This window comes from Gobius niger, assembly GCF_951799975.1.
Source record: "Gobius niger genome assembly, chromosome: 14".
NCBI classification, from domain to species: Eukaryota; Metazoa; Chordata; class Actinopteri; order Gobiiformes; family Gobiidae; genus Gobius; species Gobius niger.
Window position 1 is genome coordinate 15003787 of NC_136865.1, and position 72089 is coordinate 15075875.

Below are 72089 nucleotides of genomic sequence, written 5' to 3' on the forward strand. Positions count from 1 at the left end.
TAAGTGTGTGCAAAAACAAATCACAAATTAACACACAAATAAACGCAACAACTTTTCTGTAGAGCCAGCAGCAGGCACATGTTGCAGTCAGTCTCTGGGGAGGAGCACACGTACGAGATAGATTTGTTTTGCTTTTGCACTGCTCTGCTGCTCAGCCGCTCTCCATGTTCTTATTAATTACTGGACAGATTCTGCTAAATCCACAACGTACAGACAGAATGACTCACCAGGCTGACGCTGTCCGCCGGGGATCCACGGCACCGCTCCTCGCCAATAATATGGACTGTCTTCATTCATTTCACCAAGGTGTGCGCGCGCGTGTGTACTGCCCTCTGCTGGCCAATTGTCATGGTGAAATTATGTTTAGATAATGCGCTAGTGCCCTCTGGTGTGTGATGGCAGCATTACACTCGAGGTTTATGAATTACATTACTGTTGAAAGTTGAAAGTTATTTTTGTTCGGGAAAGCTCAAATATGAATGTAAGATAGCGTAAACTACAAACCTAGTGCATACCTACATGCACACATGACAGGGATTATGTAGGTTACAGCCATGTTTCAATAGACATACATTTTGCATTTTTCTCCAACTTAGAGCTCAGAGGCCATTAGCAGCACCACCCTGTTCTATAGCTCCACAAAGGCTTCTTTCTACATAATGCCAATGTCAACTTTATTTATACAGCACATTTAAAAACAGCTACATCTGCCCAAAGTGCTGTACAACAAACAATACCAAGTGCAATTAAAACAGACACAAAACTACAACATGAAATAGCCTAATATGCATAAGACCTGTGCAGCTTGTGTTGAAGGTCTGTGCAAAAAGATGGGTTTTCAACCAAGACTTAAAAACATTAATAGACTGGGCCATTTTAACACTTAAGCCTTAAGGGAAGGCCGTTAATTCTCGGAGCTGCTATGGCACAAGCCTGGTCTCCTCTGGTTTTCAGCTTTGATTTCAGCACCTCCAGAGTCCTTGGAGATCATTGGATGATCTCAAGGTGCGACTTGGATCATGGATCGACAGAATCTCTGAAAGGTAGTGGGGACAACCCATTCAGACATTTGAAAACCATCAACAATAGACCATCTTAAATCTAGGCTAATCCTATTGCTGACTGGAAGCCAGTGCGGAGAGGCCAGTACAAGAGTTATGTGCTCACGTTTCCTAATGACCGCGAGCTAGCGCGCTGCAGGCGACGGATGGAGGTTTAGTTTGAATGTCAGCCCTGGGCATAGGCGACCCAGGTGGCTGCCTCAGGCGGCATCTGCTGGAGGGGGTGCCAAATTGCGCTTTAATTTTTAACCCCATGCTCCCACCATCTACACCATTGCTGATTGTCAGACATAACTGTGGAACTTAGGGATAGAGACTCATAGTCTTTTGTGTCTAGAACTAGAACTGTGAAACTTTCAAACAACCCCTTAACGCCAACGTCCTTCAACGCCTCCGGGAGCAGTGTAACATGCGGTAAAAACTCGTACATTTACTTCAGAAGTAGTAATATGATAATCAAAATAAAGTGAAACTAGCCTTTTCCATATCCAAGTGTGTCCAAAAAGATTGGTTAAAAAAAGTGTGGGGGGGGTAAATCCACAGCAACTGTGCAATTAGAAAATTCAGTTATAGGCTTTGTGCATGTGCACTAGAGAAACACACAGAAATATATTGATTAATATTGGGGGTTCAAGCTTGCCCTGGGGCACCAAATTGTCTAGGGCAGGCCCTGTTGCTCGAGCCCACAGTACAGAGAGGTACAACAATCTAAACAATGTGTAATAAAAGCATGAATGACACGCCCCAGGTCGGCATGAGGCAAATAGGGCTTGCCTTTGCTGAGCAAACGCAGTTGAAAAAAAGCTATTTTTTATGACTGAACTTGTCTGTCAGATTTAAAAGAGCTGCTGAAACAAACCCAAGATTTCTTGCAGACTCATGGCAATAGTTACAAAAAGACATCTGCACGAGTTTAGAAATACCACAATGTGAGTTTTAGAATCATTTCCTTTAAGACAGTGTTGTGCCATCCAGCCCTTCACTTCCTGCAAGCATTTGAACAGAACTTGAACATTGTCTGTGCCTGGACTTAAAGACAGATACAGTAGATGTGTAGGTTGTCTGCAAAATAGTGAAAAGCAATTCACAGCTGAGTTGCCCCACTCAGCTGTGGTACAGTACAGCATATGGGCCAAAGTGGACGGGAAAGGATCAATTTTCAAGGTATGATCAAGCATAAGGCAGTACCTTTGATGTCAACATGTTTCTCAAGACGTGAAAGCAATATTTCACGTTTGACACCATCAGATGCTGCTGTAAAGTCTAAAAGCACCAAAATAGTGGAGCAGTCTGAATCAACAGTTAAAAGATCATAAAAACTCTTAAAAGGGCAGCCAGAATGTTATGACATAAAAGCCAGATTTGAAATCTTTCTAAAATATAATTTTCCCCCAGATAAGTTTGAATTTGCACAAACAAAAACACAATGTATCCAATATTTTAGACAGGAAATGCATTTTTTTTTTTTTTGAATATTTGGTGTATAGTTAGCAAGGACTTCAGAGTCCAAGGGTACATCCGAAACCAGTAAATTGGTAAGAGGTCTCAGCCCAAACTGGATGTGCGTTAGCGTCCGCCATGATAAGCGTCCGAATAACGCTGTCAGTTAGGAAGGAAAAGGAAAGGAGCCTCAATGCGTCCTATCATACGCACAGGGACCTCTTGTGGTTCCTCACCGGCGATTAGGACCTATGTGCAATCCCATGAGCCACAGCGCCACCAATCCCCCCCACACTTCTCTTGAATTCTGTTTACTTCCATTCCAATCCATCTGCATTACCACAGCCACACATAACTTGCCTGTAAAGAAGGAACTAGGTTATTAATAGGCCCATGCAAAAACCAAAAACAAATGTGAATTTAGCATAGGTGTATTGAAGTACACTTTTTGAGAACAGTTTTTCCTCTGATTCATGTTAATTTGAAATCATCCATTAGTTGTTCAGTACTTGTTCCTACAGCAGTTTTGTAGATCTGTCTAGTGTTCGGCTTAAAGACTCATTTTACATTAAAATTAAAGGGTTTCCTCCGAGCATCACAGAATGATATGCACCAGTGAGGCCCGTAGGGAGAGACTGCGGAAACACTCCATTATACAAAGACAATTGATCAAAACAGACTAATTATTGTATGTGTTTTACATTTATTCATTTCTATATGAAATATTAATGGCAATAAATGTATTTGTTTTCCAAATGAGCACAGGCTATCAAATATTTCAGACACATCCTATTAATGATACAGAGCCAAAAGCATGCATTTTTAAAATGCCATGATTCACATTTGCAAGATCTTAGTGTCACATCTTGCTGTGCTCAGGCCCACTGAGGTCATTAGACTGAGGAAAGCATGGTGAGGTGCAGTGGTTATAAAAACTGTGGTACATGTACTGGTACTTCTGCAGGGTCATTGGCAAATTTAGACTCAATTTTAATTAGAAATTGCTCCATTTACGCTTTTGAAATTCAATAAAGTTAGATGCTTTCCTTTAGATTTAGACATGGTTTACACCCAGTTTATATATGTATATTTTTTTAATTTAAGACCTGATTCAATCTTGATCTAGGCCTGTGGTACCTGGATGGTGAAATATGAGGTGACCCTTGTGAAGCTGGCGCACCTTATCAGCACCATAGCAAATGAAGTGAAATATTTGTGAGGTACTAACTAGTCTATGGAATCTCATATTTTCCTCTTATTTCAAATGTCACATTTGATGGTCAATTTTTTCAAACTATTGAATTGTAATTAAGGAAAAGGTTTTGTTAAATAGTTCACCGTTTTTCCATACTGAGATATGTTCTTACCTGATCTTAGATGAGTTGGTGCATACCTGCATTGTCATTGTGCATGTCCTCAGTCATGCAAAAAGAGCAAAGATGTAGCAAGCATTTGGCCTCTCCCAATGTATTCCTATAGCTCCAAACGGGGTGAAGGTAGAAGCGACCATGTTCTTCCACAGGCACGCACACAGACCAGACAGGTACGTATCAACTCATCTGAGCTCAGGTAAGAACATATCTCAGTATGGAAAAACGGTGAACTATTCCTTTAAGACACTGAAAAATATTTGATGTCAACTTTAAGGTGGGCCATTGCTTATTTTTTTTCCTTGAATGTACTTTTAATTCAAGGGACATGCCCCATAAAATAAAACTATACTTCTTTAACATTTTTTGTGAACAACATTGAGATATGATGGCCGTTGCTCAAGTTTTGCCCGGGGGCTTTTTGTTTCTGTCTGGAGAACAATGGCTCTATGTCGCTATGTTACAATGTCATCTATTCTAAACTGTCATGACGTTCGGGTATTTGTGCTACAACAAACACACGTACGTCGACGATACCAAACATGCTCCAAATGATCTGCTAGACACAGATCATTCTATTCTGGAAGTAGGTTATCAAAGAAAAGCATTTAGAAGAGGAAATTATGTATTTAACATGTGTGGCTCTCTGTAGTCAAAGCAAATGCAACAACCCCATGAGGATAGATGTTGATGTCCTGCTCCCAGTCAGGTCTGATGTAAAACGCATGAGCCTCCTCACAGTGAAGACTCATTTGAGTGAGTGTATTTGACCAAAAAAAAAAAACTTCTACTTTTTATGTATGGCTTTAAATCGACATTTATTTCCCTATCAGTGCACCAGCTGCATTTATCAGCCTTGGCCAGCAGGGGGCTCACTCCGAGTAGACAGAGGCTTTGGTTGGAATTACCAGAAGCCTTTTGTGAGTCATTTCTCAGTAGCATGGTGTCCTGTGCCTTCCACGTGCTGCTGAGTCATTGGGCGCTATTGTAAAGGGCACGGCGCATTTGCTTTGACATGTCCTCCGAGTGTTCACCGTTAAAATGTAGGTCAAAGTGAGTCGCTGAGTAGAAGGTGACAAATCTAAGTGGATTCTATTCATCCAGCAAATAATAAGAACAAATCTGATACAAAAGCCTTTTTTTTTTTCCTTTTTTTTTTAGTTTTATTTATATTTAAAGAACCAATACGAATTCAGGGTGTTTTTCAAAATGGGAACAATGATACAAAATTGACAATGTTCTTTCAGCTTTGTCCCATCTTTCAGTTCTGATCCTCGGCAATATTTGAACCACTTTGAATATGTTTTCTTTCTCTTTTTTTTTAAGACAAGTCCTTCTATGGTCACAGAAATGGCAAAAGAGTACCTGCTTTCCCTGCATGGATGGCAACAGGGCAATTGACTGAGGTGAGGGGACCGATTATTGCACTCAAACAAATAAAATACATAGCTCTTGAGAGAAAAGAAAATAGAAATACGTGATCTACCCCCATCCTACTTTTGACAGCCACAAACATGATATTGTGAATAAATATTGAGACACTTAAACTCTGTGAACCTTTAAAGTAAGTGGCAAGTGACAAAAAGAAGGAAAAAAAAAACATTACTGCATTTTACGTGAAGCTTGACCTCGTGTACCAAACCACCTCAAAATGGACAATATTGATAATGGAATAAAAATGTACATAATTCGAGCCCAATCACAGTCCATAATCAGTTGAGGACTATATTTTACGTTACAATCATCAATATTTGTGTAAAAAGTAGAAATCGATTAAAAAAAAAAAATCCAATGATAACAACTTAAAGGAACAGGATGGTCTCGAGTAGAGTAATAAATGTGGCCCATGATGAAAGTACTGAGGCCTTCAGCAGGCCTGTTGGTGTGCTTTGACCTTCCATTCATTGGTTCAGCTGGTGGGTGCCCAGATCTGGATACATTGCATTTACTTGCTTTTTCTCTGATCAATAAACCATGTCTCAGTGTTAACAAATCATCACAATAATTACTGACAGCACTCTTTTAATTGTCTCCCGTAGCGTGGAAGATTACAAACTACATGTGCACAGCTTACTGCACACAGCAGTGTTGGCCATTAGTATCCTTGAATCGCAGACGCATCTTGGGTCTGTATTTCTCCAGGTACATAAGCTGTTTGGAGTTGAAGGCTCCACGTCTCTTCCTGAAAAACAAAAACACATCAAGAGTAGGAATATGAATTTAATTATCAGTGACTTATATTTGTTTTTAGCCTATAAAACATGACAGGCTCGACGGGGACGCACGTTATGGAATAAAACAACTGAAATTCATTTTTTTGGGGGCTTTTTAGTTCAGTTATGTATAAAGCACCATGACACATTTAGGAGCTTTTTTTCCCTCTTCACCAGCTATGTAATCGATAACACTACACAATCATATTCTGATTATGATTACTATATAATCAAGCAATTATTGATCAATCAAGCGAGTATTTTTCAGTTCTCATTCTATGTAATGCATATGGATATTTGTATGTTAATATAATGTACCATCTACATTCACATAAAATATAATCACTGATGTGCAAAAGTGTGTAAGTGATGACATGACTGATACATACTGTCTGATAAACTGCACAGCATCTTCATACTTCATTCCACTTTCGATGAGGGCTAAGGCCACCAGGACTGGAGCTCTGTGCAGCATCGGAGCATTGGTGTGGCAGAAAGAGTAAAAGAAGCAGACAAGGAGAGCACAAGATTAAATGCCAAGGTTCACATAGCTGTAATAATGTACGAGGGGCTGGGGCTATAAACCTGGGAAACCGGCCTGGGAAATCAACAGGGGGGCAACACTCAACTATTGCCTTGGGGCACTGCACTACTCTCTGGGCTGCACACACCTAACAGCCAGAAGTTTCAAGCTGCTTTCTCACTAAATGTGCAAAAAATAAATGCAAACACTGCTCAGATCCAAGTGCTGACGAGGCCTTTTTGATGAACAACTTTGTAGTCACAATACTCCTGACCAATAATGTGCACAAAGTAACAGATCACAAAGCGACTGGTTTAAAATATTTGCAATACCAACGTACATGCAAAAGCTAAATATATCACAACAGCGGAAGTGTGATTGTCACACATGCAAGTCTGACCAAATTCTTGAAATGATAGAATCTTCAGAATGCCACAAAATGCTAGAAGCCACGAGGGTTTTCAGAAAGGCTTAAGCGCCTCCACACCCATGCGCGTCATCATCTTTGTTGTCAACAGTGACCTGGTATTTACAGTCACACATAGTCTCATCGATATTCAACCCGTCAACAAGAGGAACACCATATGCAAATGCAGTTCCCGTTTCCCTCAATTTTGTTTACCATAACTGGAACTCATAATATCTACTGAAGCATTCAAGCGTTTAGACAGATGTTTACAAACTTTAACCTGATTAAAAATATGTACAACTACCTACTGATGGCAGAAACACCTACTTAAGATAATCATTCACGGCACTTTTTATATTGACAGAATTGTTTCACTAAAAGTCTGAGTCTCGTCTGGTACAGTTTTTCACAAGCTCCCAGCCCTCTACATTTGTTTTGTGATTTTAGGTTGCAGAAAATGAGTAGCCTCGTACCGGCCAAGCCCAGCCACGCAGTGCACAGCGACGATGCAGCCAGGCTCCTCTCGAAACTTTGTGTTCAGCAGCTTTAGCCAATCATCTACAATTTGGGTGGGAGGGGGGGCGCCATCATCGAAGGGCCAGTCCTGAAGAGAGCAGAATAAGGGATTATATCACACATGCATGTCTTGTCAGCTCAGTGAAAAAGGAGTCAATGTTTCTCACCAGAACCTGGATTCCCTCCTTCTCTACGGGAGCTTTATCATATGTGGCTTCACAAACTCTTACCAACGTGTTCACCTCAAACTTCTTCAGCTCCTAATTGACACAGAAGAAGAAAATTATTTAAGATCTTCCTTTCTTTCTTTCTTTCTTTCTTTCTTTCTTTTCCCCCCCCCTTTCGTTTGTAGGCCATACCTCGGTGAACTTGTTGAGCGTGGCGTTGGTGGGATTATGGGTGATCAGGAACCTCATGCACTCGCTTTTAATCTCGACTGCAGCGGGGCGGTTCATGTTGGCGAGACGGCTTAAAACACAATTACAATACAATATTCTTACAAAATACGAACGCAACTTTTTGGCTCAGAACTCAGCACAAAAAAATGCAAGTGGATGCAAAAAGGACAGGGTGTAATAAATAATAAAAATGAATGACAAGACGTAGAAGGATTGTTCAAAGAGGTTGACAGTTGCTTTAACTAAAAAAGGGATGGTAAGCACACAAGGAGAACAAAAATAACAGACGCTTGTCCACTGTACGCCGGGATGCACGAAATGAAATATTAGGAAACTAAACCAAAAAAAATGGAGAAAAAAAAAGAAAACATCCAGGAGTCCAATCAAGTTACCCCATTCAGGAGAGCTGTTTGTGATTGGCCGTTAGACGAGAAAGTGGATAAGTTAAGGTCTCTGTTCGTATTGGTCGCGAGGTTGACAGGGCGGTGCTGTCGGGCCGAGGAGGAGGACTACGCGATATCCCAGGAGCACTTCGGATGCGGCGTCAGGGGGGTTTCTGGGCAGCGTAGTCCCTGAAGAAGTGGCGGCCGGTTCACTTCTCCGCAGACGTGAGGTGCTGTGCCTGGCAGAACTCTCCGCTCACACACGCCATATAGGTGCGGCTCAAGTCGGAACGGAAGCCCTGTGGAGGGAAGGGCAGAGTTCACGTCAATTCAAAGAATGGAGTCGCATTTTACAAATATAACAATCCAATGGGTGCATTTCTGAACGCCTAGGCCAACTGTTGCAGAAAACAATTTAAAAAAAAAAAGTATGCATGCAGTGCAGGTCATACACAGGTCACGCAGCATGGGAAGTAGACTTTTAAAAGCAGATGTTCTAAAATACCTTATCATTGAGCTACAAATGTCAGTACTTGGTTTTAGTGTATTTGGGAAGATATTCTATTTTTCAAACTAAAAGTAGTAACTAGGACAAGTATTCCTACTGTGTTACCAAAATATTATCACACCAAAGAAACCAAAAACATCTATGGTTTTAGATTGTCATTATTAACTTCTTGCCTGTGGTAGGAAAGTACATTTATGCCATGAGCCAAACTTGACTGTATTCTAACACTTGGGAAAGTTGGTCTGAAGCCACTCCACAGGTTGCCACTGCATCACAGACGGACTGTAAAATGTGGTCTTTGTGAACAGGTACAGTGCCCTCTCTTTGACAGGGCGCTCAGAGCCAGCCGCCACATACTGGCTAGAACCGTCTTTCAGCCAGTATGGGAGAGTTAGGAGAGAGAGGAGTAGGGCAAAGGACACTGTGCTTTAGCCGCAGAACATACAAGGTGTGTGCACTGTGCAGTGACTGAGAGGAGTGGACTTTAGCACTATGTCAGGTCCACAGTCACAAGGCCTGGATTACAGGGCGGGCAGGGCTTCAAACGGATGCATTTCTGCCCTTTTCAACTGTTGCCTGACACACACCACTATTTTCACTCTGACATTGCAACACGTCATCGATGCACATTACAGATAACACTTCATTCTTTTGACACAGATTCTCTAGAATAAAGATTCACCGGTCAGCCAGTTTTCAAACACCATACAAAGAGTGAAGATTGATATAAACTTCTCTCACTATATTTTCAGGGAGCAGTTAGAAAGTGGATTGACTACTGCCTCTCTAAGCCATTGTTTTATTGTAGAAAGATTCACTCAGCCGGTCTGTAAACAGTGTGTTAGTAAGATCAAATAAAACACTCAAACGCTTCAGTTTTCCTCAGGTAATCACAACGTCATGAGGATCTTGTGCAAATTAGCACGATTTGCAAACTGGCATTGCACAGACACAACCAAAGCCTGCCTGAACTCAAACTTGCATACGCTTATGCATATGATATGCAAGCAACCACACAGGAAGCAAATGAAGCCATCTTAGACAAACATCAGGGCTTTCCCATAGCTGACTAGTGACTAAAACTACAAACACTTCAGTCACTCGCATTGTAAATACAAGCATAAGTTTCGTTAAGTTGAACATTTTTCATTCATATTTGTTACAGACATCCCATAATTACACAGCAATAGAGGCTCAAAAGGAGTAGGTTAAAGCTACGCAGCTTAGATTGGTCATATATTTAAGTAAGAAAACCCCTGACATCAAACCTCTGTTGTTACATCTCAAAATAGAAAGGTCAGAGTTAGGGATTGTAACAAAGACACCAGGACTGCCCAGCATCATGCGTCAAACTCACTGTAGCGCGAGCGAGGAGCGACCCCTTGATAAGGTCACAGAAGTATCTCAAGACAAGGAAAAGTTGTGTAAAACCAAGTGTGATAAAGATGTGTGTGTGCGCGCCTGTGTGTGTGTGTCTGTCTGTGTGAGTGTGTGAGTGTGTCTGTGTGTGTGTGTGTCTGTGTGAGTGTGGCAACTAACAGCATATCATGACAAAGCATAATAGAAAAATCAGTTGGTTGACAATTTTACTCAATAGGTGAAACCAATTTTAAGGTTTTTCCTTCTATGTCTCAAACAGAATAGTAACAGGTGCTGAAGTGGAAGGTGAGAAAAAAAAAAGCTAAGGGTTAGACGAGGATTGTATCAAATACTCTGCAAATCTATGAGGGATAGACTAGTGTGAAACAACCACTTTTAGCTGTGCTATGGCTCTGGAAAAGAACTAATTATTACTAATACGAACTACAAATCCAACACAAAAGCAGTGATAGGAAGCTGCTTGAGTATTTTGATGTCAAAGGAACTGCAGAAGAAAGATAATGTGTCCCACAGACAAACCTGCAGTCTGAAACCTGGACTACAGTGCACATACAGTGTACATAAAAGTACTGTGAACGATCATAGGACATTCACATAAGTTCACTGGTTAGTACTTGCGCATGACGGCAAGAGACCTGGAGCCATGGGGCCTCTCTATGGAGTTTGCATGTTCACCCAGATCTCCTCAGGGATTGTGAGTCGCAGTGGGAATGTCCTTGTTATATAAAGATTTAAAGAAAAATGAATACCGGTAAACATAACTGTTTTCGGTTCTTCCCAGCTAAAGCAGTGACTAGGTGACCAAAGAAAATGAGAGATGGAGTGTCTAGCAAAAGCCACCTCTGCTCTGACCCAGTTCCTTGTGTAACCTTCGGAAAAATGCAGCAGCGAATATCTATCGAAGTAAAAGGCATTTTAATACACGTGTGTGAATGAAAAAAAACAACCCAAATGCATGATTATAAAGCTAAACAAACAACACCCTTCATGAGTATATGAATAACAACATGACCAATTTAGCACTTTTCTTTTAAAAAGATGCATTATGCAACTGTCTAAGAAAAAAAAATAAAAGTTACTATCGACCTCTCAGTGACCTAGGGTGGTTAGCTTGGGTGCTTTCACTTTCCATCCCAGTGGCCTCTATAGCGCTCCAGGATCAATTTTATTTCAGGGAGGTTTTCAGGATGGAACCTACACGTAACCATGGTTCCATCTGAGGTGAAAACCTACCAGTAATACTAAAAACAATTGATCCTCAAGGCCATTGGGATGGAAAGCAAAAAGCACCAATTGTGTGTATTTGACCACTAAAAGCTCAAATACACACTAATATTAACTCCTTTTTTTGCTTAAAAAGTTGTATAATGCACCTTTAATGACAATGTTCAAGAAATAGGCCACCGTTTTTGTATACTGAGATATGTTCTTAGCTGAGCTTAGACGAGTTGATGCGTACCGGTCTGGTCTTTGCGCGTGCACTCACAAAAACACCGAACATGTTGTTAGCATTTAATCTCTCTTCTCCTCACGGACCCAAACAGGGGTAAAGTAAGAAGCTCTTCCACGTTTTAAAATACTGTTAACGCGATCCAAGTATGGTCACACAAAATTAAACTTTACTGCGCGGACGTTGAAGTGCTCCTACGGCATCCTACGGTACAAAATAGTACCCCTTTTTATCTGCTTAGGAAATGTTGAATGTTGTGTGACTATACTTGGATCGTGTAAACGCTCATGTAACCGTATTTAAATAAGGGAAATGTAGACGAGATGGTCACTTCTAACTTCACCCCACTTTGGGTCCATGAAGAGAGGCTAAATGCTAACATGTTCGCTGTTTTTGCGTGACTGACCGCACACGTAAAGACCAGACAGGTACGCATCAACTCGTCCAAGCTCAGCTAAGAACATATCTCAATATGCAATAACGGTGGCCTATTCCTTTAAAACTACTAACACCACACTGCACGTTTCAAATAAAATATGACTAGGTTATTCCCACTCAATCAGTCTACAGACATCTAGTTGCTCTCCTCCCTTCGGAGCTGCCCTCTCCAGAGTTTTACAAACATTGCCTTAGGCATAAAAATGATACTTGGAAGTCGGTCGACTCTGTGTGGCCTCACGCTGCACAGTGAATTCTGATAACCTGCCACCTGCCTGCTTCCTGGAATATATTAGAGCTGAGCCGTACCACCTCCATCATAAGGTTTATCACCACTCCTTTGTAATATGCAGTTACCAATTAGAGATTTTATCATTCAAACAAAACAAACTCACTCATAAAAGCAGATACAATACAATAAGAAGGATGTGGCCTTCTACACCTCACAAAACTAACACTTCAGCATAGTTTATTTTTCTTTGTTTAGGTCTTTTCTCCAACCAAGTATCATTCAGAAAGAGCCCATAGAATTATATACAAGAGCCCCAAACCAACTGTGCCATTTCACCATAAAACTGACAGTTTGTAGTAGTCGCAAAAATATTGTCTTAAGTAGCATTCAAGAGTATTGTCAATTTTCCTTTAAAAAATACACTAATGCAAATGCCATTCTCCAACTCACTTCTTCAGCAGAGTCTCCAATTTGTCAGTCAGTTTTTCTCAGCAGTTCGGTGGGGGAGGACGTGCAGCACAGCCATGTACAGCATTGGCTAGTCTCATGACATACAGTATAATGATAAATGTAAGTCAATGTGCCAACACTGGATCATGTTCAGTGGAATGCTGCGCCTCTGTTATATAAAGAGCATTTCACTTGTAAGATTATTTCTGTGTTACTTGCATAAAGACCATGTTCACGCCTGCTCCCTGCATGTCACTAAACTCAATACTAGTCGAGGCAGAAGTCTTTGCTTATCACTATATGTAGCATCTGAGTGAACACAGATATAATATCAAAGACCTCGGATAGCGCTGAGGGAGTTCACTTAGTACAAGAACTAGACACTTTCTTAGTCAGACTTGCTGCCCTAGTAATACAACATAGCAAGGTGATAGGTCAATAAAGTCCTGTAGCGCTCAAACTTAACATACATCTTCCCACAGCTCTAATCACAACTGTGACAGACTTTGGATTAATAATGACAGTCTGACAGCAACGACTAAAACTGTCAACTTCATCATCGTCACTAGCAAAAGATACTAGCAACATAGTTAACACCCAAAATGTTACTTTCAAAACATAAACCCAATTAGCTGTGTACATTAAATACTCACCTGGTTGCAGCTGTGTAGAGCCAGGTCAAGTCTGGCAACAACCTGTGCTAACTTTACTTGTTGCTATAGCCCCATTCTTTAGCATCATCATCTAGAGGCAGTTTCAATGGATTACTGGAGCGCTGTGGCAACAACAGTAAACAACCAGCAGGCCAATGAGAACTGGGTTCATTAAGCCACACGCAGCGTGAAGCGAAGTGCCCTGGAGAACTAATACACATAGGGATTTGGTTTCTGATGTAAAAACAAGCCTGCATACAGAAGACCAGGTCCAGGTCTGTCCATTTGTCCAGCTATTCCAGACTAACTGACCAAACAAACAACGTCTGCCCTACCTCAAAAGCTGTGAGCAGAGACAGGCAGAATGCCAGGACATTACAACAGAGGTGTTCCTCTCCCCAAGTAACCCTCCATGTCACTGCACACCAAGCTCACATTTCACACTTGCAGTAACCAAGCCTGAGAGCACCCACGTTACTCACAGCTGGCTTTATCCAGCTCACAAATGGCAAAAAAAACAAAACAACTTTTGAGTACAGATCATGAAAAAACACCTTGAAATAGAAACACCAGTAAAAATATGTCTTGACATTTTATTTACCTATTATGCATTCTGGTTCTAAAATGACTGAGGTGTTCTGTGTATCTGGAACTCCAGCTCTGCTATCAAGCTAAAATTTAGAAGCAAAATTTCTACTACTACTACTATTTAAAACCTTCGTTGACAAAAAAAATAAAATGAATAGTAGAAATATAAATAGGGGTCAAAGAATTCAAAACCACTGAATTGGAGGGATATTTTACAACTATATTAATAAAGAACACACCGGATAAATTAGTATCCTGCACCTGGACACGAGGACCCTCAGGCTTCATCTCAAGGGATTGATCCTCTTTAATAAATAAATGTCAAATTAATTAGTATTGACAGTTGTGAGGAATTCCATGAATATGATCATGGCAGGCTGCCATGTCGATCTGTAAGACAGCTCAGCTCACCATAGGTAATTTGGGTCACCTGGCTGTGCGTCAACAGGAGGAATGTGTAATTAGCTTACCTGTTGCACCAGTTACTCATTCACTAACAGTAGTAGGAGGGGCCAGTGTTACTCATTTGTAGTAAATAATGATTAAAATCTGTGAGCAGCAGAAGAGAGGAAGGCTTTTGGAAGGTCATCAATTGAAAACTGAGAGTCATGGGAAAGTGTTGTGGCCTTCAGTGTCACAGCTGCTCAAGTCGACTTCCTCCCCAAATGGGTTTCCTTCTATCAGTTGTGACAGCATTAATCGTTGGACACAAGGCCAAATCTTAAGCAACCTTTGCTCTAGTGAAACCAATTGAAATCTGTAAGCTAAAACTGTCCATCATTTAAATGAAGCATTATAAAAACAGCACTACCATGCCATAGAAGACTGTTCAACGCCCACACCACAAAGTATGTCGCCCAAACGCCATATAAATCATAAACACATATAAATGACATGTTGCGCTTAATATAAAAACTACCTGTTGACAACGCGATCCAATAAAACACACCTGAACATCGTGGCACTAATGTGCATACATGTAAATTATATTCATGCCAGGGCATGAGGAAAGAGGCAGAGGAGAGAAAATGAGTGATCAGTTTGAATGCAAATAAACCTTATCCAAGTCAGGCTGGCATAATTTTATTGAGTAAAGAGTAAAAAGGGCGGAAATTCGTTCAACTCTGATATATATAATGTAGACTAGACAGGCATTAAAACAGACACTAAACGACTGTAAAACACGCCATCGAGACAACGGGTTATCATTTACGGAACCAAATTGCGTAGTGTCCTCTCGTAAACTACATTGTCCAAATGTTAACCCCGCGTTAACTACACATTACCTGGACGGTGAATAAGGCAAATGCTACATAATTGCCGCAGCTCGTTTGCAGCTAAGGCTAGCTTGAGATTTGTGATTTAAAGCGGAGAGAAAAAGGACACATTATTGAAAACGAGGCACTTGATAGATAATAGGTCTCCAACATACAATACGAGTGATACAGAGATTATTCTTCGTGTGCCTTTATAAACATACAGTCTTTGGCCCTGAAGGAAAGCTAGCGAAGTTAGCCTACAACTAGCTACAGTGCTAACTGAAGAAGCTAGCCACTCGCTATTTATAACAACATTATAACAACCTCGTTGGCAACGCAGACAACAATGGCAAGAGATATTTTCTAGGCCACTAGTATTCGGTAAAACAACGAGGAAAATGTAATCATTTTAACACGACTATCCATGTTTTATGACAGGCCAAGAGGTGGGCAGTTTTAACCGCAACTTTCTAGTCTCTTGTGTCGACTCAAATGCTGACGAAAACCAACTTTTACTACAGGATGGTGCCACACAATCTCTGCCATGCCAACACATAATTAAAAATAGCTCAAACCGTTTTAAAGCATTTTGGTTACTTACAAAGATCAGACTAAACATTGAAATCCCGTGACTACCCCGAAGAAAGTGGAGGGAGTGTAGAAAGCGATGTCTGGTCGCCTTTTTGTTCCTCTTCAATGTGGCAGCCTTGCTTCTCGTTGGAGGTCGGAATCTGTTGTTGGGGAGGAGTCTCCCGTCAATTTGAGCAGACCTTCACGTTCGTCGGAAATTTTCATTTCTATTTGTGTAGAGCTGTTAATAAAGAGATCAAAACAAAATCTATACAAAGCAACTGCTTAAATTGCTTCTGTTTAACTACGCCGGGTGTATTATAAAATCCAATTTGAGAGTTGTCCTAAACAGTAAAACAGCAACATCTCTGTTTTTATATAGGTTTGGTGTGTTCTCGTTTTAAAGGAGTCCCTTTAACATAACACACCGTGGCTGGCGTCAGTACGACGTAAGGAGACAGATCCGGTTGTATGATGATAGCTCACCCTGGTGACGATAGTTCCAGAAAATAACTGGACAAAAAAGCAAGTTCCCCGGGGGACTTGAAATGATTGAATTTCTCTTTCTATGTTAGATTTATTTTTTTATCCAAACATGTAGAAATAGAGTTTAGCTTTTTGCTTAAATGCCAGTTGCCACATAATATGAAATTCATTAGACGACCACATATATTTGTTAGGCTCTATCTCTGATTTTTTATTTTTTTTGCTAGTAGAGGACCATTTTTTGTTGTCCTTTAGGATATTGTAAACCAAGACATTTGTGGGAAAGACACTTTGCATGTAATTATTAAAGCATGTATGTATGTATATCAATTTCATTAAGTCTAGTTTATCAACAAATGTAGGATTGAGTTTTTACAACAACTAACATTTTAATTTTGTTGCTTCCTCTTTCATCGTCTATAATAAAATAAATAAAGTACAGGGCCTTTAAGAACTCAAAACTGGAACTTCAATCCTCTATTGTTTCTCTCTCTCTCTCTCTCTCTCTCTCTCTCTCTCTCTCTCTCTCTCTCTATATATATATATATATATATATATATATATATATATATATATATATATATATATATATATATATATATATATATATATAATGGGCCCCAAAAAATACTTTAACAAAAATGACAGTCTCACACAAACATGAAAGATGTAATTTATTGATATGATACCAATACAATCAAGTACTGCAGATTTTGTAAATGCAGACAATGCATGTAATCAAAGAGTGCCTTTTAAACCAAACTCTATTGCTTATTGCAATAGCCAATTACACATCATATGCTGATACATAGTAGCACAATACACAAAGAAAATTGTACACACAATCCTTCACAAACAATGCTTAGTGCTAAGTACAAGTTTATGATTTTATGTATCACACGTATCACTGTACTGTAGGTAAATATACGTTCTGAGCTTCGGTGATCAATCTTGACATCCCTGTTAAATTATCATTATGTAAGTATACATCTTCATCAGTTTCATGTGCAAATGGGAATAACTGTTTGTATTTACTTTTAATCAAACAAATCTCCCTTAAACCGAAGTAAGCTTTTAACTATTTACTTTTATAGTTTTAGAGATAAGGGAAAATAACTGACACTTGATAAACTAAAATCTGCAAAGGGCAAATTCTACAAGTGACATTGTCTATGGAAACAAAGGGAGTAATAGCCACATCATTATTGTACGCTGAAAGTCAAAGTAAAAATGGAAACATACAGCACTAATGCAATTGCATTTCATTTAGACAGATTGTCTTAGTTAATAGCCCATACTTTATGTATTTAGCAAAAATGTGAACAATGATTTGATTTACATTGCATTTACTTATTTACAGTATGCATTTTTACCACAGCATTGTGGTACTGCGGGCAGGACACATTCATTCTGACTGCAAGGGTCAATACTTGCCACAGTCCTTTTATATGTACATTCCAATAATGAGGGGACTTTTTTTTAGATACAACAATGAATCACCAAACCAAACCTTTCACTTTGCTTTTTAAGTGTAAATTGGTACAGTGTTCAGAAACTGAAGGTAAGGATTTTGTCACTGCCAAAATCTTTAATAAAAAGTCAGAGTTCTTTTAATGTTTCAGTGTTCAAGAGATCTGTTTTAGCATACATCTATGTGCTTCAGTCACCAGAAAATATGTAAAACATTGACTTTTAACAAACACAGGGGACAAGGGGAGATGTTTAATGTTTCATCTGATGGAATTGAACAAATAACTCTCATTCTGTTTCAGTACAGCACCTTGCATACAAACAGTAGCTACCTGTATTTCACAACCTCTAAGCCTTACCCAATCCCTTTACTTATTAAGTAGACAAAGATTCATCTTCAACTTAGTTAAAGTCCTTGTTTACACAGATGTCCCATTATAGGTTAAACAATAATTGTGTTTATAACTCAGGCAAGCAGGAAGGTTTTTAAATACGGGTATGCAACATTGCACATGAAGATTTACCATGAATTGCAAAATGCTCTATACTGTAGTGCTAAGAGCCTTAAAAAACTTGACTATTATAGTGTATCAATTTTAGGTAACTATATGCATTCTTTTGAGATTTCACGTCTACACTAAACTTAGAGACGTAAACATACAATTTGTCCCTATGATCACTGTAAATATTATCCAATAGATTTGCGGAAGCTGTCAGTTTGATAGGACTTTTCCATTGTATGTGCAGACAAAAGTTCTTAATCCATCATCTGTTCTTGGTAGTTAAAATTTTGTACTTCATCCAAAACGTTTGTCTACAATATCCAATAGGTTTTTAAATTTGGCATTCACTACTATTGGTCAAAGATTCATATAGGCTTTCTCTTGTAAATTGATACTATTGTATTTTATTCAAAAGGTTATATTAATACCATATTCCTAAGTAGGAACAAAAATGGACTGACTGCAGTTAAAGAAACTAACCATGCCCTTAAGTCCAGATCATGTTGTTCTTGTGGTGTCGGAGCAAGTGGGAAGATGTGCAGTCACATGGGAATGCCTGCTACAAACACATTAGACATTTAAGAGCCTGAAAAAAAATACATCACTGACAACACCAGATCATCACATGTCAAAATAACAACAAAAAACTGACAATATACTTCTTTTAAAAATATAATAAGAATCTAAAAACACACACAAAACACATTCAAGGACACTAATGCCGAAACTCAGAATGGAGCTCTGTTATTTGCACTTCACTCCAGTCACCTATTTTATTCATGACCAATTCTTGGTACCATCAGGGTACCAAGAATCAAGGCTTGGCCTATCTGTCTGTTGAACAGATAGGCCAAGCCTATCTCACTGCTGCTGGGAAGTAATGAACTGAGTGCAAATTATGGTATTGCTAATGGATACTGCAATGGGTGAAATCTTACATTTCTGAGGTGACTTACATAAACATTTAAAAGGAGATGTTGGGTTATGTGGGACAAAGCAGGAACCCTGAGAAGGACGAGTGAATGTACTCGGTAGAATATAGGCCATTTGCTTGGTCAGAGGGCATCTGGACCCATACTTGATCACCCTCCTTCAGCTCGAGGACTGCACTACCAGAGGCCTGGTCCATGTAGCCTTTCTTGTATTCATCGTAAGTGTAGGTAGCTGGTACATTGTTTTTGTACAGAGCCACCCACAAACTTGTTCCCTTTACATGCATGTGGTAAGCAAAGTAGTAGATGCCAGAGAGAGGTGCAGTGAACATACCAGTAGACGTGCTGTAGGCATTTTGCCCATTATATAGAGTTCTGTCAAACTTGATTGGCATTCCAGATGGAGGGAATGGTGTGCTCAGAATGGCTGTGAAAGCTGGTGCTACAGATGCTGAAAGTGGGACCTGACTGTATGCAGGGCCTTTCCTGTCTCCCGGTACTTCATCTCCCTCTAACTGTGAATCGGTGGGACCAGCAACAACGGTTTGTCCATTTCCTGGGGGACCTGGAAGCCCTGGTGGTCCTGGAAGTCCCGGGCTACCATTGAGGCCTGCAGGGCCCGGTTTTCCCGGTGGACCCTGTGGACCAATAGGTCCCTTTTCACCAAGTTTGCCAATTCCTGCTGCTCCTGGAAGTCCAGATTCCCCCTTGGGCCCAGGTGCACCCTGTGGCCCCATTGGACCCATGGGCCCCTGAAGACCAGGAATTCCTGACTGTCCTCTAGGCCCTGGAGTTCCCATAAATCCTGCTTCCCCCTTAAGTCCTGGAATTCCAGCTGGACCTGGATTTCCAGGTAAGCCAATTTGTCCTGACTCACCTTTAGGTCCTGGTTTTCCAATAGGTCCACTGAAACCAGGGTGGCCTTTCTCCCCAGACATTCCAGGCTTTCCTGGCAGCCCACTGTCCCCTTGTTCACCTCTGAGGCCAGGCAATCCTGGAGGACCTTGAGGACCTAGTTCCCCCTTTTGTCCTGGAAAGCCATGTTTTCCAGGAAGTCCCATTGGACCTTGTAGACCTGGTGGTCCTGGTTGTCCATCAATGCCAGGTTCTCCAGATGGTCCCATCATCCCTGGCTCACCTTTGTCACCTAGCAGACCAGGTAGCCCACTATGTCCCTTGTCTCCTTTCTGCCCACCTAGACCTGGTTTTCCAAAGCCTGGTGTCCCTGGAAATCCAGGAAGCCCCCGAAGGCCCGATTCACCTTTTGGACCAACAGGACCTGGCAATCCTGGCAATCCATCTATTCCAGGTTTTCCGAGTCCGCCTGGCCCAGGTAGACCTTGTGGACCAGGAGCTCCTGCTTCTCCTGGTTCTCCTTGCTCTCCAGGCAATCCTTGATCCCCTTTAGCACCTGGTGCTCCAGGTAAACCTTTTAGTCCTGGTTTTCCAATGCCTGTGATTCCTGGGGGTCCTAAGTTGCCTTTAAGTCCAGGTGGGCCTCTAATTCCTGAAGGACCTGGTTTCCCTATTCCATCTTCACCTTTAAGTCCACGGTCCCCTGGTGGGCCAGCAGCACCATTAAATCCTGGTTCTCCTCTTGATCCAGGAGGACCCCTGGTACCTGGAAGACCAGGTTTTCCATTCAGTGAAAGGCCAGCAGGACCGGGCAGACCTGGTTGCCCCGGTTGACCTCTCGGACCTGGTTCACCACGGGGACCAATTTCACCCTTTTCCCCACCTAATCCCTTTGGTCCAAGTTTTCCTGGTAGACCAGGGAGTCCTGGTTTTCCAATCCCAGGAAACCCAGGAGGTCCTGGAGGACCTGGTGGTCCATTGACCCCAGGTTTCCCCAGCCCAGGCTTTCCTGAGAGTCCTGGAGGTCCAGGTGGACCCCTTTGTCCTGGTTTTCCTTGAGGGCCTGGCTCCCCCTTAACTTCTATCATGGGTGGCATGTCTGAAAAATAAGCATCATCGATTAGTGAATGAATGAATGAAAGTAAAATAAAAATACACCAGTGCTGCACATAGGTCAGACGGAGCAGCGCACATTGAGGTCAGCGCACATTGGGGTCGAGACTTTGAGTTCTGGCTTCAAAAATGTTGTAAATCTGTATATTATAAATATTGATACATTGATACATGTGTCATTTAGATTAATTGAAATTGCAGTTTAGAAAAATAATTGCATCCTTAATGGGGCATGTTTAATTGAGTGGCCTGTATTACCTATAAGACACATTCAGCACAAAAGTGGGTTAAAAGTGTATATCCATTACACACTCCACCATCAATTGTGGTTTTATTAATTTTATTCTTCTTCTTAATGTATATTATATTGTTTAATATATTGATTGTAGATCATGTACCTAAAATGGAATTAAATATGCCTTGATTAGCATAGTCGCATTACAGGAGCATTAATCAGTTAGTTACATCTAGCCTAGATAAAAAATGTAGCGGTGGAAAATTGTACTTCCTTAACTGTACCCAAATTCAGTTTCCACTTTTTTGTTGTTGGACAGTCAAAACAAAATTACAATAATAATAATTTGTCTTCTCAAGTGCTGTATAAACACCAGTACCAAGCAAAATTTGGAATAATTTTGTAAATCTCAAAGGCTCACTGATTCTCTACATTATATCTACATAGTTTAGCTGAGTAGGTACATGAGAGAGATGTACTTTATATATTAATTCAACATTATTGTGTTTCATTGTAACTATATTTGTCCATCCATCCATCCATCCATCCATCCATCCATTTTCTTCCGCTTTATCCAAACTATATTTGTCAATGTGAAAAATTACTTGACCTTTTTGTGACCCTTTACTTTCCATTACAGAGGTCTATGATGCTCCAGGATCAATTGTTTTTCGGGTATGGGTTGCCACTGCGGACGGACCGGCCACCGTGATTGAAAGTAAAGGCGCTGTACTATTATGCCCAAATATCAAGGTTTCTGGGATTACTGGGATCAATTGGATTACTAGTATATATATAGTATATATTTATTGATCATTTTATTTATTGTCTTTCAGAACAGAAGGTTTTATTGGACATTAATGCACTAAGACCAGTCCATAGCTTCTATACTGTATATGCTGTGACCAAACCCTTGGCAGCCCGAAACATGTTTTGTTTGTTTGCTTTTTACAGAGGAATAAAACTTTTAAATATCTATACACTACAAATACGGATTACTTTTCATCTTGTTCAAAAGCTATGGAGCATCTGTGTTAAATGGTAATAAAACATAATTATACAAAACTATTAATACAATACATGTTTACTTTTAACTTTTACTTTATGTGATCCTGTAATAAGCTTGGTTATATTCGGTACCTCTGACATACTGTACTAACCTGAAATGACCAGCAGAGGGGAGTAAATGCATTTAGATTTTTTTCCTACCCATGAAGTTGAAAACCTCTACAAACTCAAATATAGGTTTTTATGTCCCCAGAACAGAGTGAAATTTAACACTTAAAACTCTTAAGCCACTCACCAACGTAATGTCCTTTTCCCTCTCGAAATGGAGGTCCAATGGGTCCTTTCATCATGGGCTGCATGTACTTCATGTGGGTTATGGGTGGATAACCCCCTGCATGAGCACAGCACGCTGTCATCAGCAGCACACATAGATGAGTCAACAGCATTGTCACCAGTCAGGCAGCGTTTCAAATGTCACGCACAACTGGAAAACACAAACACAAGATGTTAAGTTTGGATTGTTGTTGTTTTTTTGTTGTTGTTTTAGGTGGGTTGTACGTAAAATTAAGAATAAAGGAATGTTCTTTTTTTTATTTTCAATCAAATATCACAATATTTTCACACAGTAATGAACACAGTAATGAAATGAGAAAGTTAGTCAAGAGGAAGGTGTTTGGCCCAGGCTGGGTGCTTGTCAGTGAGGCTTGTCAGCTTCAGGGGTACGGTGCTTTGAAATTAGTGTAATCTAAGTCATCTCTGGATGCCCACTTGGTTCAGGGTCACACTGTGTGGAGAAGCCGGCAGGGAAAACACACTTCCAAACAGCAGCTGCACTTTAATAGAGATCAGACCAGGCCAGGCATTTCACAGACTTCCACAATCTGTTTATCAAATATTTTCCCTGAAAAGCTCCGCAGACATTGTTTAAAAATCTCATGCAATCCTCTCCGGCTGGCGTCCATGAGCCACTGTGAGAGCAAAACTACAAACGCACGCACACAGAACACCCACATATTAAATATATACTGTGCATGCAATTACTGCCTGTACCTGCACACAGGAACATATTGTACACAGACTGTGCTGTCATATAATAACCCGATAACTGGACACACATCTACATCTTCAACTTTTCCCCTTTGTTTTTGTTTTTAAAGCATATTTTTTAAAGTTTTGTCTTTTTTGAGCAACACATTAACTATGGCTTCCTGTCACCAAAGGCAGAGGGGGCAAGGGCACACCTATTTCACATGCTAAAATCTCTCTGGCACCTAAAGTGGTCCAGGAATAAGTAAACTGGAGCAATAGATGACATTAGTACACACTGTACTATACAAATGTTGTAACTTTATTGGTATGGGAATAACAAAAAAACGATACATAGTAACTCAAAAAAAAAGAATCTGTACTCTAATTACTAATAAACTCCAATCATGTCTATTGTTATTGTAATTATAATAATGGCTCACATGTATTGTGCTTTACAAGCCTGCATTGACAAGTTTCTCAAAGCGCTATGCTGTATTCATAATTCATTCATTCCATGCTCGGTGGTAAGCGTAGCCATAACTGCCGTGGGGTAGACTGATGACGGAAGCTATAGGCTGCCGATCTGTGCCATCTGCACCTCCAACCACCACCAGCCACTCACTACATTTACAAAAGTGACATAGGTGAAGCGTCTCTCCCAAGGACACAACAACAATCTACACCTGCAGCATCAGGGATTCGAACCGCCAACTTCTCGGATATTGGATAACTTGCCATATGCGTTCTCTCTTGCTTTGCATAATTGAAGTGTAGTATTACTTGTATTAATGTATAACAATTATACAATCATTTAGTTCTTCAGCTCAACTCCAGCAAAAGCCTCTTGCAGCAACTAGTGGCCTTACCCATATAGCAATTGAACAGAGAAAACAGGCAACCTTTTCATTTCCTATTCAAAAAGAAGGCATCAAGCAATCCTAACCTAAAATGTTACGGTGGGGGTGGGATGAAGGAGGACCTGCAAGTTTATGGAAGGTGAACCAGATCAAGGATGAGACCGACAACCCCCTGAGAAATAACATAAGAGTCACAACATTCTACATTACTATTACGTTAAGGCTTCTGATCAAGAAAACCAACATATAGACAGGTATTTTCTATTTTTATTAAGTATAAGACAATAAAATGACTGGAGTTAGTCAGTAAAAAGGAGAGAGCAGCATGATTGCCGCAAACCACAACTGCAACTGTCAGCATGGCTATTGCCGACTGACTTTCATTTCTTGGAACTTCAAATCTGTTATTAGACAGCATTGCGACTTCACTCTTGCATGTGTTAGGAAAGTGCACACAGAACTCCAAATTAACAACTGATTAAAACACATCTCGCAACCCATTCAGTGCGCACACAAACACGCTCCACATATTTTATGATGACTTTTACAGTGCACTTTGCAAAACATTTAGATTTCCTGAGCATGTCATTTTCAGGGCTGTGGTGATGAGGTGCTGGGCTCCTGTGTGAAGCCGGTACGCTGTTCTCAAGGTGAGGAATGTTCTGGAGAGCAAAAATAACCCCGGGTAATCACACACCATCAAATATTCCATTGTTTTCTGCCAGGGCCTGAAACACAAGCTGAAAGTGCAAGTAGCTAAAGGTTACATGGAGAAAATTCAGTGGTTTAAAGCCTGTATTGTTGAATATGTAAGTAATTAATGTGTTTATGTTTATGGTTAGCTTGGCCGACTAACAATGTTCGTCAAGTGAAAGTGATGCTAAAAATTCATTCATGTCCTCCGGTGGATAGAATTGGTTTCAGATTTGATCATTTCCTTCAAATAAAACTCTTTATGGCTTAAGTGCTATTATCCACACACATAATAAAGACTTTGTAGATGCACAATTGTTCGCAAGAAGAGGCTTGGTAAAATTTGTACCTTATGTGATATTTTTTTGGGATTCAAACAAGTTATTTCGGTTGGTCGCAATTAGCTTTTGGAACCTAAATTGGCATGTGGTTTCCAAAAGAATGGAAAGTGAAAATTACACAGCATCTGAATAGAGCCGTGATGAGCACACACACAGCCATTACTAAAGGCAGAAGGAGACAGGGAGTAAAAGGTTGCACAGTAAACGCAGTAAGCTCAGGCTCTTGATCTCTCAATTGACCCACTTCGAATACGTCTCCCGCCAATCATCTCAATAACTCCAGTCCGGCCAACACCACTGCAGTGTGCGCATCAATACACACTGTGGCTGGCAGCAAAACAGAGAAAGAAGCCTGTGTTTTTCAGTCCAAAACACAAAGAAAGGAGAAAGAGAGGGAGAAAAGAGATTATAATTTAATAAGGGGCAGGAAATCTTGGTCAAATCCCCCTGAAGCAGATGAAATGCCTCTATGCTCCAGGCTACTGGACCAGAGACTGAATGGGCTCCATCTGAATGGGCTTCTGGCAGAAGAAACAAGGCAGATGACCAAAACCAGGCTAGAAAGGAAGCTCACAAATCACAATTTAGAGCCAGTGCTTTTAACAAATAGACACATACAGCATAAGCATGCCAATTAGACACACAATTACTATAGAGTGTAGATCAAAAGAGGGCCTAAATAGCATAACAAATGATAACAGATCAGTAAATATCAGCAGTGAAGTAACAATTATTACTCGAATTACACAATAGACTAAATGATGATAATGTTTTAAGATAAGCAGCAGAGCACACAAGATAGCTTTTAGAAGGGAGATTTTGAGAACACTGCCATGCATTAAATTATGTGTATAACTAACAGAATTATCCCAGGCAGTCCCAGGCCGTAGTGCAGTGGATCGGTACAGTTTCATTAGTTTTGTGCCTCGTTGGGTCTCATCATACTGTAACTTAAAACCCCGTACTGGCGATGACGGATATTTATTTGTTTTTCTCTTTTCGTGTTGACCTTTAAATGTAGGTTTTAGAGAGCAGCATATTGTTAATCACTTTAAACTCTGCTGGGTGGGTCAGGCTGCAGTCCTAAAACACAAAACACTTGCACACACATACATGAACCAGACCACCAGCACAGAACTGCGGTCTTGTCTGAAGCCCACCCCACCCATTTGGATCAATGCTGCTCTTTATGGGCTCGTGGCTTTAAGAGTGCAGGCTGTGTAAGAGGACCCAAGCAGTTCGAGGCTCACACCTTCAAGGATCTAACACTGAGCTGAACAAACACGGCCCAGTGCACATGCAGGGCAGCCTTCGACAAGGAGTGGGTGGCACTAAAGAAGGGGTATGCCTGGAATGTACAATCATTTGTTAATAAAACTTGAAACGATTGCTTTATGTGGTTATTTTCCAGCACCTGATTACTGACGAGACAATCACAAAACATTTTAGACAGCACAAAATATTGCCTATTTATGGAGATCCACAAGAGAGCAGCAGCCAACCAAATTAGGGTGCACAAAGAAAGGCATTCAGTTGTTCTTTAACAGCTGACAATAAAAGATTCAATAAGTGTGTGAGATAGAATTGGTTGGATAAAAGTGAGTTTGTAGAGAATGAGATGGAAGATGGAAATAAGCCCACAATCCGGCGTGGCGCGTTTACATGTATGAGTTCCAGGTGTGTGTTCATGAACATGCACTGTCCCGACCAAGTAAACAACGGAAACAAAGAAAAGTTGGTTATAGCTGACAAAAAAATAACATGTTGTACCGAATTTGCCTTTAAATCATCACAGGATATTACGTACTGAAATGTATAATCCAGGCACAAAGTATGACCTCATCATAGCTTTTTTGAGTGAAGCAGGTCTCGGGAAGAGGTCTTTGGGTCCAGCGTGGGACCAAACGGGGCCCAGTTGGAACAAATTATTATGAACTTGTAATAGCCTGATGTAAACTCTTGCTAAAATGTATACAAAATTTAAAAAGGAAAGAAAAATGGCATTATCAGGGGTCTGACACTGGCCTATTTAGAGTAGAGTTGTAATTGGAAACTCTCTTGGAAAATAGCACTCTTATTGAATTTTTTGGGAAGCTAATGGGCTTTTCTGAAACACGACCCTAGAAAACATTCATGCCAAATTTGGTATCACAAAACAATTTGGCTAAAATGGGCTTAAACTGAGCATAAACTTATTTCAACTATAGCTATTCTTTACACACCATTTACCTCTACTTACCTCTACCTCATTTAAACTAAAGCCTAATTGACCGTGCTTGTTTTTCCTTTTTTGCTTCCAGACATATTTTCAAATGTCAGACAGAAGCGCCGTTGGCCAGGAGTATCGCAATTTGTTTCAATTATCACACTATGTTGGGAGATGGAGACAAAACAAATGGTAGAGCACATTTATTTAATGAGATGAATGTGTGTTTCTTGGGCCAACTCCCCGTCAGCACCAATTGCGTGTCTGTTTTTAAGATACATGACGAGCTGAAGAGAGGCCACACACTGCGCAATATGGGATGGAGGATAAATCCAGGTTTAACAAGATGGACCTTATTTTTCCTGTGTCACTAATAACCCTGTTAAATTATTATATCTGAAATTCTTCTTCTTGTCAACTGACTCAAAATAAAACATGTGGGATTACTAATGTCTTCATGGAGCTAGTTTAAGAAATAAGTCAAAAGAAAAAAGTTACAGTGGCAAACAAAGAATCCTGACACCGAAACAACTGCAGCTGACTGTTGTATATTTGTAAATGAAAGTGTGTTTAGACTGACTGAAGTGATGACGCTATCTGTTCGATCTGCAGTAAAGACAACAGGGGGCAAAAACATGCCGTGTTCGATCTGCTAATCATGTTTTTTTCCTCAAAGTGCGGTCGCGTATCAATCTTTCAAAAATATGGGGGTCCGGAGATCATCTCACAGTATTTGTGGGAGTTTTATCACTATTCTAAGAGTAATTTAGATGGTGTTAAGATCGCTGTTGGGGGCTCAGAGGATATACAGTACCTGATGTTGCCTACACCTGGTGTATAGTACAAAAAATAATGGAAACTTAAGATAATTATTGCAATTTGCAATACACATCTGGCATTCTGTTTCAAATGTACTTATTTGATGTGCTACTGTTTATGTATCTTGCTACTGACAAACAACCCAACAAACCATCACAAGCCACTTATCCCCTTGAGCAAACTGATTAAAGTATATTAGATCTGAATTCCATGGAATGGTAAATGGTCTTAACTTATACAGCACTTTTACCCAAACCGCTTTACATCAAGGAACCACTCACCCATTCACACTCTCATTCATACCACCACCAAAGTACACAGACACTAAAGACACACCAAGTTGCATGAACAACTTGGTGAACACGCATACGTACAAAATGTACCAAATTGCATCAAAAAAGGAATCTACTACTACTAACAACCTTATCGTCCAGCTACTTCTGACCTTGAAAGTAGCCTTAAAGGTTGCCCTGTGCAATATTAAAGCAGTACTAAGTAACTTGTTTATCTTAATAAATCCTTTCCGTAGTCCCTCTGGGGGTAATACAAGTGTTAATGGGATGATTGGGGGGTCTTTCATCTCCCCCTGGTGTCTCTGGCCAGAAAACCACAATTGCAACTTCCCTGCCTATGGGTCGGAGGCCCCAATACACACTAATAGAATCAAGAAGTAGAAGCTAACAGGCCAACAGGCAAAGCTAACTGTGGGCTACTTATAGGGTCTAGATGCAAGTTCGTCATTTTATGCTCACTACTGCCACCTCAGGTCTTATGCGGATTTAAGGGGCAGTTGTGGTGAATAGGTCTGAGCTCATTCTACACATTAGGACATGGCTGGAACATGTAGGGGGATGAAAATACATAATTTTAACATTTTTAATCTCTGTATAGTCTCTTTAAGCAGTTTTTACAGCCAAGTTTGAATGAAAAAAATTATCTCCTTTGAGTTATTGGATGTACAATATCCCTCTCTCCCTTGGTCTTTTCTGTCAGCATAGTATTTACTCTCACGGACAATTAATGAGTAAAAAAACGCAACATGCTACGACACTTGCAGTGGCACTTATGGCCTCTAGGGGCATGAGTTACTTAGTACTGCTTTAAAGGATGGTTCAAATGCAAATACAAAATAAATTTTACAGAAAGTATTGAGTATTCTGTAACTAAGCTCAATTTCAAAAAGTATTCTACCAAACACTGTCACACCTCCACCTATGCCATTCGCACAGACACACCTAAATTTGCCAAAGTGTTCCCCATTTGTAGGCTGGATGGAGGGAAATTCTTGTCAGTCTGGCTGGAGTAGATGGACCCATGCTTGGATAATCACAAGACCAAAGCGGGGCTGAAGCAGCGTCTTTGTCTGGGCTTGGCAGCTCCGGGGATGGGAGGATTGGTGGGAGGACTGTGAGAGTCAGACTGGAATAAAACTTACACCACAGACATGAAAATGAGACACATCCTTGGACAGCGCAGGGCCGAGGGGGAGGATGGAGACGGGATCACTGCTCTAAGCCTAGCCATTGAGAAATCAAAACGGAAACACGGGCTGCTCCTCATAGTCCACTTTAGAGTTACTAAATGAGCACTGACTACTTGGATGATGCAAGGTTTGCGGCATGTGCACAACTTACCGACAACAAAGAGCTGTGACTCAAATTATCATCACACCTAACCTTCAGTTCCTTTGTTACATATTTTTATTTCATTTTTAAGTATAAACAGATAGAAAACGTACATTTGTGAGCGCAGAAGATACGATTTTCTTCTGAACTAGGGATACCCTAAAGAGCAGAAAGAAAATCCCAAGCACTCAAGAAAGCCTTCCACTCCCAAATAATGTGATAATGTGTATGAGACCAGATTTATGGGAGGGTTAGTTATTGTTGTTGAGCAGCACGGTGGTTTGCGCTCGTGCCTCACAGCAAGAAGGTCCCAGGTTCGATTCCCACCTGAATGGGGCCTTTCTGTGTGGACTTTGCATGTTCTCCCCGTGTCTGCGTCAATTTCCTCCTGATACTCCGGTTTCCCTTGCCACTAAAAATATGTACATTAGGTTCCCGTCTGGGGCCAGGACTCCCCTGAAAAAGAGATTCCTAATCTCAGTGGGACTTTCCTGGTTTAGAAGTTGTCATCCATGAATATGAAATTAGTATCGGTTGCAATGTGAGCACTAAAATAAGAAATCACTACATGTGTTTCGATCTCTTGAGAAGGAGGCAGACTGAATAAGTAAAGCTGAGCGCCAACAACAATTCTGCTATAATTTTCAGTTGCACCGAGTCTGGACTAGTTGACAGCAGTTGCTGAGAATCTTGTCTCATAGTGTGGGGAGTTCATAAGATAACTCAAACATGCCTGACTGAAACAAACGTTGTGCTAGCCACAGCTATCACTGTAATTCTTTTATTTAATGGGGCAGTGGGATTTTCTTTCTCACAATTACATGGCTGATTTACTGAAAACAGAAGGCTACTGGCTCAACCTAAGTGCATGGTCAGAGATTGTTTCTTAGTAACAGCTAACAAACTATAAAACTCTGAGTGGTAAAGCACTGACCTTTTTCTAAATTTGCTAATCACTCGAGGCCCATAAACCTCTACAGCTTTTTTAACAGCCCAATGAAACTACATGTGGCTGGTGTTTATTCAGATTTCTTCCAGGCCTTTGCGTCTCCTTGTCCAGTTTCTAAACAACGATGTACACCATGACTAACCATTCAAGTTGCATAAAACCATCACAGTGTCCAACACACCTTTTGACAGGTGTCATTTGGCCATGGCATGACATCACCCTAAAGCCAGAGTAACTAGAGTATAAAGAGCATTTAGTTTCTAGTTCTCTTTTCCCGACAAGCAATGTTTACATATCATTCAGAGCATTTTGTGCTTGCATGAGCTAACTGTTTTAAGGAATGAAACAAAACAAGTTCCGTACATTAAATGAGCTTTTGGTTGTTTAGATGCATTCAATAAAGTGCGTGTCCCATTGTAATGACTTTAATAACCCACATAATGTTCCAAAAATATCTTCATCCACTCTAATAGCAATACTTGCAAAATACAATCTCCATGAAAGTGCAATTTGCGAGAGTATTGCTAGAGCGGACTCACTTTAATATAATGGAGTATGCAGCAAACAGGCCCTTCTCAGAGAAACAGCGTAAGGGGGGAGAGGGACTCCAGCCTGGAGCCTCTGCTAGAGCAATTATCTTGTTTCTCAAACCTGCCGCTTAATGGAAATCCTAAGCCGTAGCCAAACTACACGCCTGTCTTTAGGTATGAACCTCCTGGCCTATCCACGCCCCCTTCTTTCCTTCTCTCATTCCACCAAATATTTTCATAGCAGATCTGAATTCACTGGCTTACTATTAGTTCCACAGGTGCCGAGAGACAAACTTCATTCAAGCGGCCTGGGACATTACACCATTGCACTTGCCATGGGTTACCTCCATGTCACTCTAATAGCATGTTTTATAATACAATGGATTATTAAAATATTCACATAAGTGAAGACTGCAGGATTCCTTCCTTTGTTTTTTCCTTTTCACATACTCACATATGTCTGAGCAAGTAAAAAGCAGAAACTAGAATGCATGTGTGTTTATTATTGTTGCTACAGTAGCTGGAAATATGTAAGGAGTCTCCTTGAGTGTGAGTTGGTGTTTGTTTTAAGCCCCTTGGAGGTCTGTGTATCACTTCTATCCGAACTCGCACAGAATGCAAACTACAACCAGATGGAAAACGTATGCCACTGTATTCAGCAGTAACAAGATGGTATAGAACAGTGTGGGAATTAGTGCATAGGATGTTTTAAAACAAAATGACACTCCTCTGCTTGTGACTCATCCCTATTAGATCCGCCAACCTTCTGGTCATGAGACGACTCGCTCTACCACATGAGCTACTGTCATCTCTTCCGAGGTGGTTCTTGAAGTGTAGAAGTTTGAGAACCACAGATTTAACATATTGTGCATGGGGAGGAATGAGATGTGATTGGTTTACAAGCTTTGCTATGGTCCACTGGCCACTCACCACTGACCCCAAAGTGATCTTGTATCCGTGCATATGTAAATAACCCGCAAACCTCTCCTTCCTTTCAGATCACTCATCCTCTGCTGAGAAGGCCGAACTCCGAGCCCGTCTGACATGTCTCTTTAGCACTGCGCTGTGGAGTTTGGAAGCCAGCGTGTTTACTTAGGTCTGGAGACACCGGAGCACTCATTTGTGTATGTTTTTTCAGTACAATTCCAAAATTGGAGAGGACTGCGGATCTTAAGCTTGAGACATGTTCTGTCCATTGGTGTTTGAGGCAAATGAAGAAGAATCAGTGTCCAAGATCAAATGTGGCAATTCAAGGTCACTTTATATAGATAGAGGCGGCATCTCTGGAATCGCCCATACGTATATGGTCATGTTTGAAACAGTTAAGGGGGAAAACAAAGAAGAGAAAATTCTTAACTTTCTCCAATTATTCCAAAACTACTTTAAAACAGTACTAAGTAACTTGTTTACCTTAATAAATCCTTTTCGTAGTCCCTCTGGGGCTAATACAAGCGCTGATGGGATGATTGGGGGGTGGGGGGAGTTACTTAGTACTGCTTAAACAAATGCAGAATTATTGATATAGTTTTCAACCGCCCATTACATAAATAACGGAGAATGCTATCATGATGTCTCATGTTGGCATCATGCTACATGCTAATGTTAGCTAGCGCTAGCTATGACTGCCGGTTTTTCGTTTTTACTCTGCAGTGAAAAACTATCCATAAGGACCCGATGTAGACTTTATTCATGTGTGATAAATAAGTTCATGTTCCACCAGAAAATGACTAAAAAGAGTGGAAAAATGTGTATCCCAAAAGATTCTCTTTTCCCCCTCAGTGAAGCCACGCCTTCTATGACGAGATGCCATCTGTATCTATACCTGTCTAAAGCGTCAAAGTGGGATAATTCCCTATATGCAGTTTTCCAGTCATTGAAATGTGAACGATGTGTAAAAAATTATGTAACAATGAATAGTTAGGTCATGGCTTAACATGCCATTATATGTTACACTAGAGGGGGGAAAAGTCTGCCAATTGAAATAAATCTGGTTTATTTAGATAGTTGGGGATAAAAATCCTGAGTGGGTAACACTCTCGCCTCACAGCCAAAATGTCCCTGGTTCTTATACCCGACTGCACATGTCCTTCCTCTGCGGAGTTTGCATGTCCCTCCGTCTGAGTGAGATTTCTTCGGGTGCTTTGAATTCCCCCCCTCAACCCAAAATAATGCACAATAGGCTAAATTGTTTGGTCAGCTTGAAAGCCCTGACCAAACAAGCTCAGCGTCTGGGCATGGGACCCGGGGAAGTGCATTTCGGTCGCCCACTGTTCTGGACAAGTTGCCCCAATGGCATTGAAGCAAGCGTTAAATGTCAAGGTACTTTATATCTTAAACATTACCTTAGATATTTGATTTCTTTCTTTCATCTTGCATTTGAGACTCAGTGATGAGAAGACATCCTTATTTGGGAGTTTGCTTTGGGACATTACTGATCCTAATAGACATACTGTATTTATCAAGGCTGCCATTAAAAACAAAGTCTATTACTGTAAATGCACATAAGTCTAGAAGTACTGGTTATTAGTGAGCTCTATGGTGGTCGCCCTTGCTGAGCCCTGGAAGCTCCCGCCAGGATTTTGTGGTATGAGTGACCATGTTTAGACTGTGTTTCACAGCCCCTTAGCTGAGAACAGAGCAAATAGACATAATGCCAAAAAAACACTCTTCGGTATGCAATGTAGTTGTTGAGTTTGGATGAAGATTTAGGGTGGTGATGCAGACAGATAAACTCCTTCATTATCCTGTTACACTGGGGTCTGGCCTGTCATGCCGTCTGTAAACGTGTAGGGGTGGTGGTCTCAGCTGGTACGGAGAAGTCCGGAACACAATAGGATAAGTTGTGGCTTACACACCAGGGTAAATAAATACTCCAAAACCTTGAGTGAAGTGGCTGCACAAGGCCATACATAGCTGAAATATTTCCCAGCTACACACTGCCAACTAGGGGTCAGAAAGTGGGCATCTCTCAAAACTATACCTGTGGGAAATATCAGAGATGCTGAGCTGATTGAGTGGCCCTGATAAATCCAGCACACATATGCATTTATATACCTTTTTATGAGAATGAATCACCTTCCAGACGCTTGACAGAGGAGAATTCAAATCCAGACCATGTTTTTTACCCCTTTCCTACTATTACCCCTTGCGTGCCCATAACAGAACTCTCTCTCCTCTGTCTACCCTGGACAACATATTATAGGGGTTGTGGGTTTTATTGGAATGACTTTAAATAGCCCTTAAAATGCAGTTTGAATGACGGCCACTGAAGTCTGCGCTCTGTCTGTACATTGGGCGAGATGTGTGTATGTGTTTACAGTAGAATGAGTGTGTGCTGGCTCCAGAGCTGTTTCCATAGAACATGCCAAATTTCTCTTACCCACAAAGCCCCAGCCCACCTCCTCTGTTAAACCCCCTTCTTGATGTTCACCACATCTCCAATAGTGGTCACGCTCATTTTTGCATTTTTATACTCTCTTTTGCCTCTTTTCTGCCTTTCCTTCTCCGCATTTCAGGTATATAGTGTGTTAGGTTTACACTTGGGAAGGAAGCAAACACGCCTCTGCAACTTCTGACAAAAAAGTTGCCAAATGGTCGACTAGTTGTGGCCCATTTTGACTTGACCACAGTTTACTCAGCAGTTATCGACAATGACATGTTCATCTGTCATAAATCTGCACATGTTTCCACTTACAATAGACACTTTGTGCTAATGTTTAACGGCTCATTTTTCATTTGTTGCACAAAAATGCACTGAAAATCGTCACAGACACATACCAGATGCCCGCTGTGGCGTGCCAATACGGAAATAGGGAAAGTTGCAGGAGAAAATAACATGCCCTGTAGTTTTTAATAACTTTACTTGCCAACCTAATGAGTCAATTAAATAGAATTAAGCCATTTCAGGAGAGCAATTGCTATAAAACACTAACTACATCCATGCAGTAAATGTAGGCTCACGCAGTAAAACCCAATGCTGTCTTACTAATGCTAAACAAAAGCCCTGTGGTTCATTTTTCTATCTTGCTACCAGAACAAATAAATAGATTTATGTTAAGTCTCTGCAGGCGTGTGACTAGCTCCTCAAAGCTTTGTAGTCATTATTCATTCACTCGGTGGTGATAAGCGACGACTGTTCGTGTGTTTTTATCTGGTTTTATTCACCTCCTTTGAGATTTCCTGGAAACGTAAAGTGCAATATAAGTAAAATATATTTATTGATACCCTACTGATACTAATATTCCCAATGGGACATAAATAGTCAAAATGAATTACACTCCTTCGGTCATTTATTTGTTTCCAGCTGAAAGTTTATGTTAAGAGCAAACTGGACCTAACCTGGCTAACGCCAGGCTGCTGTGTGCGCTCGAATTATTTCGAACTGCACAACAGCCTGGGGACCATGGCCAAATCTCCGGTGGATTTGGGAACCAATCACAGAGCGAGGAGGGACGGCAAGACGATGACGCGCTATTCGATATATGGAAGCTTGTAGTTTATTTACGGATAATAAAAAAAAAGTTTATTTACGGATCCAACATGACAGCAGCAGACACGATGGTATTTTTTGATCAAGCTTTAGACCTTGTTCTAAATAATTTAGCTCAAAAGTTTACAGCGGGTACGTCATACGTCATCTCATACGATGATATGATTGGCTGGGGCTACGTGCAGACGCATGAGAGTTTTTTTTTTTTTTTTTCGTATCGCCCAATAAACGAGTATGGACGATCGTAAACCACACCTCTCCTACGAGAAAATGAATTGGTGGTCCCCAGACTAAATATCACTTGTGATTTTAGTCTGGTGTTAGCCAGGCTAAACTGGACCAGACTTTTAACCTGAAAATATTGAGTTGTTTTGAAAAGCTTCTTTTTTATGACGGTTGTGATGAGGCGAGGCAAGGCAAGGCAAGGCAGGCAAGGCAACTTTATTTATGCAAAGAGTAAACAGGGATGAAATAATATAACAAAGTAACTTGCAGCTGAACGCATGTTTGCTGTGTTCTTAATTTACTAGGTGAGAAGGTTTTATGCATTACAAATCCAGACAGATGCTGGTGTTCAATGTTTTCAAAGGGCATTACAAAATTAATTGCAGTCTTTTTTGTCATTTGTAACCATTAAAGCAGAACAAAGTAACTCATGCCCCTTGAGGCCATAAGCTCCACTGCAGGTTTCATAGCATGTCTTTTTTTTTACTCATTAATTGGTCCGTGAAAGTAAATACTACATTGACAGAAAAGACAAAGGGAGAGAGGGATATTGTACATTGTGTCACAACTCAAAGATACAACGGAGTTTTTTTTTTTTCACTCAAACTTGGCTGTAAATACTGCAAAAGTGGCGCTAACCCGCAGTTAGCTTTGCCCGTTAGCCTGTTAGCTTCTTCTTCGTGATTCTATTAGTGTGTATTGCGCCTCCGACCCGGCAGGGAAGTTGCAAGGGTGGTTTTCTGACACCAGAGGGAGATGAAAGACCCCCTATCATCCCATTAACACTTGTATTACCCTCAGAGGGACTACGAAAAGGATTTATTAAGGTAAACAAGTTACTAAGTCTTTCTTTAAAGTTGTTTGAATTGTGTGATTGCTTGTGACGCTTTTGTTGTTATTTCTATACTGTTTTTTTTTTTTGTGATTTAGAATATTTTTGGAGCCTGTACGATTGTTTGATTATATGACTGAATGGATGGCATGGTAGCGTGGTCCCAAGTGGGGGGCCCATATGATATATATCTTGTCCCGGGCCCCAGCAAGTCTGTTGACTGCCTTGATTCTAATACAAACTAATGTAGTAACAAAACCCTAATCCCCATACCTGGATAGTGCCCTGGCGATGGTTTACTTTTTCAGAATCATCAAACATAAAACTATGACTGGTCTCTGGATATTCAAAGTAGCTTTCTATGTTTCTGGTCATTGTATTTGGATTGTCATTCACTGCATGCAGAAAAGAGATTTGTATTTTTCTAACTAAATGGATCTCTCTGACAGGATGACTATAATTAAAAATCAACCCTATCTCGTCACATCATTTCGTTTTAGTTTCTCACATGAGGTTAGAATTAGTCCGGAACACAGAATTCAGGACATAGTCTTCTGGACACATCCCAGTGCTCATCTTCCTTTTTACTCGTCTGAGAATCGGAGACAGAAAATAAAACAATCATTCATCAGTGTCTCACGAGAAAATTATGAATTGCAAACAAATCACAATTTCAACATCAGGAAGGCAAAACAAAGGGTTACTGAAGGGTGTGTGAAAAACATCAATTTATTGTAACAATACTATCTAGATCTAAACCAAAAGACCAAACCAGTAATAAAAGTAAAAGTAAGTTCTTATTCTAGCTCTTGTATAGTCATAGTTAATGGGCGTTTGTATGAAAAGTAGCTCATTTGTCTGTAATCTTTTCGTTTGTGGATTCATTTACACTCAACACAAATCCTTGCTCAGATCAAAGTCTCCACATGGTAAAACTGTGCTCCTTAATCCTGAAAACTGAAACTTTACCATTTTTCTCAACAACTTTATTTATGTCATAAGTCAGTTTTCCGAGGTCAGTCAGGAGCAAAAAGATGATGACGGTAGATCCTGAAGCTCCACCATTTGAGAACCACTGCTCTAGACCAATACTTGTCATTCTGCGATCAACACACCTGTTTTACAGCGGGGAGATAAATACAACAAAAGAGTAGGGATGGATGGGGGAAGCAAGCAGAGGTTCAAGATATGGTGCTAGAGTGGGACCATGGCACACATGAGTTTATCCACACAGGCCCAAGAGACCAGAGAGCAACACCACACAATCACAGATGCTTGGGCCAGGCTTCGGCTTTAGGTCTCAGGTAATAGTCTAAAGGCCTCGCACTGGCCTGTGTGTGTTCTGTGCTCCTGGGTGTGGGGACGTCACGCCACTAGACAAGAGGGATGGGGAAGCAGAGTGCGGATCGGAGCGCACCAGACGGACCGGACAGAGGCCAACTTGAACTTTTTGTCTAGCACTCTGCTCAGGTGCAAGCCTTGGGGAACCAAAGAGGGACAAAGAAGGCCTGACCCAACATGGAGCTAGTCCTAGACCACACTTTCTACTTTAACCTGGACCAAAGTACTTTGTACTCGCCATCCCAAGTGTTGTCAAAACTAGCCTGCTCAACACGTAAACAAAGGCGGCTTGCACTATTTGTGCAATATAATAATATCTTAAATTCAGCACCAAAAACACAACACCACCACAATTTTTCTTCTTTTTTTGCCTGGAGTTGATCAATGTATTGAATTTAAACTCCTATAAATTCTCTGCCATGCTCTCTGCTCAACTGGTTTCTTATCAGGACCACGTTAATGAGTATGACTTCGAGTAGGCTACAGTCTCATGGTATCCAGGCGATACACAATGCTGAAATCGATATGGATGCATCCCGAAGACATGAAATGTGTCCTCCAAGTCAAAGACTGAAACTTTGCAATAGATCAATCATCTATTAACTCGGCAAGGAGCTGATTATTGGACAACATGCAGCGCAAACTGGGGCCCAGTCTTGGGAAATGCTCTGGTTCAAATTAGTCATGAGGCAACACAACATGGTTTTCTAGCTGGCAGTGTGAAGAGGAAAAAGCAGGAAAATGGAGACAGAATCAATATCCGTCTGCCATACACATGAAACACAGAGGTAATTGGTTCAGAGCTCTTTATAATTTAGCAGCATGTTGGTCGGCCAAAGACACCAAGCCTGATGTACTGAACATTCTGTTAACTTGGCTAGAATCAAAGATGAGGTTTACTTTAACCTGGTGATGCTAAATATTTCCAAAGTATTGACAGGGGTAATACCTTGGTACTTACAGAGGTGATTCTTAGGTGTCTGCGTATAGGTTTTCTCCAGGTTTTGCCTTACACTAAAAATATGTACCTTCGGGGGTCCGGACTCCCCTGAAAAAGAAATTCTTAATCTTAGTAGGGCTGTCCAAGTTAAACAAAGTTAAAAAATAAAAATGGAGCAGCGGGTGCAAAGCTAGAAAGTCCTGGGCCGGCCAGGGCCTTGGGGTTTGTTAGTGGTTTGTTAGGGGTTTGTTTGAGGTTTGTTTGGGGTTTGTTTGGGGTTTGTTTGGGGTTTGCATGTTCTCCCCATGTCTGTGTAGGTTTCCTCCAGGTGCTCCTCTGGATTTCCCTTCCCCAGGATGAGAGAGAGTGTGTTTGAGAGAACGAGTGTGGGAAAATGTATGGAAACAATCTGCCGGGGCATGTTTGCATGCATGAGTCCCATGTGTTAGCCTTAACATTAGTTTATCCCGACCAAAATAAACAAACTGTGAAATTGGCTAGATTTTTTCAAACATGAACTTTAGGAGCCAAGAGGGGAGAAGCATTGAAGTATTGGGCCGTTTAGCTTCTAATGAATTGTCAATTAACAATAGTATACCAGAGCTGTACATGTAGATCCATACTTCCAACAGAGAACATGAGAAAGCTCATTCTTTTGATTTAATGCATTATTGCACGGTGACACAGCAGTTAGCGCTTGTATTTCACAGAAGGTCCAGGTTCGATTCCCACCTGGACAGGGCCTTTCTGTGGGGAGTTTGCATGTTGGGGCCCGGGTGTAGCACTGCCGCTGCCCAAATGCAGAGGACAAATTTTGTTGTACAGCTGATGTATAATGACAACTACAGCACCTTTACCTTTACACTGCTTTGAAATGATACTGAATGAGCACAAAAACATTTCTTTTGCTGATTGCAAGAAATAATTAGGAATGCACATGTTGCTCAATGGGCTTAAAGTTTAAACTGTACGGATTAGGAGTCCAAATCCATGGCCAAATAAACGTAAGGTCTGAGAGGGAGAGAATGCTGCACAGGGAAATAACAGGGATTTCACTCAGCTGTCTGCTGCAGAGTATGAGTACAGCTATATCTTTTGTCTAGATTCAGGATCATAATGCTCTTCTAAGGTGAAGGACTCACAATCTGACACACTGTTGAAGCAGCAGTGTTCAAAATATTCACTTCAAAATATGAAGAATTCTGCAAATACTGCTCTGCCCATTTACACTAATACTTGTGGTTCAGAGTTGAGGGTAAAATTGTAATCATTGCTTTCCATCTTGCCACTGATGTTAAGGAAATTATTCTAATTACCTATTTAAGGCCGGCATAGTAAGAGTTAAATTGTGCGTGTTGTTTTTAGACAATGTAAGCTCAATGTAAAACATAATTGAGCATAATACATTTGTTTAGCTTTATATTTTCAAACAAGAACTTACATATGAGAAAATGCTGTATTACCCGACTACTGTCCACTGCATCTCATACACATGATAATGTACCTTTATGGTTCAATACACATCTTATCCTGTTGTGAAGACTACCAAAGCTCATAGTATGAAATGTTGTCAGAGAAACACTACAGGTGAACAGAGAATTTCTTCTAATTTAGAGATATCAATTTGAAACATTTGCTGTAGATTACTTACATAAAAATATGAAATGTAATGAAAGTTGTCTTTCATTTAGAATTAGATACAAATATTTTGGATACTTTTTTTTTTGAGTAAATTACCGCTATTAGTGAAATAAAATTGTGTAAAAAGTAAAAAAAAAAAAAAAAAGTAATTTTGTCTGCTTTTGAGGGGGTTCAAAGCTCAATAAATCAGGCTAGGAATTAGATGATGAGTAAAACAAACAACAAAATGTATTATTAAAGCAGTAGTAAGTAACTTGTTAACCTTAATAAATCCTTTCCGGGATATTACAAGTGTTAATGGGATGACTGGGGGTCTTCCATCTCCCCCTGGTGTCTCTGACCAGAAAACCACAATTGTAGCTTTCCTGCCTACGGGTTGGAGGCCCCAATACACACTGACTAGTGTAATGACGAAGAAGAAGCTAACAGGCAAACGGGCAAAGCTAACTGCGGGCTAGTGCCACTTAAACAGTATTCACAGCCAAGTTTGAGTAAAAGATTCTCCATTGTGTAATTGGATGTACAATATTCCTCTCTCCCTTTGTCTTTTCTGTCAGTGTAGTATTTACTCTCATGGACAATTAATGAGTAAAAAAACTTAACATGCTACGACACCTGCAGTGGCGCTTATGGCCTCTAGGGGCATGAGTTACTTAGTACTGCTTAAGACCAGGACTGGACAATTTGTTGCTTATAGATGCTGTACTTAAAGTCAGATGTCATGACCAAATAAGTGAAAAATGCATTTTGCAATTTCTCATATTAATTTATGCCGAAACAGCGGGTCGGAGCAATAATTGAACATCTTATTGTAACAATATAATATAATATTTGCTTCCACGTCATATTAAGGGAACAAACTGGCCCAAAATCCGCCTGCAGTGTCTCCCTTTAAAAAGAATCCCAGTACAGGGGGAAATCTGTCTGTGTGAAATAAAATACATTTTATGAGTGTCTCCGAAGGGACTGTAACACCATAATACCCCAGTATTGAGGCACTATTTTTACGAACACCTACGTACACATCAATCAAGCTCAGACTGAACAATAACAAAGTCTGGACTGATGCAAAGAGTCTCAGTGGAGTTGTTTTTAACCTCTTACTCAATATTGACCTATCCCCAATCCCCATCCATTCCACATGCAGCATAAACTATTCTCATGAAGCAGAAAGGTTAGGACAGTGAATTTGACATAAGATATAAGCTATGATTGCGTACATTTCCTACTGAGGTGTTGACCTCCGCTAAGAACTGAGCAAACATTGTACGACTGGAAATCTCAGACAAAAGTCCTGCCAGAAGTCGAGCTGTGAAGGGGGGAAATGTCTGCAAGATAGGCCAACAAAAAGTCATCGCTAAATATGGCATGTAGGACTACCTGAACAAATGCGATCATGTTATAAGAGAGCACTTGCCCACATATTCAAGCTGCTGGGGGAAGACTGAGCCACTGCTGACAGACTCAATGGGCACTGGGGAGAAATAACAAGAAATCTTCAGCTGAGAGAGTCCAGCAACTTTGACCAGACACGCGGGACAGGTTAAGAAGTTGGTCAAACAATAACAAGGTAAAACATTAACAAGCAACAAAGCCTTATGTAAGGAGGGTTATCATTTTGTTCATTTGTTGCTCCATCTATTCCAGAGCGCCATCGCTTAGTCAAATTAAAAATACATCTTACTCAAGGGCTGTCCCATAAATCTGCTGTGTAACGTTCGGGGAGGGCTATACTGGTCATGAGCAAACATGAGCGAAGAGCATGATGTCACCAGAGACGTTTGCCAATTTTTCTGCACTTGGATGTTTCTTTTATATACATTAAAACAATAAAACAAGTTATCTTATACACTTTGTGCATGTTCTGATTGGGAAGAGAGACCAAAATACTGTATTACCTATGAGGGATTGCAGGAAAGCTCAAAACTGGTCTATCTTACTTGCCCACACCTAGTGGTAAGCTGAGGAATTGACAATTGCAAATGTAATCAGTTGCAGTGAAGTGTGAACCCTCAGAACATGTAAGTGAATTCAATATAAAGCTTGTAATAAACTCAAAACCTACTTGACTTTAATCTTTTTAAGGGACCGTGTATAGAGACATTAAGCTAGAGACAGACCTGTTACAAGCTATGCTCAAACAACACACATAATACGTCTTTTACATGAAAAAACGTATTATTTTACATAATCCTGACGTTACAAGGCTTCTCATGCAATACTGCCATTTTTAATAGTAGTTAAGCGTCTGACATACTGTACTTATTATGTGCTATAGCTGGAGAAACACTTAAAACAAACGAAAAAAGAAGTGGAGGAATTTGTGGCGGTTACTGTTCTTGGAGAATGAGTGGCATTCTCCTTCATTTCCTGCTCGAATGGCAATACACAGAGGAGCGGAGCCACACGTGTGTTTGCCTAGTTCGAGCACACATCCAGGCACACACCTGCAGCTGCATAACCAAGTCAGTTTGGAAGAGCACGTTCAAGTGCTATACGAGATCGACAGAGAGCAATAGTCACTCTGCCTCGTGGCCAACATGTTTCCATTTCCAGCCTCGCGAAAACACGTGCACCCTGTCTATGAGCAGGTTGCAGAGTCATTTCCGGCAATGATTTCAAATGCGGACATGGCACCTGAAAGAGTGCAGGGGAAGTCATACAACATAGGTTCTTTTTTTCTGTTGGTTAACTGTGTTTTTCAATAGGTTTAGGCCGATGAAGTGGCACAAGGGGGGCAGTGCATTGTGTAGGAATACTGAACATGTGGATGCATTTGGCATGGCCTTTGTTTATGCTTGGTCACGGTCTAGAGCATGGCGTGGCTAGCCGTTGGATTTTGCGGTTGCAAATTCTTAGATGTGTATTATTTACTGCACTCACAAAGATGCTTAAGATCAGGCCTCCCACAAAGATCGAATTCACAATCTATGGGGAACACACTTTTGACCAAGCTCTTTGGTGTAAGCCTTTATCTTTGGAGGTCATGATGTAATAAAGACTTTTCCCCCCATTTTTTTTAAACAGTGCCTTTAAATGTTTGTGGTTGCATCTACATATTATACACTTTACTCAACAGACAACAACCAATATTTTTTCCATTTGTTCATCATGTTAAATGTCAATCTTTTGTACAAAAATGGACAACAGAGTCTAAGTTTGTCTAGTTGAGACAGGCCCAATGAAGGTTTGGTTCAATAAACACCCAGCAGCATTCAAATGGAGCATTGCAGGTGCTTGTCAATCAGTGTCAACACATGCACATGGTTCTTAGACAGCAAAATCAGTAAGAAAAAGTACTTTTTTCACTATCTGCAATAAAAACCTTTTTCAGTCTGTTGACACAATCATCTCAAAGTCAGCATTTTGTCTTAACTGCATCGTCAAACGTTAAATGTTTCCCAAATGTTCTGCTTGAGCAAAGCCCACGAGTTGCTAGTGTCTGCGGAGCAGGGACACAGGGACAGGAACCGAGCCCTCCAGATGAAGTATAAAACAGCAGCTGCAGAGTTCACACTTGAGCACCTACTCCCACCCTGGCGTATGATTGTGTAACTGTCTTTGATATTGCAGACCTATAGGAGGAAGCATGTGTGCAGACACACCGGTCTGTCAGCTTCTCTCACCATAAGCCAGCAAAACACCAAGTGCTGCCAAGTCTTTTTGGACTTAGAACTCCGCTGTAGTCTTTTCCAGACTTTCTTCCCTCCTTCCCTCTACACCCCCTTCACATGTGATTAGAAAGAAACTCCAAGGCATGCCTTTTATATGCTGTCTGTATTTTTCACTGTGATATTGAGAATGTTCTTCATTATTATGTCCCCGAATCTGTATTTAAGAGGAGCTTCTCAGGACTGTGGCTTTCCTGCACTTTGTTACTCTGGGATGTTGTTACAGTGGAATGCACAGGAGCCTGCCAGAAGCCTCTCCACTGGATGGACAGTGGAAATTGGTAAAAAGACACAACATAAAAATGAGGGTAATTTAGCTTAACTACTTTTTATTTTAAATACAGCCTCTTGTTTTTCTCCGAAACCAGAAGTCAGTTATGTTTCACGTTCTGACCATTTTATATGAATCCTTTGCCCCACCCCGATGCTCCATACACCAGTGTCACTAAAACATCCGACCCCATACTCATTAGGCACTTCAAAACACTGCTCTGCATTACAATGTCAAACAAAAAAAACCATTGCATCAATACAGTATCTCTCATATACATATTTCTCTAATTCCTCCACACAGACAGCTTAGTAAAAGCCAGATATTAATAGTCTGTGCATAGTGAGTTAGTAGGTCCCATGACAAAGATATTATGTGTTTTGATTTGCAGCATTTACTGTTGCAACTGCTGGCTGCCGGAACACACTTACCTTTTTCTTTGAGTGATGGGAGCAGGGGCAAAGCTTCAGGTCTGTCCCTCCTTCAGCCACACCGGTCTCCCAAGGGGTGTGATGCCATCAAAAAGTCAAGAGGCATGCAACCAAAATGCAAAGACTCTCAAGGCTTCCCTATAGTGCTGCTCACAGTTACAAAAATCTAAATTCACAACAGTCAAAAAAGGTAGTAAATTTTGGAATTTTATTTTTCCAACAAAAACTGAAGTCCATCCATATGCTTCCTGGTAAGTCATTCAAAGTGAGAGACGAAAAAAAGAAATTTGAGCCAAACAGCACCTTCCCGATGTGTGCCTTTTCACTCACTAACAGTGGAAAAGTGAGGAGAGTGAGGCAGCAGGACAAAGAGGGATAAGGAGCAGAACATTGAGAGAGGCAGCACTGCTGTGAGCTGAGGGTTCGAGCAGGTCGGGCTCCAGACACACCACTTATAACCAGGGGCTGAGCACGCTGCTCCAATCTCCTTGACTTACTTGGCGATCTCTCTCCCACTGGCTTATTTTGGGAAAGACAGACTGGATTGTTCACTGGGTTCACCCCCTTCCTCCAAAAACCAAGTGTCTGAGGCTGGCTCTCAGAGAGGAGGGAAGTGAGCAGGACGGGGTGGGGTAGTGCGCACATGGATCTGGGTGATGAAGAGAGAAGGTGAAAGCCAAAGGACAGGGGAACTCACAGTGTCCTCCGCCCTACTACACTGTACAATCACCTCACATAGCAGTTATCAAACAACTCATCATCAGTACATCTTTAACTAATCAACACATGTACGACAAGAGCTGAAAACCTAAATACATGTTGGCAACAGCATCATATTTAGGTGCTATAGATATAATAAAATATGCACAGTACAAAGATGACTCAGAGAGTTTGTAATTAGAGCAGTTTTTTTTTTCTAATTACCAAAACATGGGTGTGAATAAGGTTCACACTGCAGTACTGGGCTTCATACATCAACAGATGCAGGTGTTTGGTAAATGCAAACATTTGGATTCATAAAGGCTGTAAATCATCCGTAATAATTGATCTTAACTGCAGTGGTCAAGGTGAACCTATACTGTATGTAGATGCTGTTTTCACACACGCTGAGCATTCACTGTTCAGCTGACGTGAGCTGTGTTTGTTGGCCCTATGTGATGGGAGTAGATTTTAGAAAAGCTGTTTAGTGTTTGCTTTAGCTTGTGATTGGATGAGAGTCTGAAAGGTGGGCCAAGCCCTTTTCCGCCTGTAACTGAAATCAGATTAAGATACAAATCATGAATAAAAGCTGGGGGCACCGAGTCCTGAATACATTTTGGAAAATAAACCAAAATAAGAATGTTGTAAGAATATTGTTGTTATTCATTCAGTTACACTTCGACATACATTAATTAACTTACAATTATGTGTGTCTCTTTAATTGACATGGCATTTTTGAGACTCAAAATCCAATGACATTTTTATTGATTTCTATGGGTGCAAAAATGGGCTGATTGTTATTGGTGACCTCAGTGAGAAGAAATCAATTTTGTTCCAAGTTGATCCAGATGAATTGAATAATCACTAGAACAAACAAGCAGCGGCGTCAGGCTTGTGAAAGGGCCATGGTGCTCCGCGGACTTGGTGGCACTCAGAACATGGAAAGGGTGGAGTGACCAGATGCCTGGCGATGATGTCATCAATAGGAGCCCTGTGTAGTCATGAGGCCTGCCATTCATCTGCAGGTGTGTGACGACGTGTGGCACGGTCACACCCCACACAAAGCTGTGGCCCTATGTGGCTCTGGAAGAAAAACAACCTATGGCCTCTCAACAGCCTCACGCTGCATCTAGCTCTGGTTATACGTGTATCTTCATCATCCCAATCTACAATCTACAATCATCCCCAGCTAGTCTCGTTTTGCCCCTTCAAAGCTGCTTTTAGCCACAGAATGAGCTCTCCCTATTGCCTCAGTTTTGCGAAGCGAAACTTTCCCAAGAAGAAGGGAAAAACACCTGGTTGTCACAGGTTCCTTTTTTTTACTCGCCCTATTCCATTAGTAAGAGTAAAAATAAACACCACTCATCTACTGACTCACTTAAAACCACTATATTGCATCACACAGGCCACTTGCCCCTTCCCAAAAATAAGCAGTGAAAGTGATGTTGGCAGAAACATTACACACCCCACCCAGGCCTCTGAACATAGCACCCTATGTCCTCACCTAGAAGTCTCTGTTCTCCTCTGAGGTGGGTCTATGTGTGACGGACTGGGGTGTGGTCAGCTTGTTCGAGGTACATTGGCCTTGTATGTTCCCTAAGTGGCCTCTTTCAATGGTGGGAGTGTGTGAATGGGTGGAGCTGTTGTTTGTGAGCTCCAATAGAATAAACTTCCCGGTGGATTACAACTCTATTTACCTAAATCTACGATCTTGTGAATTTAACAGTGTTTTGGGGTCAAATGGGGCACTTTATTAAAACCTTGGCAAATATCAAGAACATAATGGCAATAATTTTCTAAAATGAAAGCAATCAAAATATCTTCAAGACTACCATTTAAATATGCAAATAAGTGATGTGCGTGTACTTGCATAATACACAGTGCGGGCCCGATCTTCTTCCTGGCACAACAACAGAGTTGCTCGAGATGAAGTCAGTATCTTGCGTACAAACAACAGTACACCAGTTGTTCGTACAACTTTCGCCGGTAGTCTGAGGGGGTCGCTTAGGGAAAAATGGGGCTGAGGTGTGGTATGCTACAAGCAGCTGACTATAACAAGCTCATGTTGTTTGCTCTTTGCTCTCCTCTTACATAAACATTGCGTGCAGCCTTGCGTATTTTATTAACTTCTCGCAGGATAAATTATCTATCCCACTGTGAGTGAAACACTGTCCATGTACCGAGAGACATAGCGCTAGTATTCAAGAGCACAGCAAACTCCACGCTAGGCTGGGCGATATATCGATATTTAATGTATATCGATATATTTGTAAATGAGATATGGATTAAGACCATATCGTATATATCGAAATCGTTGAAATTTGCACTGTATTACTTGCTTCAGGGCAGTGGCAATATCGTGACTTCCCACAGAGCATCTCTGAAGGCTGGTGTTTCTTCCACAAAATCTTTAAATGAAGGAGGTCACGCTTGTCTGTCTTCTAATGTCTACCTCAAGACAGCACTACTGTTTATCAAAGTAAAAAAGAACATATTTATTGAGTTGATAGTCTTTTTCTTGTGCAACTGGTTGAGACTGTTCAGATAAGCTATTAAGTTAACAAAAAGAAACAGCTAATCCCAAACTGATGTTTAAAAAAGTTAAAATCTTAAACTGAGCACTTTATTTTGTTATCTCTTTATATATAAATGCTGCCCTCAGAAAAAAGATTGACCTATTTTATTTTATAGGCTATTTATTTATTTTTTCAAGATATTTTTTTTATGTAAATGTGCACCTTACACCTACTTGTATTAACATTTCATTTCACAGCTCTCACTTTGCACCAAAAAATATGAGGATATGTATCGTATATCAATATTCAATCTAAATATATCAGTATGACTTTTGGTCCATATCGCCCAGCCCTACTCCACGCCGCAAAAACGTGATCAAAACACACATGGACACCCCGCACCCAAAAATATTACAGTCTGGTACGGTCTGTAGGCGGTGAGGGACCACTGCTGTGCAAACGTCACCATGGGTGTCCGCACTTACTGCACCAAGTATGAAGCTGAAGATACCACATATGCATCCGTCATCACGTCCAGTCTACAGATCGGGCCCTATGTCTCTTCCAACAGAAAAACACCTCAGGAGGAGCTAACTGCAGCCTAAGTGCTAAGTTCCTGCTATGCATTACAAAAAAAAGTTACAGAAACAGGAAGGTACCAAGAGTGAGAAAGAGCCAATTGATAATCTGTTGCTTGTGTGTAAGAAGAATCCTGCAAGTCATTCACAAAATAAATCACAAAAGAGCTTCTGTAAGTTTACATTTATTTAATCCAAATGATAAAGAAAGACTCCGAACAAAGTGGACAAAGTGTCAGTCATTTAAAACGTTCTCCCTGAGGTAAAAGTTTCACAGAGTGCTTTTTTCTACAGGTGAAGTACCGTAGTCCATATTTTGACTGTTCTAACCTTACAAAGGAATGTTTGGCATTCACCAGGCTGCGCCTACACAAGGTGAAGGAGTGTGGTAATGGCAGCAAAGCACAATTGACGGTTCATTTTTGAAAAGAAGCCCATACTCACAAAGCTTAAAATATTTGCTTGTGCATAAGAAGGGCCTGGACTGAACGCAAGAGAAATGCAGAAAACAAAGGGTGTCTATATCATGTCTCAGCTAACAGCATTGATGGGACAGTTACTCCTAAGGGAGGATGGATGTCTGAGAGCACAGACAGCAACAGCATGGACACACCTGAGACCACTGCTGGCAGCCACTGCGTTTCCCAGGGTAATCATCTGACACATAAAAGAGAGACGAGCAGCGAGGACTGAGGGGTGGCACTGTTTCACCCTGGCAATGATTCTATCAAGATCAGCAGACATTTAAAAAACGACCAAAGAAGTCAACTAAGTGATATCATTTGAACAGGAAACATAGTCTTGTGACCAATTTGAAGCAATCCTTACAGATGAAGGGCTACTGGCCGTGAAAATGCTGCTGTTTTGGGGTCGGGGATCATTGAGGGCTCCCAGTTGTTTGCACTGATATACAGCAGCCACATGGCCCGTTAGCAGCATGTGTAAATAAGAGAGTGGCGATTGAATGGTATGTTGGTGCTTCTGTATTTACAGCAACTTATTTTGTCCCTGGGTGGTCTGCGCTGAAAGACCTTGAGAGTCATTAATCATTAGTAGGAGTCAGATGTCAGGTGTGTGAGGTTTAAACAAAGACAAAAAATCCTACTGTAAAAAGAAAGACACCAAGAAAAGAAAGAATATATGTTTTAAAGATTTCTCCTACATACCAGTAGATCTGCTAATCAGCCGAGGCAATAGTGGGGTTTGAAAAATATAGGGATGAAGGCTTGCCAATAAGCATGCATTAAAGAGACTAGAGGCAAGTTGGCCATTTTATACTCACTACTACCACCTCAGGTCATACGTGTAACTGCACCTTCTATATTAACCCTCGTGTCGCCTTCGCGGGTCTTTTTGACCCGCTGTCATGTTCCGGGCATTTGGATGCAAAGTGACACAAGGGGGCGCCCTTCCAACCTTCTCAGTGTAAATGTGAGTGGACTTTCTTCAGAGTTAGACTTTAGGTCAGACACCATGAGTGACAGTAACATGACGCTAAATACAGTGAGCTCTTTGTTTCCAGTAAAAAGTCAGAGGCCTCATTGCTCTTCAGTCACAGACTGAGAAGTGAAGAAGGAAGTCATGGAGCTTCTGCTTTAGACAGAACTTCATACTTCTGCTGCAGGTAAGAGTCATATCATATCATATGAAATGTTGTAATCTGTAAAGCACTTTGTGATACCTTTCGGTATGAAAAGTGCTTTATAAATAAAGTTTGATTGATTCATATTCTGAAACTCAAATCTGTAGTAAAAACATAATATATGGAAAATAATTACAATTACAAAAAGAAAAATATTTGAAAATCATCTATCTAATCAAAAAAATAGTTTTATTTAGTCTCATTCTAAAAAATAAAAAAAACCCTAGCCATTTGTATCTGCTGTAAAGTCATGTGTGTCCCAGTTCCTCTGAGTCATGGTGGGTCATGGTGGACCATGACAGATGTGGACAAGACTGTGATAGATCTACTTTTACTTTGGAGAAAATAGTTACTATAGTAACTGTTGAAGAAATGAACCTCACAAGCTTCTTCTGTAACATCTGTCCACATCAGTCCTGCTGCACCATGACTCAGAGGAACTGGGACAAACATGACCTACAGCAGATACAAATGGTTAGGGTTTGTTTGGATTTTCCTATTTAGAATGAGAGTAAATTAAAAAAAAATACTATTACTACTACTTTGATTAGATACAGCATTTTTGTAATTGTAGTTATTTTCCATATATAATGTTTTTACTACAGATTTGAGTTTCAGAATATGATCAATCAATCAAACTTTATTTATAAAGCACTTTTCATGTGGAAAGCTATCACAAAGTGCTTTACAGATTGCAACATTTGATATGATGTAATACGACCGCTACATGCAGCAGAAGTCTGAAGTTGTGTCTAAAGCAGAAGGTCCATGACTTCCTTCTTCACTTCTCAGTCTGTGACTGAAGAGCAATGAGGCATCAGCCTTTTTACTGCAAACAAAGAGCTCACTGTATTTAGCGTCATGTTACTGTCACTCATGGTGTCTGACCTAAAGTCTCACTCTGAAGAAAGTCAACTCACATTTACACTGAGAAGGTTGGAAGGGCGCCCCCTTGTGTCACCTTGCATCCAAATGCCCGGAACATGACAGCGGGTCAAAAAGACCCGCGAAGGCGACACGAGGGTTAAACTCGTGCATGAAGGCAATTCGGACACGAAGTAACAACGTTTTGAGTTTTGACAGTGCAGGATATTAGAGGCAGTTGTGGTGAATAGGTCTGGGCTCATTCTACACATTAGGACATGGCTGGAACATGTAGGGGGAGGAAAATACTTAATTTTAACATTTTTAAACTCTGTATAGTCCCTTTAATAGAAAAGCTTGCGATGTGCGATATTTTACTAAACCATTTCAACACGGTGGGCCTCACCTTCCGCCTGGCGCAACAACAGCGTTGCTCAAGACAAAGTTGGTATCTTGCGTACAAACAATGGTGAGCCAGTGCTTTCGCCATTAGCCTGAGGGTGTCGCTTAAGGGCTAAAGAGGTCAGGAGAGGGGTGGTGTGCTACAGGCAGCTGACTACAATGCTTGCTTGTTGAAGCTTGCTGCTTCCTCTCTGTTTTCCTCTTCTTTACATTAAACTGAGTGAGAAAAAAATATATCCATTATTATGCAATATTTTTTTGCAATATATTGTTTCCAGAGAGCTGTGATATCTGACGGATTGTGCACACCCATGTATTTTGTGCCATAAAGTGACAGGATTCCAGCAGGACATACGTACATAATTGGTCCACCTGTGAGCTGAAAGCCTTAGTGTCACTGGCAAAGCCTCTTGGATGAGAGGTTAGGAGGAGTTTCCATCATAACATGGATGTCAGGAAGGAGGTGTCTGTCATGTGGACTGGGCTGATTAGAGTTGAGATATTTTGCCTCTCATTTGGGAAGCTTCTTCAGGATCATCCGTTTCATCCACTGGTCAAGCAGTTAAAACCAGTATGCTTGACTAAGGGGAGGAGTAGGGCTAGCAGTGCATTTCTATTAATGCAGCTCTATGCTCAAACAGAAGGAACTTTTCCTCCACGAACAGAGGCCAGCGTATGCTTTCTTTTCATTCTGGATGCTGGGTAGAACCCTCTACATTCTGTACTGAGTGTCAAATCAAATTATCCTCTTGTTAAGTGACGATGTCATCACTCTACTTACGAACTTAAAGTGAAGTGTAAGTTTGCAAACGTGAGGAGAGAGACGGCGAAATTTCAAAGTAAGCAATCAAATTCCTCCGCTCTTTAACCAGAAAGCCATTCTTAGTTTGCAAAATAGGGAAAGCAGGAACACAATTTTCAAAAGTAAATGATCAAGTTCCTCCCACTCCCCTCCTGATTGGACCTGACAGGAAAAGCCCATCTCATTGGTCAACGCGGGAGGATATTAGACTCTGATTAGTGCTGGGATACAAAAAATAATATATATAATAAATAAAAAAAACTCTGCACCCTCCGTGGGCGATCTCTTTTTTTCTTCCAACCTCGAGGCCTGGGAGGGTTCTACGCAGTATCTTTGCTGTTCCTACTGCACTTTTCTGGACTGAGATTTCTGATGTATTTCCGGGGATCTGTTGTAGCCTAGTCGGTAAAGATATTTGGCTGCCTTTTGTCAACATCGCCATGGAGACGAGCTGGAGAAGTCCTCGCTCCCAGTAAAGTTAGGTTAAGTCAGGTCTTAATTTAACAGAGGAGAGCTGCTCACAGCAAAGAAACATGTAAATATTCAATGGTAAAAATATCTTTGATAAAGTGAACGCTTCTATTTTATTCAGTTTATTGGGTGAAATGTTACGCAGTGTGGCTTTAAATATAAAAATATAGAAACATTCAAAATTATGATTCTAAACCATTTTTAGTCTTTTATTTGTTATTTCATAAGGATATTGAGGTAAAGTTGGGCTTTGTACAGTTTGGAACCAGAAGTATGGTTATCATGTGTGATGTCACACTAAACAACCCACTGTCTCTGTCGTTGCTGGTGCAATGTTGGAATGCTATCTGCATACCCTCTATTGATCAGTCTCATAGTCTCATCAGAGTGAGGATCGGGCTGATTTAACCAATCACAGTGAAGAGTGAACTTTAAGGATGTTCACATCAAGTATTTTTATGCCTCTACTAAAATCAGGATACTTTTTTTTTTACACACCTCTAGGGACAAGTTAGATCTGCCATCACCCCGCTCCAATGTTGTTTACCCGAAGAGAGCCATTACCAAAGTCCAGAACATGGAACACATTTCACTTTATTCAAATGAATTAAACTGTTTTGCAGCTTAAAATGGCATAAAACATCAAACAGATATGACATATTAAATCCTGATTTAACGTATTAACACTTAACAAATGTGCATACATGTCCAACTTAATTATTTTCCAAAGTACTTCTTTTGAAGACAAGCTTTGAAGGCACCCCTGCAGAGAACATGAGGCCCACCAGAGGGCCTCGGACCCCATTTTGAGAACCATAGCACTAAGAAAATTGAATTTATTAAATCTAATCTGAGCTGAAGTGAAACCAAGGCCCTGTTGTGTGATAACAAACTCTCCACTGGCATCGTTTTACCCACTTTCTCATCATCTTGTCGTCAGATCTGTCCTCTGCTATTCTCAAGCATTGGTATATAGTTAGAAATCAAAGCATTTGGCCAACAACATGAGCCATTTTCTCTTGACAGGAAAGTAATTTCCTTTACTGCAGAAGCAACGGAATCCACAGACCTAAACAATCAGATTAGAATAGATAGAGTGATTTGATTCAGAAGCACAACTATTGCTCGAGAACAACCCAAGCTTTTTCACATAATATTCATAACTTACACACCTATAACCTCAGCTATCAAAAAAGTCAGTAACATGTCAGTAAGCAAACCTACTGTAGTCATGTTAACATGAATGACCTGTCTCACCTGGTTTCCTGTGGCTCTAAATGTGTCCTGACCTTAACCCAAAAGGAAACTCTACCCAAACAGCTGTTTCCAGTTCAAAACCTTTCTGATCACTAATGCACAGTGTAAAACGTATCTTTTGATGTCCACATTCATGCAGAAACATTTTCTCTCACTCCAGTGAACTGATAAATGTGTGTGGGAAATGGTTTCATGGGAACTCAAATGCTCCAAAAGGACTTAAAAGAACATTATGGATGATGAACTGGAGGAAAAGAGCAGGTTAGCCTTTGAATGTATCGCCAACATAAAGAGGCAAGATCATTATACTATGTACAACACTTTAACTGCACTGATGGGCTTAGTGTTTGGAGTCATAACACAACATTACTGTGTAATTTTTTCAAAAACAAAAAGAACCTATTTCTTTGAACTGAGAGGTTGAGTCACATGAGGATAAAATGCAGAATGAATTGCGCGCAACGTTGGCTTCTGCTACTGGCCCACAGTTTATGAGATTTTTACATAACATGGCTGGAGAAAGTGCAAACTCGGTCGTGATGGCAAAGATTTGTTGTCTTTTTCCTAATTTAGTGTTTTCTGTCTGGTCTTTTCGAAAGCCTGCAGATGTGTGACTGTGTCAGAGAAAACAAGGCAGCAAACTTCCAGCTTTGGCTAACATGGAGAGACGTGCCAGAAAAACAGACATCTGAACTACGCAAACAGCACCACAAAGGGCTTTCACAGAGACCACCCACTGCAGGGGCAACAGAACTACCCAGAACCAAAACCATTTGTCGATTATGGCACTGTCAGATTACAGGTTCAGGTCGCTGGGCTGCAGTGTCAGGGACATGTGTCAGTCAGGGTCAGGTAAGTGAGATTAAAGTTTAAGCAGATGCAAAACCAAAAATGTCAAGTTCTCCTGATATGGCTCAAAATACTCGCATAACCACCATCAGCTGGCATCACGTTCATATTTTGTTCAAGCCTTTACATAAAAAGTCTGTGAAAAGTAATGATGCAGTCGTTTTTGCAGTGTTGCCAGTAATGTGCCTTCTGCCTCGATCTGATTGCACACCTCTCGCTTGTTTATATGAGGAGATGTAAGCTCGGACATGTTCAGGATGTGCACATTTTCTCTAATAGATTTCCTGCTTTGACTAACCGCTAGAAGCAGGCATGTCTTTGTTTCTTGAAACAGATGAACAAACATTATTGTTGGAGCTTGGACCAGAGGCCAGTAAGTGACATTTAACATTGGAGTAGTATTTGGGCTGTAAAATATATACAACGTGTGGCTAATATATTTTGGGAAAAGGAGCAGATGATGATTTACATGGAAAGAATGTTAAAACAGATTAAATGCAGTGATAAAGCAAATAAAGAGAATAGACATTTTAAAAACGAGGCATTAATGTTTACATTCTGTATAACATTTATCTAGCCATACATGTCCATACATGATATGAATGCCTTGATCCGAAACTAAAATAGTCATGGGAACCATTTTGGACTCTGCCCTTTTCATTTTATGTCTGACATTTCATCCTACAGTTTCTTTGTTCTCAGCCGGGCCCACAATGTCAATCCTGTATATATTTCTTCCTTGGTTGATATTAAGAGTGAACCCCCGACCCAACCAGGAGCTGTGGCTCCCTCTAAACCATTCACATGGAACTGGTTAGAAGACATTCCTTCCACAGAGAATGTCTGGCACAAGCGCCTGTAATACAGAAATCATAAAGTGGAGGTCCAGCCTAATCACATCCTGTGGCACTCTCACCCACTGCCTTCCTCTTCCTCTGCCCCTCTCAGGGGTTATTAAAGCGGGAAGGGTGGCTAAAAGCATTCACTAATAATTTGTTTTCTTTAAACAGAATCCACCCTATTATGTTGTTTTGTTCATTTGTGCACTACAGCCATGCTCTTTGTTTAATATTTTTGACCTGAGGAGAAGGCATAGCAATGAAAGTATTGACAGATGCAAGAATTTTACACTACACGCCATTTACGAATAACACTAAATTGAATAACCAATAATCTCCTCTGTTAGGCCCCTGTGGGAGGCAGAGTAAGACATGTTACACTTACTCCCTCCTTGGACCAGTGACGCATGAATGGAGCAAAGGCTGATTCACACATTGATTATTGACAGTTTTAATGCTGGTGGAAAAAACAAATCAGCTCACTAAATCAATATCACCCCAGCTTTCCACGTTGTGACTGCCAGTGTCAGGTCCCATGGCTTCATTTCTGGTGACCCTAGGCCTCCACTGGTACCGGTATGCGGGAAAGAAGAAATGAAAGCAGAAATAGCTTTGTGAATCCAAAAAGCTTAAAAGCACACCTTTATAGTTTTAACTGTGGTCTATTCCTGTGGTTCTCAAACTTATTGCTCTAAGTACCTACCAAGCTCAATAGTGGTACACAGGTACACAACACCGCAGTTTGAGGACCATGGTCTATTCAAAATCTTCATTGCTTTACCCCCTTTATAACCCTGATATCGGCCACCAAAGACGCTTGAAATATCCATCACACACAGTAGACTGTACCAAAACAGCCTGATGTCCTCTCAGTAACATGTTTGTCCTTCTCACAGCATTCTTGCCTTAATTTCACCCCTCTCGTCTGTCTTATCACTCAGTTGTTCTAAATACTAGCAGCACATAGGAACGCAGGGTGATGTGTCTGGGCCAGTGTGCGGGCCCGTGCATAGGCTCACATTGGGGCCAGCCTAATCACCTTTCGGATCAGCACTGAGAACAGAGAAGGCTGCACCTTTTATCCCAAACCAAAATCAACAAGGCAGGAATCCAGAGAGGCATTGCAGACATTCTTGAAAGCAAAAGCAACCAGTTAAAAGAAGAGTCATTATATCCCCCGAGCAAAAAACTTAAGAGAAGTTAAATGTGTAAAGGTGAAGCACAGTTAACTTGAGTGGACTGGATGCCTCAAATTTAATATTTTACACAACGTCACACCAAAAACGGGATAAGCGATCACAAATATTACCAACACAATTCACAATAGAATGTATTATTTTGCATGCAGGGCTGCAGCAGGTGTATTTTTTCAGGTTTTACACCACTGATCTGTCAAATATTACGCCTAAGGACCCCTACAAATGCAAAGATGTTGTGACCACCTTTTCTGTAATAATTGTAAATTGAATAAATTAAGAAAAGCCTCATTAAATTTAGCCGAGTTTAAGTGATTGTAGAGACTGGTGGCTGGAGAAAGGGGTGGGGTTGCTGGACGTGTTTTGGCCTGGGATGTCAGGGAAGAATCGGTGAATATCTTGGCTTGTCTCCTTGTGGTCAGACTAGCCTCGACTGTATGTTAGAGCCAGAGCCCGCAAAGTCTAGCCTGGACAGTTCTCTCATTAGAAAGAGCACAGCCATATCAGGTAAAAAAAATGTATGTACTATTGTCTTTCTGATTTTCTTTCTGTACTATTTTCCCTTTCATTTTATCATGTGTCTTTTGTCTCCCTATGTCTTGTGCTTTTCCTGGTTTTTGAAACAACTTTGAACAGTTCAGCCTTGGCATTTAGTCAAATTAAAAAAGTGATTTTGAGATTTGAATACTATTTATACAAAGCATAATGTGTATGGTGCTAGTTTCTGGAAACACATTAAAGCGGGGTGTCAAAGTCATTTTGGGTTGCGGGCCGCATATAATAGAGAAAATGTTTCCAATAAATGAATAATAATAAGCTGTGATTTGGTCAAAGCCCAACTGGACTGCAGCTTCATTAATAACAACGGCTTACACTTGTATTGCACTTTACAAGCCTGTGTCACAAGCTCCTCAGAGTACTACATAGTAGTCATTATTCATTCATTTCCACACTCGGTGGTGGCAAGCTGTTATTGAAGTCACAGCCGCCCTGGGGCAGACATATACCGCTATATAATGTGTTGTTCATATCCTGAGCTCTTATTATGTCAGTGCCCTCTGCTGGACACGTGTGGAACTCTTTCCTTTTTTAAATTCGAATGAGCTTTCTGGTTATGGGCTAGAGACTTAACTTTTTTTTTTACAATAAATGCTCTACTGGGCAGGGGCCAGATTAAATAATCGTTTGCCGTATGTTTGGCACCCCTGCATTAAAGGGATTATACCAAATTTGGAACCCTTTAAGTCAAATGTGACGAAATGGGTATTTTTACCGTCAAGGCCGTCCATCAGAGTCACTATATGACGAAAAAGGTCAACCCATTCGATATTTGGGTTGACCAGACACAACATCAACAAATCATAATCCGGCGCAAACATCACGCATCAGGCTGATTTTTTTCACAAATTACTATTACAACATACTTTTATGGGGCAAAAAGAATTTTACCCTACTATTCACAGCAAGCTAAAAAACAAAGTCTGTATAAGTGTTGCTAAGTTTTGTGGTGCAGATAATATGAGCAATTCCAACAGGTTTAGTGAAAGTAATTTTAAGAACACAGAGAAGCTTCTTTGATCTGAGAATAAGAGGACTGAAAGGCAAAAGTAAAACAAAAACAAAAAATAAATGTTTAATTTCTAATGCTGAGTCCTCCAATCACCAACATCTGCAGCAAGGCTTCAGAGGAAACTCAAATGAGCAGGAAAAAAGATTTGAACCTGTGTACTCAGCCGGAAACCATAAATGCTTAGGGGCTTTAACAAGAGCCATGCACTTGCAATTACAATAATCAAAAAGTCATTGACATGCACGTGTGCAGACGCAGCACTCAGCTCAAGAACCTTTTGTTCTGCTTGATTTGGCAAACTAAAAAAAAAAGAAATCAAGAAATGCTTGTAGACAAAATGAACTAATGTTGAAAACCGGTGATCCATTATTGCCACTGTCACAGGTGTTTGAGGGGGGCAGGAGAACAGTACAGCCTCTATTGTACACATGGGGCTTTTAAAGTGCCCGAGTGTTTATTTGATGTACTCCAGTGGTTTGGTGTTGTCAGACATGAGGACAGCTGTTTTTCATTGAGGTGAAGGTTGCGGCCCTGGACATGGGCACTGCACGTGTGATTTTTGCTCACACCTCAAAGTCAGAAGTGGGCACAAATTCAGCTCACGTGAATAGTACGTCTTGTCAGTGGTATGACTAGAGACCAAATATTGCAAATGAGTTCTGCTTACGTCAGCGGCGTCTTCCCAACCCTAAAATTACACTTACACAGAAAAAACATTTTCAAAAACCGTAGCATAGGTGAACCTTTTACATCAATCATATTAGACTGAGGAAAAATATTACGTCTGGGCTACTTCGACCTCATCACGGGCTGCTGTCAGGTGCATTTACCTACGAATTTTACTCAAGCATTGAGTTCCCTTGTGTATGAAATGCCCAGTATAAATAAAGTTGCCTTGCCTTGCCAAAAACAACAAGCTAATGGACAAATACCAAGAACCAACTGTAGAGAGCTGTAAGCAAATCTGTGCACACTTGATTTTTAGTGACTCAATAGCTGGTTGGTGATCATGGCACCTTTGCCCCAAGACCAATTGTTTTTTTAGGATTTCTCATTGGTTTTCTGCGATTACTAGTCTGAATGCCCCACTGCCTAAATGCTCCACCCCTGGTCCGAATGCCCCACTTCCTAGTCTGAATGCCCCACTCCTGGTCCAAATGGAAAAAAAACACCTATTATTTCTTAAGCCTAACCCTATCCCTAACTCTAAGCTTAATGTTAGTGGTTTTGTGACCTAAGGTTAATGTTAGTGGGGTCAGACCTAAACTTAAGGATAGCGGGAGTTAAATCTAAACTTAAAGGGAGCGTGGTCCCGCCCAAGCCTCACTTGGTGCCTTTAAACCTTCCAAATTCTAATCCTACACCTGGGAAGGGGCATTCGGACCAATTGGGCGGATCATTCAGACTAATTAGGCCAGGGCACTCAGACCACTCAGTGGGGCATTCTGACCAATGGGTGTGGGGCATTCGGACCAGGGCATTCAGACAGTGGGGCATTCAGACCAACATTCGTTTTCTGCATAGAATGTATGTGTAACCATGGAGACGGTTCCATCAGCAGAGAAAAGCTACCAGTCGCTTCAGACTGGTAGGTCAGTCGCTCACTCATTTCCCCTCCGTAACGAAGCAAAGAGGCACAGAAGGACCAAAAGCATAACAAAACACGCTGTTTTTAAGGTTACGTTTGAATCCACGGTTTGCCGGTGGTTCTTGCAGACTCAGGCCATGGGCAGCAGGGAGAAGTGGTGGGCCAGCTAATCATTTGCGGAATGTGGTGTGGATATAAGATAGGCCAGATTGGGAATGCACAGAGCCAGAGGAATGGTAATTACTGTGGAAATCAAACACCATCAATTGTGAGGTTTTTCAACATTTCAGTGTCCCTCTGCTTCGTTCCCCTCCCACAGCCCTTCTGCTCCGCTCCAACTTAAACGACCCTCTGCCACTCCCTAAGGCCTCCACACTGCTTCTTAAACGGTTTCATCCTTCTCAACCTCATACCAGTTTATACCTCCTTTAGTACTATTTACAAAACCGTCCACTTTGATTCAAATTTCACTCTAGAGTCTATTATAATTCTATTAAATTACTCCACCGTGGAGTGTTTTTAGTCTTCACTGTGGAGACTTTCTACCCACAACTCAACAATTCATGGAAATGAACACAGTGCGTATCTCACTCAAAATACTTTCAAATTAAAAAAACATTCTCAGATAAATTGCTCAGTTGAACAACCTATTGTACAGTATTAAAAACTACTTTTCTTTTTTAGTGTATACAGTATCTCATTGTTAGAACAAAAAGGCTCATAGTCACTATGTGCATGACACTTAAATATATCAAATCAATCAATCAATCAATCAATCAATCAATCAATCAATCAATCTCTCATTTTTACACATTCTTTGATAATGTGGCCATACCGCCTTTGCTATTCATGATAGAAGCCTGGTGAATGTAGTGTGTGTGAGTGAATGGTTGGTGGTGGTTGCTGATGCCGCAGACTAGTAGCCTCTCTTACCATCACCGAGTATGGAGTGAATGAATAATGCACGGAATTGTAGAGGGGACTTTGAGCAGTTGTATGTTTGTTTTTGTAAATTCACATTTGAATGTAAAATGTTCAGATATCACTGTTGTTGTAGATGCCAGTCACGTGCATACAGTCTAAAAGCTCTTTATAAAGACAGTATGTCTGGTATGCTTCATGACATCAACGAGAAATGCTATCAAAATAAGCACAATCAGGATATGTCTATGAAGACTAAACAATCATCACAATCAGGAATTAATGGCAGTGTGATTAGATTAAAACATTTCCTGTTTGTAAAAGAGTTCTTATCATAACTTCCAGTCTGCGGCCAAAAACAAAAGACACAGGAAGACAAAAGATACTGATATTTTTGCCATTCTTGTTTAAAACAAACCAACAAGCTTAATGTATGAAAAAGTGCTGAAGAAAAATACATTCTTTAGATAAGTGAGTACTTGAGAGTTCAACTTGCAATTGTTCCTCTTGTCCATCGAAAACTACAGCTGATAGGATCATCAAAAAGTGTTTATGGCAATGCATCATACAATCCAACCAACATGGGGCTTCAAATGGAATCTCAAGAAGAAGGAAAAGAGGAATGACATTCAATGCTGCAAGTGAAGGCAAACTTTAAAATAATTTAGGGAGATCCTTTGGAAGACACAGAGCATATTAAAAGAGCTTAAGGCATCTAAAGGTAGCGATGTGCAGAATTTAGGTAGATCTGCCTCCTTCTGGGGCCCCTTGAGAACTTCACAGATTAACATGGTTCTGAAACTAAACCCGTCCTGTCATCTTTAAGGCCTTATAAGGTACAGTCCGTCAATCCACTTAGGGAAGAAATGAAGATTATGTCCAAACTGTGCAGAAAGTCATAACACAGCAGCAGTTCACGATGGAAATCTATGGATATTTCCTGATTTCATTCAGAGGCCTGTGATTAAACAAACAAAAAAACTATGCAGGTGCATTGTGGTTTCTTTGGGGAGTTTTTTGTGAGTGTGATTATAAGCTTTTCTGAATTCATTTATTCACACATACACCATACACTAAAATGCTAAATGAGACTATTTTTTGTACATTATGTCAACTACTGAATAGTAAAATTTATGCAATGGTAAAAACGCATTGAAAATAGATGTACCTCTTGTTGAATGAATAACCAAAACCATGAGGAGGTTCAGCTGATGAGGTGGAGCATGGAACTAGACGATCCATGAGGAGGACCAAGGCAGCAGACGCCAAACCAAGAGGAGAGATCTTCACTTGACTGAAATCTTGAACTCAAGTTTACAGAAAAAGGAAAAATCACTATACACATTGTTCATTAAACATAGTTACTCCCTACCCTATTTTTTATTTCCTTGTAAATCACTGACAAACGGGCTCATGCATAGCCTTGATTTAGATCTGGTAAACACAAAGAAGAAGTAGTTTGACTGCATATTTTCTACCCTCGCGGGCCATGATTCACAAATAGACCTCAAATTCATTGCCTACCAGAGTAGTTAGCATAACCACGTAAACCACTACTTACGATGACATCACATTATAAAGGCATGGCATTCTTCAACGTTTTTTTTACACACAAGGCCTATGCATGGTTTAAAACATTAATGGCAACTAAGCAGTGATCACAACTCACCAGAAAATCAGTTTTACAAAAGGCCGTCAGAACCAACCAACGCATTAGTGGCCAGTTATATCTATGGTTTAAGCTCAGCATATTGGTTTAGATCTAGAGAGACTGCCGACGTAGGTTACACTGTTGCCTATTTATTCAACGTCCTTCTTTCTATGGCAATATTTTTTCTTGGCACACAAAAACAATTTAATCTGATCATACTGCCATCGTGTGGTGACTGAGATTATTATTTATCACAACAATTTGGCATAAATAGCATTCAATGGGAGGGATTCTTTTCTTAGCTATTATTCGTCTATGTTATAGGCCTACACCCCAAGTAAAGTACAAGTTTTTGGGTTTGGGTTTTTGTTTTTTGTGGGGGTTTTGTGCACAGTCCAAAATCAGGGCTATATTTCATTGGATAAAATACAAGCACACATATTGGTATGAGTGAACACACATAAAAGATGTTAAATATCAAACAGCGCAGACATTGCCTGAAGGACTGTTCAGCTGCATCACAGATGTGATGAAGAGAGGAGATTGACAAAGTGCACAACACACGTGCACATATAGGTCTATTAGCATAGCCTCTGCATTTTGACAGTGGAAAAGGGAGGAGAGGTGATTCAAAGACAGGTGTTAGTTATGCTTTTGTTTTCTTACTTTTTAAAAAATATTGAAAATGAATGCTCTGAAAACTTTCAATGCGTCCACATTACTGAGCGCTCATGTCACTACATAACACGTCAAAAGATGTTTTCAATCACCTTTCTTTTGGATAGATGTGAAAATACAAAATTAGTTGAAAATGATTTGTCCCTTAATACTGTATCATCTTCTTGTCATTCATGCTTCTCTGTCATCTGTGTCAAGGGACCAACGGTTGGTCCAAGAGAAGTAGACACAGGACAGTGCTAGAGGACATACGACAGTGATCGAGGGGTCAACACTGGCCTGAATCAGCAGGTGCATCATGGACATGTTTTCTGACAGGTTGAGACATGAGAAATGGGGCTAATTTTGGTGTTTTCTGGCACAGATGTGAGAATGGGACAAGGTCCAGACTCCCTGTCTCATCTGTCCCATCCCATGTGTGCAATACAAATGGCTACTCTTATCCAGCACATGAGCCAGATGTTGTGTGGAGTCTGATTGCGCCTAATTGGGGTGTGTTTTTAATTGCTGTTTAACAAAACAAAACAAAAATATAGACATACAGAGAGAGAGAGACATACAGAGAGAGAGAGAGAGAGAGAGAGAGAGAGGGAAAGAAAGAGACACAGAGACAGAGAGAGAGAGAGAGAGAGAGACACAGAGAGAGAGAGAGAAAGAAAGAGAGAGAGACAGAGAGAGAGACACAGAGAGAGACAGGGAAAGAAAGAGACAGAAAGAGAGAGAGACAGAAAGAGAGAGAGACATACAGAGAGAGAGCGAGAGAGACAGAGAGAGGGAAAGAAAGAGAGAGAGAGAGAGAGAGAGAGAGAGAGAGAGAGAGAGAGAGAGAGAGAGAGAGAGAGAAAGAGAGAAAGAGAGAAAGAGAGAGAGAGAGAGCTTTAGCCTTTTGAGACTTACCAGGCAGGCTAGTTGTTGTTACTGTCTATGTTGTTATGACAGTACTCCAAAAAAGTTGTGAAATGTGCGTATGTGCTTATGAAGTCATCCCAGTGAAGAATTGGGATGGTTGGGATGAGTTTGCAACACAAATACATACATTTAAAATACAGGTGCTCCCTCTTTTGTTGTCAGTAAACCAAATATCTGGTATTGGCTCTTCAGCTTCAATTTGAGTTTCAAATTCAGAAACTGTCACTGACCAGAAACCAATGTATTTGAAGAATGTACAGTGATGGGATTCCAGACACCCATAACAGATTTGTAGCATTGTAGATATTATACTTTTATATCTGCCATACATATTACACTGTTAAATGGTCCAGCTCCTTTACTGTGTGCCCCTTCTTACTCATTCGTGCAGGACAGCAAAAGAAACCACAGTCCTCTGTAGATCTCTCCCTCAACAATCACCCGTAAGATCTGCCCCAGTCTGTTTCCCATTTGAAACCTCAATACGTAAGTCCTCCCCTCAGCAGTGGCACACCACGACCTTGTGATGGTCACAATGAGGTCGACTTGGTGGAAAATCTCTGAACCACAGACACAATGCCAGAAGCAAGGACCAGAGTAAGAGATTATTATTTTACAACTGTTTGGATGGACTGTATTTGGATAACAAGCAGACAATTCATTACATAAACACGATACAATGGACTCTCAACATATGCGAGCCAGACAAAACGCTGTTATTTAATAATTTTACACTAATTTACTTTTTTTTTTCTTTTTTTTTAAAATAAAAGCCTATATCCTATAAGACTTTTGCAAATGTCCCATTAAAGCAGTACCACCGGTAAGTAACTCATGCCCCTAGAGGCCATAAGCGCCACTGCAGGTGTTGTAGCATGTTGCACTTTTTTTTTTTACACATTAATTGTCCGTAAATACTACACTGACAGAAAAGACAAAGGGAGAGAAGGATATTATACATCCAATTGCACAATGGAGATAATTTTTTTCACTCAAATTTGGCTGTAAATACTGTTTAAGTGGCGCTAGCCCACAGCTAGCTTTGCCCGCTAGCCTGTTAGCTTCTTCTTTGAGATTCCATTAGTGTCTCCGTGTTGGAGCAGGGAAAGTTGCAAGTGTGGTTTTCCGGCCAGACACCAGGGGGAGATGAAAGACCCCCCAATAATTCCATCCCCAGAGGGTCTACGAAAAGGATTTATTAAGGTAAAGAAGTTACTTAGTTCAACTTTAATGATAATAAGACAAAAAGATTAAGTGACGTTGACAATAAAAAAAAAAGCAATATGAATCTGATAACTCTTTAAAAAATGTACTGTTTCCTCCACTTTCCCCACACACAACAGCACAAAAACATGTAACCAGTAACACCATCTCATATGAGCTTGTTTGAAATGAGCTTTTGGCCCAACTCTTGTATTTCCAGAGTGGGCTGCGTGGATCAAAATGGAAACACATTGAACTTTTAGCACTGATCCAGCGCTCTTTTAGTTGTGTACATTCTTCCACACTGTGCTGATTCAGAAAGTTGCATAACAAAGTTGTGAAATCCGTTTCTGATAATGCCCAAATATAATGCAATGTCTTTTTGGGCACAACATAACAAAACTTGAGTACACTGAAACTAATTTGTATAAAAAGGTTTCAGACATCTGTTGAAGCTGAATGCGATTGTTGTTCATATTTTTCTCATACAACGTTTCCGTCAAATCAAAGCCATTTACATCTGTAGACATGACATCAGAAAAACAAAATGGTTGGGGGCTGAGTTCACAGGGCCTTTTGAGCGAGGGAAAAATGTTCTGTGTAGTTCTTGCACAGTGGTAGAGTGGTTATTATAGCTGAGACTATGAATCGAGGGTGTGTTTAAATAGGATGCCAGTCCAGTTCAGCATGTTTGTTTTGTATTCTGTTATACTACCAATTTGTTAGTACTCATAGACTCTAAATTGGCCCCAGAATAGGACAGTGAAGGTTGTGATGCTGCCGGATCTATGTATGTATTAACACATTTGGAAAATACCCGAAAACAAAAGCACCAACCTATGCATTTAAGTTTACCAGAATGCCAAAGCTACAATTCATAAAGACTTGGCCAAATGACTAAGTACCACCCTAATAGGAAAAGTCTGGACATATCCCAGGATTCAGCCACCCACAAGTGGAGGTCAATTACTCAAATGAACAAAACTCTCTTGGCCAAAACATTCTGTGGGGTTATTAGGTTACGAAGCGTTTAATATGTTTAAAAGCATCTGGTCCGCCGACAAAGAAACGTCGATTTTATTTTATTTGCCTTAAGTAACCGTTCTGTGGTCAGTTAAGGATATTCTGTTCCCAATGCAACTATACAAAAAAACTGTCTGGTTTTGAGTCTGGCCTTTTCCAAATATTCTCTTAAACTCTTGGCGCGCTTACAGAGTAAACTCAATTTCTACCAAAGACTTTTTACTAAAACAAGAATTTATCTCAACACAAAACTTTGTATTTCCTCACCCCAGATGAGCTTCGTTCAAAAGACGATGACACACACATGCTTTATGATTGGGTTATCAAATTTGGTACAAAACAACCTATTTTTACCATCTCAAAGATTATGATTTGAAATGCAAAGGGAAAGATTTGATGGATTTAAAGAATTATTGGGGAAACAAGCTGTGACATGATTGTATTGCCAGCAGCTCTCATCTCTCATCAGATATGAGTGTGAAAAAGGTTCCTTTAGGTGAACGACAGAAGCAGGCTGAGAAGTCCTACATGTTCAGTTTTAATGTCCTTTGGCATCTGAAAACAGCAGTAGAGACTACCACAGCTGCTCTCAGCAGGGTTCTCAGTTTGGAAAACCAATTTGACAGAACAGGTCCAAGAATGAACTCAACACAACCTCGGTCTGGATCTCCATGCATACACTATATGGGCGACAAAGAGAAAAAACAAAACAGAGGAAAGGTGAACGGAAATTGATCTCCTGTGGTAACACGTGGTGGGGTGAAAACACTTCGCTGTGTTTTTCATTCCATTCGGTAAAACTTACTGCTCCACCCTTCATTTGTGGTTGTTAGCATTACCACAACAACAACAACAATGAAAGTGCCTGGTGCCATTTGCTGTGAAAACCAAGACTCATTAAAGATTGTGTTGTTTGTTCTGCTCTCCTTTCCCTTCAGAAAAATCAACAGCCATAAATGGAAAATGGTCTACATCCTCATTCCACGCACAAGCACTTTACTGTTGTTCGTATATCTCCACTTTAATAAACAGATCAATAAAAGATGCTGCCAGCTTAAAAGTACATAATTGAGAATAAACTAGTCTATAAATTTAACCAGAGATTGAAAACAGGTTGCAAAAAGAGATGTTACAAAAAGCAAATGAGGGGATGATTTGGAAACAAAACACATTGCCAGGCAAAAAGCTCTTTGGACTTTGCATCGGAGAACATAGCACAATATTAAGTTTGATCTCGTCATACTGTTCAGAACCTCAAATGTAAAATAGAAGCAGATTATGTTTTCCTTCTCTAATTTTAGCCACAGTGCATACCTAACACAGCTCTGCTCTGAGGCACTTAGGACTTGCTCCACCTAGAAATGGCTCCCGACATTCTTTTGGCCTTATTCAAATGTCTCCACTCCACAAAACTGAAAAACATTGAGTACATCATTTAAAACGTACTTTACACACGGCAAGACTTTCAAGCAGGAGTACCATATGTTACAGAAATATGAAATAGTTGAATATTAGCTGAACAGAAGTGGTTTAGCATTCACCTTCAGAGCAGCAGCAGGCTCAATGCTCAAGGAATTTGTTTCTGTGCTTCTGCATATGGCTGGAATGGAAGCGTATTTTCACATGACACAAAGCGCTTCACACAGTGTAGGGGATTTTGTTCTTCTTTCACTCCACACGGTGGTGGTAAGCTACGTATGCAGCTACTGTTTCCCCTGGGGTGATCTGACATCAGCGCGACTCCACACATCTGACCACCACCATTCATTCATGCACACACCATTCATCCTGGTCTATTGTACTTCATGTACACCATTGCCTCGTTCCTGTCACAATAATGTGGCCAGTTGTGATTGTCATTTGAGCTGATCTCAGTGCAGCTTCTGATTGGCTGGATAGTGACTCTGAACATGATTGATGATTTGCTGACTGATTTGAATAGACATCTGCTATGCTGTACTAACCCCAACCTGACCCTTTTTCACTTACACAATAAAATGTCTGTTTTTCTTATATTACATCAATTGTTTGGCCAATGGGTGAGGGTGGCACTCCTCTTTGTTCCTCATGGCGCAGAGCTGATTTTACTGCAATACAACCCCCTGGTGGCCAAGGGCAACTCCAAAAGGAATGTTTTTAAAACAATAAACAGTTGGCTCCAAAGAGTTTTGTTGTTTTACAGATCGTTGTGACCCATGTGACAACTCTGGGAAGAGTATCATATTTTTAACCACGCAGTTTTTGTTTTATGGAATTAGAAAAACTTTAGCTTGAGGCTTTGATTGACAGGCTCTGGAGCACTATGGAGGACTTAAAGGAAGAGGCCACCGTTTTTCCATACTGAGACATGTTCTTACCTGAGCTTAGACAAGTTGATGCGTAACTGTCTGGTCTTTGTGCGTGCCCGTGGAAGAGCGTGGTAGCTTCCAACTTCATCCCCGTTTGGAGCTATTAGTCCATGGGCCAGACCAAATATCGGTACCGAAAAGGTGGCAAAGGCTATCGTTGATTTTTAAGCAGGTCCATGTCTGAGGTTTATATTTTTGTATGATAGCCTTTTCAGAGTTACAGCTTTATCATAGTTTTCAGCTGTTGAAGTGAACCAACGCCATGTCAAAAAAGTCGCTTTTGACACTGGTCCATATTTTGGTTTAGGCCATTTCCAGCCCATTAGATATTGATTTACACATTGTATTTGGTATCATTGTAAAGAAGACATTTTCATGTTTCATTTGAACCCAAATGTACTACTCTGTGACTATTACCATGGTAACCAAAGCTCCTCAAACACAAACCTGAGGACGTTTTTTCACCATTTTCACAAAAACAGTTTTACTATGTTTAACACTGTTTCTTCAAGGAACATCACAGAGACAAATGGTTGATACTGGGAAACTCTCTAGACTCTGAGGATTCAGGAAATGTATAACATGTCAGTACTTTCTCAACTTAAGGCCTCACAGTGAGCCACGAAGTAAAAGAATGTCCACCTCACATGAGCCTCTCCCATTGAAATAAGCCTATATCTGCCATTCTAAGGTTGGAACAGCTGGTGAGACTTTCTGTCCAGGACAGGCCAATGCAACTTGAAATTACATTTGTGGAGAAGAACAGTTCAGTATTTTCACCAAAAAGTTGTTCATATATTATATATATTATAGCTATTTATCATATACTATGCCATACACACAATGGCATTCTGTTTCTTTCACTACTATACATAGTCCTGTACATTTGTCTAAAATGTCTCAATAATCCAAGATAATTCCACCACATGGTTATGAAGCTGAAGCTGAAGCCGAATTTGCCATAAACCACACTTTTGAACATCACAATCAATTAATAAAGTAAAAAAAAATGTAAGGTCATTTTAGTAAAGTTGTTTTATTTCATTACTAATAAATCAAATATAGTAGTATAAAGATGGTGAGGTGTGAGGTGTTAAAACCAGGACATGAAGAGTCAACACAAAACTATAGCTTAGCCTCATCCAGAACTAAATCACAGAGGCAGTCGACTAAGCAAAACAGTCCATATTTTTATTTCTCAGGTGTTGTTCTGTTGGCTTCATCAAACCAGGACCTTCAGCTGCCCTGGGGCGGTTTGCAGCCGAGTGTGAAGTGCGATGAGTATCAGCACCTCCAAATCCGAGGCCATGGGTGGCTTCCCCTCTACAGGTCGATGGAGAGGCCTTGCCTCAAGTGGAGTGGAGGAGTTCAAGTATCTCAGTGTCGTGTTCACGAGTGAGGGACGGATGGAGCGTGAGATCGATAGACGGATCAGTGCGACATCGGCAGTGATCGTTGTTACTGTGACTGTTGTGGTGAAGAGGGAGCTGATTTACTGATCGATCTATGTTCTACCCTCACCTATGGTCATAAGATCTGGGTAATGACCAAAAGGACAAGATCGCAGATACAGGCGGCTGAAAGGAGTTTCCTCAGTCAACTAAGAGGAGCTTGGAATAGAGCCGCTGCTTTTCCCATCATAACTTATCAGATAACAAACCTGTTGATGATTGTGGAGGTTTAAATGTAGAGTTGTGCCCATATCCTGAATTTTTCTTCATGCTCTTCAGAATATGCTGGAAACAAATCTTTTGGCGATGGCACTTATTGAGTTGTCATCCTGGACTGTGCCACCTCTGCAGGGTTCAGTATCACCTCAGGCTGACAATAGTTATATCGAGCCCAGTCAAATGCAGCTAGAAAACTGTCTCTCGGAAGCTCGGCAGGCTCCACCTCTGAAACCATTCCTGTTTGGGATAGTCTCTTGTTGCCTCTTGTGCACATTTTATCTCAACACCTCAACAAGTATAGAGTGAAAAAAGAACATGCAAATTGTAGCATGAGAATACTTTATCCAGCACAAGGAATGTATCACAAGAGTCCTTTTGTTGAAATTTGTGTTTTTGAAGATACTTCATATGCTCAGACTGGACTCACCAAGTTGCACATGAATGTTGTATGAGGAGATGAAAAACAGCAAGTATGCATAGGGAAGGGGTGAGGACAATGCAGAAGAACAAGGGTCTGAGGCCGATTGATTCTAGATTTGGACATGCACAGAGAACGGATCGAGGTCCAGAAGAAGACAACAAAGTGAAGATTTATGGATATTCCGAACTTTTACAACTGTTTGTGAACTGTAATTCAGATAATGCATTGGAGCCACAGATCGAAGCTGTACGTTATTGTCCCTTTGCAATAATTAACCATTTAACCCATCCATCTGCCCCTGGAACATGTCAGGAGCCCCTGGAACATGTCCGGAGCAGTGGACAGCCATGCTCATGTTCAGAATCACCAAGTTAGAGGATTATCCTCCTGTGCATCTTTTACGTTGATTGAAGAAACCAAAGCACCCCAAAAAAGTCTGTCCAGACACAGACAGAGGATGTAAACTCCACACAAAAACACCTAAATTGAACTTCCTGCTGAGAGGCAAGAGAACGATAAGCACTAAGACTAACCACTGAGGGCATGCAATCTCTCCTGCGCATTCAACACTTTTTGGGCCAGATCTTCCACCTGGCGCAAGGACAGCGCTGCTCCAAACAAGACAAGACCCACATTCTTTTCCTAGGTAACATCGTGCT

At 40.7% G+C, this 72089-nt stretch overlaps 2 protein-coding genes across 2 annotated transcripts; both read right to left on the reverse strand.

Moving 5' to 3' along the window:
- Nucleotides 1-5142: 5142 nt before the first annotated feature.
- ptp4a2b (protein tyrosine phosphatase 4A2b) lies at nucleotides 5143-16043 on the reverse strand. Its single transcript, XM_079571349.1, has 7 exons — nucleotides 15873-16043; nucleotides 8323-8612; nucleotides 7892-8000; nucleotides 7700-7792; nucleotides 7490-7620; nucleotides 6474-6548; nucleotides 5143-6053 (listed from the first exon to the last, which is right to left on the reverse strand). Exons 2-7 carry the CDS (start codon nucleotides 8325-8327, stop codon nucleotides 5942-5944), a joined length of 525 nt encoding a protein of 174 aa, XP_079427475.1. The 5' UTR covers nucleotides 8328-8612; nucleotides 15873-16043; the 3' UTR covers nucleotides 5143-5941.
- A 2312-nt stretch (nucleotides 16044-18355) lies between these two features.
- On the reverse strand, nucleotides 18356-45476 carry col8a2 (collagen, type VIII, alpha 2). Its single transcript, XM_079571249.1, has 3 exons — nucleotides 45334-45476; nucleotides 22739-22927; nucleotides 18356-21186 (listed from the first exon to the last, which is right to left on the reverse strand). The coding sequence occupies exons 2-3, from the start codon at nucleotides 22887-22889 to the stop codon at nucleotides 19283-19285; spliced, it is 2055 nt and encodes a 684-aa protein (XP_079427375.1). The 5' UTR covers nucleotides 22890-22927; nucleotides 45334-45476; the 3' UTR covers nucleotides 18356-19282.
- Between the last annotated feature and the right edge of the window lie 26613 nt (nucleotides 45477-72089).

Bases quoted from the DNA above. Each gene is read 5' to 3' on its own strand.
- col8a2 (XM_079571249.1), bottom strand. From the start codon at position 22,889: ATGCTGTTGACTCATCTATGTGTGCTGCTGATGACAGCGTGCTGTGCT. The intron at 21,187-22,738 runs GTGAGTGGCTTA...CTTATTTTTCAG, and splicing joins GGGAAAAGGACATTACGTTG to ACATGCCACCCATGATAGAA.
- ptp4a2b (XM_079571349.1), bottom strand. The intron at 7,793-7,891 runs GTATGGCCTACA...TGTGTCAATTAG, and splicing joins CGCTCAACAAGTTCACCGAG to GAGCTGAAGAAGTTTGAGGT. The intron at 7,621-7,699 runs GTGAGAAACATT...TGCTCTCTTCAG, and splicing joins AGGAGGGAATCCAGGTTCTG to GACTGGCCCTTCGATGATGG.